The 58,598-nt window shown below is 42.1% G+C and overlaps 11 protein-coding genes across 11 annotated transcripts; 3 read left to right on the plus strand and 8 right to left on the minus strand.

Annotated features, from left to right (window-relative positions):
• Window positions 1-694: 694 nt before the first annotated feature.
• Window positions 695-1,952, plus strand: MELLADRAFT_108186 (uncharacterized protein; the record flags this gene model as incomplete). The annotated part of the gene is made up of 3 exons (XM_007411938.1): window positions 695-1,240; window positions 1,318-1,419; window positions 1,494-1,952. 3 exons carry the CDS (start codon window positions 695-697, stop codon window positions 1,950-1,952), a joined length of 1,107 nt encoding a protein of 368 aa, XP_007412000.1.
• A 423-nt stretch (window positions 1,953-2,375) lies between these two features.
• MELLADRAFT_108187 (uncharacterized protein) lies at window positions 2,376-5,883 on the minus strand (the record flags this gene model as incomplete). Its single annotated transcript, XM_007412108.1, has 4 exons — window positions 2,376-2,662; window positions 3,364-3,530; window positions 3,595-3,807; window positions 5,465-5,883. 4 exons carry the CDS (start codon window positions 5,881-5,883, stop codon window positions 2,376-2,378), a joined length of 1,086 nt encoding a protein of 361 aa, XP_007412170.1.
• Window positions 5,884-9,214: 3,331 nt separating this feature from the next.
• MELLADRAFT_108188 (uncharacterized protein) lies at window positions 9,215-11,818 on the minus strand (the record flags this gene model as incomplete). The annotated part of the gene is made up of 7 exons (XM_007412107.1): window positions 9,215-9,774; window positions 9,868-10,195; window positions 10,264-10,503; window positions 10,571-11,183; window positions 11,261-11,374; window positions 11,445-11,566; window positions 11,753-11,818. The coding sequence occupies 7 exons, from the start codon at window positions 11,816-11,818 to the stop codon at window positions 9,215-9,217; spliced, it is 2,043 nt and encodes a 680-aa protein (XP_007412169.1).
• A 575-nt stretch (window positions 11,819-12,393) lies between these two features.
• MELLADRAFT_108189 (uncharacterized protein) lies at window positions 12,394-15,366 on the minus strand (the record flags this gene model as incomplete). The annotated part of the gene is made up of 8 exons (XM_007412106.1): window positions 12,394-12,683; window positions 12,760-13,048; window positions 13,116-13,504; window positions 13,568-13,647; window positions 13,709-14,032; window positions 14,832-14,937; window positions 14,995-15,060; window positions 15,171-15,366. The coding sequence occupies 8 exons, from the start codon at window positions 15,364-15,366 to the stop codon at window positions 12,394-12,396; spliced, it is 1,740 nt and encodes a 579-aa protein (XP_007412168.1).
• A 692-nt stretch (window positions 15,367-16,058) lies between these two features.
• On the plus strand, window positions 16,059-17,305 carry MELLADRAFT_88588 (uncharacterized protein; the record flags this gene model as incomplete). The annotated part of the gene is made up of 4 exons (XM_007411939.1): window positions 16,059-16,083; window positions 16,125-16,418; window positions 16,693-16,842; window positions 16,899-17,305. The coding sequence occupies 4 exons, from the start codon at window positions 16,059-16,061 to the stop codon at window positions 17,303-17,305; spliced, it is 876 nt and encodes a 291-aa protein (XP_007412001.1).
• Window positions 17,306-17,776: 471 nt separating this feature from the next.
• Window positions 17,777-18,987, minus strand: MELLADRAFT_108191 (uncharacterized protein; the record flags this gene model as incomplete). Its single annotated transcript, XM_007412105.1, has 4 exons — window positions 17,777-17,808; window positions 17,898-17,948; window positions 18,192-18,366; window positions 18,820-18,987. 4 exons carry the CDS (start codon window positions 18,985-18,987, stop codon window positions 17,777-17,779), a joined length of 426 nt encoding a protein of 141 aa, XP_007412167.1.
• A 4,965-nt stretch (window positions 18,988-23,952) lies between these two features.
• MELLADRAFT_116992 (uncharacterized protein) lies at window positions 23,953-29,214 on the minus strand (the record flags this gene model as incomplete). The annotated part of the gene is made up of 7 exons (XM_007412104.1): window positions 23,953-24,961; window positions 25,035-25,992; window positions 26,256-26,394; window positions 26,485-26,566; window positions 26,635-26,719; window positions 27,031-27,427; window positions 27,517-29,214. The coding sequence occupies 7 exons, from the start codon at window positions 29,212-29,214 to the stop codon at window positions 24,217-24,219; spliced, it is 4,104 nt and encodes a 1,367-aa protein (XP_007412166.1).
• A 2,285-nt stretch (window positions 29,215-31,499) lies between these two features.
• On the minus strand, window positions 31,500-32,001 carry MELLADRAFT_64656 (uncharacterized protein; the record flags this gene model as incomplete). Its single annotated transcript, XM_007412103.1, has 2 exons — window positions 31,500-31,679; window positions 31,762-32,001. The coding sequence occupies 2 exons, from the start codon at window positions 31,999-32,001 to the stop codon at window positions 31,500-31,502; spliced, it is 420 nt and encodes a 139-aa protein (XP_007412165.1).
• Window positions 32,002-50,561: 18,560 nt separating this feature from the next.
• Window positions 50,562-51,545, minus strand: MELLADRAFT_88592 (uncharacterized protein; the record flags this gene model as incomplete). The annotated part of the gene is made up of 1 exon (XM_007412102.1): window positions 50,562-51,545. The coding sequence occupies one exon, from the start codon at window positions 51,543-51,545 to the stop codon at window positions 50,562-50,564; it is 984 nt and encodes a 327-aa protein (XP_007412164.1).
• Window positions 51,546-53,558: 2,013 nt separating this feature from the next.
• On the plus strand, window positions 53,559-55,443 carry MELLADRAFT_64659 (uncharacterized protein; the record flags this gene model as incomplete). The annotated part of the gene is made up of 2 exons (XM_007411940.1): window positions 53,559-53,761; window positions 53,913-55,443. 2 exons carry the CDS (start codon window positions 53,559-53,561, stop codon window positions 55,441-55,443), a joined length of 1,734 nt encoding a protein of 577 aa, XP_007412002.1.
• Window positions 55,444-57,110: 1,667 nt separating this feature from the next.
• Window positions 57,111-57,905, minus strand: MELLADRAFT_64660 (uncharacterized protein; the record flags this gene model as incomplete). Its single annotated transcript, XM_007412101.1, has 1 exon — window positions 57,111-57,905. The coding sequence occupies one exon, from the start codon at window positions 57,903-57,905 to the stop codon at window positions 57,111-57,113; it is 795 nt and encodes a 264-aa protein (XP_007412163.1).
• Between the last annotated feature and the right edge of the window lie 693 nt (window positions 57,906-58,598).

The raw sequence follows: 58,598 nt of genomic DNA on the forward strand, positions 1-58,598 counted from the left end.
CAGAGTATGCTAAATCGAATGATAGGCCGTTTTCTGAGAAGGTGGATTCAGGTAATTTAAAACTTTTAGTGACGCTATGAGTTTTGTTGAAGAGGGATACTGGTGAATCTTCTTTGTCGGTTAGATCAATCACTCGGTCTATACCCGTAGGACCTTGCGTGGTGTCGCCTGATTTCTCGTCACCTGTGTGTACCCATACCTTCGCATTCTATTGGTTTATACAGGACTCTCTATGGTCGCATGGGGTCCGAAAATTGGCGTGTAGATGTGGTTAGATGCTGTAGAGGCATCTAATGTGAACTCCGACTTTGGACAAGTCCAAAGTCACCACACCACACCACACCAACACACCACCCCACCTCACCACACCAAATCTGCCCCACAGCGCACTATACCCCACCACACCTCACCATCACACCTCACCACCTCACCACTCCTACACCACTAACACCCCACCACCCCACCCTACACCATCACACCACCTCACCACACCACCCTACACCACCCTACACCACACCACACCACACCAATTACCCCACACCACACCTCACCACTGCTAGTCGACTTGCCTTAAACCTAACGCCAAATCCGCCTACTACAACTCTGCCAAGCCCAACCAAGGACTTCTTCTCCCACCTCATTACTACCGCCTTCGCATTTGACATCATCATCTTACTCTAATCAATTGCACAACATGTCCACAATAAATAATGACAATATACCGGATATAGACATGCCAGCACCACCGGAAATCTGCCTTCCAGGAACTCGAGACCCTTTGGATCCCAAAACTCGAGAACACATGGATCGATATGTCAAATCGTTTGCTGCACCACATGGTTATTTGATATCCGTTGGGAAGTCATACGTTTCAAAGGGTAGATGTACATATCGCTGCCATCGAGGCGGCTTTTGCAAGACTTCAAACGACACCGCCAAGACAAGCAAGTCATTGAAGATCCAATGTCCATTCGAGCTCAAGGCCAAGCTGGACACCGAACATCGATATTGGACGCTCTCCCACATCAACACAAGCCACAATCATCCACCTAACTTTGAGCTTGAGTATATACCCCCTGATGACAAGAACTCGACCGGTGTCGACATAGACACCTTTCTGTACTCTCTCTCACAACGTCTCCAATTGCTCGATTCAACTACTCAAATGACCATTGTTGAAGAGATCAACCACATCCTTGATAAACCACACTCGACACATGCTTCTGTTATCAGACCATCTGTAAGTCTTTATCCCCTTGTTTGTTTCTCCAGAACGTAGACTGACCCACCGACACCTCTCTTTCACCTGAACGACAGTCATCCAAAAAGATAGCAGAGTCTCAAGATACCAACACAACGATATTGCTCAACTTGGCCAAAGTGGATACCCTCCATGAACAATCTCATGTTGCGCAAAAAGTGAGCTTTCTATCAATCGTAGTGTAGATGATTCATAATGATACTCATTATGAATCATTATTTGCTTCATCTAGACGCATAGTGTTCCTCATGAAAACATAAATGTTGAAATACTTCAACCATCCTTTCCAGTCGATCATTCTACAAAAACTCACACTACAGCCACCAATTCAGCACCAACCAGTGTTCTCAACAATACGCATGAAACTGATGATGGCACTCCATCAGTTCCACCACTTCCTCCGATATCATCTGGACCTTCAGTACTCCACATACAACCACCTTCCACCAGACCCGACCAAGCCGAACCATCTGGGACTTCAGTACTCAACATACAAGCACCTCCCACCGGAACCGACAATACCAAAGTCACTCACAATAATCACAAAGTCAGCCATAACACCAAGAAGAATACTTCTAGCACAAATACCTGCAGCAGCGTCAACGAGCGTCCTCGCACACGTAAACAACTACGTGAGCAGGTACCAGAATGTTCCAAGCCTATAACCCGCACAAATAAGTCAAAGCGTTGACAGTATTGAAATTACTCTTAAGCTTAGTTATCGAACATTTGGAAGCTTTTTTTCAAGTTAGAGGCTTATTATAAACGTTTTTGAAAGTTAGAAAGTTAGATGAATGTAATAAACCTTCCTAAGTTTATGATTTATAAACTTGCTTTACTCCTAAGACTATCAAAAAGTGTCTGGACCAAGATTGATCAAATCGATCTGTATGTAGAAACAACCACTCCAATTATTCCATGATGAGCAATATCATATTTTAATTGTTGTATGAATAGACATCAGAGCCACCTGTACCTGAGCAAGCCAAAAACTATTGAGTTAAGTGTTCAATTCAATTTGTTTCTTCTCAGTCAGGCCAGATATATTATTTCAAAGTTTGATATAATAAGCCTAAAATTACAATTCTATTTTAGTCGGTCTTACAATTACATTTTAAAATATGTCTTCATCATCTAATTCATGTTCAAGATCCTCTTCATCTTCCTCAGCCTCAGCAATCAAACTCGGAAGATTTGTTATTGCTGCCCATTCCATCGCGCTCTTTAAACGCATCTCCTCCCATCCGATGAGAAGGGCCGCATCCATATTTCCACTGTTGGAAAAGTACGTCGATGTACTTTCCAGCATGCTCCTCAAGCCATTGTTCCATATCATCCATAACCGGCCAGAAGAACGGACTAGGCCCAAGTATATGAGCCTAGCCTCGTCCAGCTCATTGCCTGATTTAGGGAATTCCAAACAGTCAGTCTTTCAGTCTGACAAAGTCAAAGTACATAAACAACTCTCAATGAAGAGCCTCACCTTCGTCCACCTCCCATTTGGCCTTGATCAAGTTGACACGATCTTGATATTCAATTGACCATTTCATTAGCTGTCGAATTTCCCGTCCGAAGCGGCGAAGCTCTTCGTCGGCGCCTCTTTTGAGTAGAAAAGCCCTGATCCCAGCCCTGGTAGCTCGATTGGTTGCCCATGGTTCATTAGGATGTGTCAAACCTCCTATATCCCAAAAAGGGTCGGTTATGGCCATTGAGTCCATTTCCTCGAATGTAGGATCCGGGATTGGGTTGGCTGGAGCGTGTTTTCGATTGTAGTTTGATGCATGTCGATGGTAAGTCTGATACTTCTTCCTTAAGAGTGTTCTTTTCTTGATTCTACGCTTGTTGAATTGCGCCTGGCTTGTAGTTCCTAGATTCATAATATTGCATCTTCATTTCGATCATCACTTTCATGATGATGGAAATGAAAGGTCACACACCTGTATTTAAAGCTGCTTGTCTTTGATTTTCAATAACCCCCACCTTGGCCTCGTAAAGCTTGGATTTTGACAGGCGCATTGTCGTTAGAAGCTTGGCTTGGTCATCTGGGAATCAAATATCAGTTTGATGGTTCCATAGGTTCAGATCAGTTACATACAACTTACCCGACGTCCCTGTCAGTCGTAAGAACTCGTCAGATCCTAATTCATCTGCCAAGTCCTGCACTTTCTGCTCGAGGGCTATCAATGACCGAGGCAGATCAAGGAGCTCCGCTCGCTCAGCACCGGTCCGCATCCGAGGCCGTTTTGCAGATATGTCTTCCAGTCTGCCCCTGCATTACAGCTCTCGAGTCAGCTCGGTGCAGTCAAGTGAGAAGAGATAATCACAACCCCTACCGAGCCTCCAACACGTCCTCTTCGAGCTCTATTAACACCAGAATTTGCTCCCGTTTATCAGCAGCGGTCTCACTGATGATTCGGGCCTGCATTTCTTTTTGTCTAGCCCACTGGTGTTTGATGTACTCCAGGTTGAAAGTTGGGTTTTTTGACTCAATATTAGCCAAATCTTTCTGCGCTTCCTCAGCCCGTTTCAGGACAACATTGAACCGACTGGCCATTGAGTGAACTGTACGGGTATATAGATGATGTGCAAATTAATTGTTTATATTCACAATTAACTTCAAAATTTGAAACCCTTACCTGCGTTCGCTCGCAACATTTGATTGTGATGTAAAGCTCGTGTGTTGATGTTGATCAACCTATGTTGACTGGTGGCATATCTGTTTGGACGGACGAGAGGTGACAGGAAGGACCATATCCTTTCCAAACCCTCACCATCTGATAAACCCCATCCTTGGTTCAATCGCGGGTTGTAGTCCAATTGGCATCCCCATTCATGAACATATGCATGAAAGACGCTAGTGCCAAACTTAAGCTGGTTCAGTTCGCGTTCAATTGCAAACAAGTCGCGCTGGTCAAAGAAGAATTACATTAGCTGGATGGACAAAATTAAGGGTCTTCTTCTGAGCTTACATTTATTATACCTTTTTCTATGTTGCAGCCTATGTCATATAGGATTCCAACCTTGTCGGCCTGACCCTTCCGATCTGCGTCAGAAACTACTTTCAAAATCCATTCAATCAATGCCAGAGCAAAGTATGATCTGTTGATGAAATTCATTTGTTAGTCAGATACCCTACACTATATTGGTGGTCAACAAACACACTTTTCTCCACTTTGTATGATATTGATAAATCGTAGACAATGATCATGCCTACATGCCATGCCCAATAATCCAGTATCATCGGATCCGCCCCAGTGGGACTTACCTCGAACATCGTTGGCCGCGGTGTGTTGCTCGCTACAAGGATGCTATATCAAATATATATAGTCAGAATCTTGTTTTCATGGTGACTAGTCAGCATCCATGACTAACCATATCTATATCATCTTCATCATTTTCATCTTCAACATTCGCACCCACTCTCAAAGCCATCTGTTCCCACTCGTTCTTCGGAAGGAAAAGTTCGGGAGTTGGGGGAAAATACCCAGGAATTGGTGCACTTGCAGCCTTGTGCCTTCGATGCTGAAAGTTTCCATCAAGACACACAATTATATCCGGTTCGCAAGGCTCAGTTGGCGCCACAGGTGGTCCAAAACACCGCGGACAGTTTTCAGCAAGTCGTTCTAATTCTGAGAGCTCCAGCAAATCCATCTCTTTATAACGCACCATGGTCACAAGGGTTTGATAGGCGTCGTAAGCTGCACTGAAAGGAGTGCGCCAGTCGCGAGGCTGTGATAGTTTGAGTTAGCGTTCAGTGGTTAATAACCATTTGTAATAGGTCACTGCTCACCTGTTGAGTCTTTGAGGTTAAGATTAAAGGATTGTGAGCATCAAGATACTCGTCTAAAGCCCGGACAAATGCCTGCGTACGGACCGCGCCGTGTTTCCATATGCAATGAAATAGACGAAGCAACCGAGTTGAAAAAGCCGTCCTTGGATGAACGGGTGACCCTCCCATGTATCCCATCTCGACCAATCGGACTAGATCTGATTGGCAATCACAAAAATCGATTTGGACCTTTTTGCGTGCTGTGAGCATGAGACAATAAGTGGATGACTGATGAGCGTTGAATTTGTTTTTTTATCATGAGGAGTCAAGATATATTCAGGTACTTACTCAATATGTCCACCAGGTCCACCCAAGCACATCTCTTGCGACTTTGATGACATATACATCTTCTTCGTTTTTGGTCAGAGTCCCACTTCAAGACATCACCCCATTCTGATGTTAATTGACGCCCACGCAAGAAAGATGGTAGCATGTTTTCACATTGCTTCATCCATCGTTTTGTCTTTTCTAATCGTTTTGCATCATATTGAGCCCGAGCTATTTGCGCCAGAAGTTCATACTCGTCCTCTTCCAATTCGGGATGACGATGTTCTGGCGGATGATTATCATGGACTTCGTCTTCCTCGTCCATTGGAATATTGAACCAATCTGCTTGATCATCAACAGGGTCCTGCTTCTTCGCAACGTTCGCCTGAAACAATGCTTGGGACGCTTTGCCTGCTTGAGCTCGATTTTTGGCCTGCTGTGCAATAAAAGCTTCCTGCACAGGCGTGGCCGGCTTGTTCTTCCTGCGAAGTCTGTTCAAACGGCGAGCGTAAGGTGTGGGAGCCATCAGTATGAAATGAGAGTGTTACAAATGCATAAGATATTTGACGTGGAGAGTAAATTTCTTGAGTATGGCATGACACCTCTAAGTTAAATTCACTCACCGCACATGTCACCGACATCTTTCACATATCTGATTACCCGGTTTAGGTGTGAACTGGAACTTCTGGGATATTTGCAAAGGTTCTCTTTGATCAGCATAATTGTGAGATGAGTCAATCATATTTTTGGAAATTAGATTAATTAGAATACTGACTAACAACACCATTTTTTATCGCCACACCATTTCTTATCTATTCCATCCCGAACTCAAACAGTGGTTATAAATCATAAAACTTGTTATATAAATGTATATCTGGAATTGATTATCTGGAATTGTTTAAATTGATAAAATATATTGATCCTGAACTCGAACAATGATATATGTTGATGATTAAATTGATAAAATATATTGATCCTGAACTCGAACAATGATATATCTTGAAGATTAAAATGATAAAATATCTTGATCCTGAACTCGAACAATGATATATCTTGAAGATTAAATTGATAAAATATCTTGATCCTGAACTCGAACAATGATATATCTTGATGATTAAATTGATAAAATATCTTGATCCTGAACTTGAACAATGATATATCTTGTATGATTAATTGATTATATATGATGATCCTGAACTCGAATATATATATATCTAGAATTGATTATCTAGAATTGAGTAAATTATTATATATCATGATTATATTGGAATGATTCGCTCAAATGAAAAGGTGAATGATTGTATGTCATAAAACTAGGGATAAATTTTCGTTGTTTTATCTTGATTTGGTTCGGTTCCAAAAAGAAAACGAGGTTAGGTGGAAATTCATGATGCCAAATTGAAATTGAAGTGAATCGGTCTCGTGGTGGAGGTGATATCATTTCAGTGAGATCATTCCTCGACTCGGTTGCTTCTGGATTCCCAAGTTCGCTGAGAGATAATTGCCAAGTGAAGTGAATCGGTTTGGTGGTGGTGGCGAGATCATTTCAGTGATATCATTCCTTGACTCGTTTGGTTCGCGAGAACACTCGCAGTTTAGTCGAGGAGAATGATTCAACAACGCAACCCACAAGGAAGGCAGTACTCAGGTGAATTAACAACGTTAGCGATGCGGCGATAGCTTGTGTTTGGTACTCTGGATGCAAGAACTTTGTAAGTCACACGAGGACTTCATGTCGACGAACTCTGAGCTGTACCACACAGGATCTTATCGCCGCTTCCCACATGGCAATTCAATTTAATGCTATTTATGCTCACTCACCGACCAAAGTTTCATGATGTTTCACTGCATTTAAATATTTTCATCATATGTTTTGTATCATTGAGTATTTTCGGCGACGTACATACAATATTAAACAATGAAGATCCAATAGTGAATGACACCAGCTTTCAAAGGTTCTGATAGATTTAATAAATTCGAAGTCTTGAATTCCTATGGCATCCATACATATAAATAATGCTCGAAATGAAACTGCTTGATTCGACTAAAGTCCCATTTTGGTGAGCTGTTTGAGTAACATATTTTATATAGCCAAATATAAAAGATGTTCCATTGTGACTTCAGCTAAATCCGCTCGACTGACAGTTATATTGTATTTTTGATGCTCTTGAAGCAAATGTAAGATGAGGATATTCGCCATCTTGGCACCATGCAATTGGTGTAGCAAGATGAACATGAAAAGATCTTTGCATGTTTGGATGCTATTAATATCTACTGACTTTAGTGGGAATTAGAGTTTGACCCAAAATGACCCACCTGCAGCCACATTCTTTCATGATCACCAAAGATTCTTGATGTTTCACTGTAATTGATCTTTTTGCATTATTTATTTAATGTTGGAGAGTGACTTGCATTTATATTAGAAGTACTGTGAGTATTACTATATAATTGAAATGATCACCAGACTTAAGAGATATAATGGTGAATGTCAAAGCTCCCATCATTTCCTTTAATGGGGTGCGTGGTGATTATGAAAAATACATCATGAACAATTTTTCCTCTTACCATTGCTTTATGATTCCCAAATGATGTCAAATACTAATGATGAGCATGTTGCATCACTCAAATTGGATATCAATGATTTCAGCCTGTTATCAATCAAGTAAACTTGTATTGTGATACAAGAATAAAATAAACTATCTGAATGAGTCAAATAAAGTATGCAGTCTTCTTCCTAGTCAAAATAACAACGCTAACATCAGTTTTATAGGAAGTTTGTGCAATGTGTAAATCTACTGGCACTCAATAAACTTTGCAGTTACTTACTAGACATGGCTTTTTTACATCTTAATGAGCAGGTTGGAGAGGATTTGTTTGTGGTGGTGAAGTAGAGACTGGGTGACTTGCTCAGAAAGCGTGGGTTCATTTTGATATTGTCTCATGCATTCATACTTTTCCCCGAAAGTATAAATGTTAAATATATAAATATAATGCAGAACTTATGGTTTAAGTTCAGTCAACAGAAGACTCAGAGCTCATGGACTTTGTGCGGTGTAGCAGCCACCGCGGAAGTTGATGTGAAAGCATTCGTCTTGGTTAGGATTTTTGGGTGGACTCTGCTCTGTGTCTCTGTTTCGCAAATCTTTGTGTTTGATTCATCATTATTCTTTTGGAAAACATGCTTCGCACCTTTGAAAAATGTGCTTTATAGTTCCTTGAGACTCTTTGGATTACACAGGTATCTTGTAGATACCTGTTGCATTGGGTATTCTTCTCACTCATTCATCGTCATTGTTTAGACTTGGTTTTTTTGGTCAGGATCTTTGGGTGGAACTCTAAAAGCTTTGTATTACAACACCTTTTTTGGAATTAGACCTTATCATATAATTGCATGTGAAGAGTGACTTGAGACAGAAATGGCTCTCTTTCTTTTGATAAACTTAGCGCACTCATTACCCACTTTTGTTTTATTTACAAACTACACCTTGTTCTTTCCATTATATTCACTTTTACTTTCAAAGTACCAAGACTTGAATATTATTTTTTGAAGTCTATTATTGCGTTGGTTTGTGCACCTCAGAGATATCAATAGGATAGGCGCAAACATGAAGCTAATGTTTGAATTGCTTCAAAAGAAGCTGATCAAAGGGCCAAGATACCACAAACTAACAATTACAAAGCATCCTTAATTTTTTTTTTTCACAACGTCTGAAACATCACACATCTGAACATTGTCACATTGAAACATATCAAGCAAAGAAGGAAACATCAAAAAAGGGACAGTAAATCAACCAAACAATGACAAGTGGAACAAATGGACTAAAGTCACACCAAAGATCGTTAAGCTCAAAAAGTAATTACTGTAAGGACACAGCCGCAGTCCGAAAGGAATCTACAGTCGCTGCTGCTCCCGCTTCAGCTTCCTCTAGACTCAAGCCTGCAGCCAAACGTGCCGCTTTCGCCGCCTTGTAAATTCGCACTTCATTTCGGTGCTTATTATTGAGTCGCTTTTCTTCGGCCAAGAATATATCACAAGTCTTCTCAAGGTCAAAATTGACAGGATAAAAAGGGATCCAAAGCCTTCGATCACTGAAGACTTTGGGTTCCTGTTGCATGCCAGAGAATCGCGCTGCTCCAGCAAATACGTCAGCATGGCTATAGATTGCCATGCAGATCCTCTGAGGAGGCGAATCATCTGGAGTCGGGAGTCTTGTGATTCGGCCAACTCCGTGCATAAGGATGTCGAATGCTGCATGAACAGAATGACCAGGGCCGCCATGAACGGCATAGCCAAGATAGTTCAAGATAAGTTCACCGCCTCCATAGTTTTTACCGAAGAAGTTGGCAGAAGCGAACAGAGGCGCGTTGTGTCCATCGCGATGGTGATCAACCTGGATACCGAACATGGTGTGCCTACCTAGATGAATTATTGAGTGTTGTAATAGGAAGATGGAAAGGATTTGTCACCAGTTGCACATGCTTTCAATGATGAAGAGAAGGGATCGCTCACCTATACCAAGCGGATTGACAAGATTCTTAATTGCAGCAGCTGCTGCAGGCGTGCCGTGTTTGACTATCACTTGCAATGCTTGCCTCGCTGCAGAATAAGAACTCGGGAGGAAGGCCTTGATGATGAGGCGTCCCATTTCGAGGTGCCATAGTAGCTCTGAATCAATTCGGGCTTGATCTTCGCGCTTGTATGCGTGCTCGTTACCCATTTGGATGATGGTGGGCAGGTTGTAATGGCTGACATTGGCTTCGTCCCACTTGGAAGAAGGGTGACCCTGCCGTTTCTCTCCAAAGGCCATTGCTGTGTCTGACATGCCGGCGCTGAGATGCTAAGCAAAAAAAAGGGCATCAAAAACTTTTTAAGGGCGTCGGGTTGAATCAAGCTGGCTGCACTCACGGAGTATCGGCCATAACCAACGGCCTGAGAAGAGATTGCTCCACTGAAACCGCCAGGCACATCGAGGAAAGTCGAAGCAGCCCCACTGAGTCGAGCGCTGGCCTCATTTGAAACGGCAAATGGGCTTTGCGCGGCAGCGAGGAGGGGTGAGTTTAGATGTGTATCCAGAGTTACAGGTCCTTGGAGACGAGGAATGTCGTTAACTTCTGCATGGCCTTCCAACGCCATGCCGCCGCGCTCCTGGGTACGGATGTGTAAAAACAAATCAGCTTGGAACCAAGGTGCATTACAAAGGTGATGTAAATACCTGACCGCTTAGAGATTCTGTGAGATTGCTTATTTTGGGAGGAACACTGATAGCAACTACTCGGCCGGCGTGATCGAGAAATACTACCGCCTCGGCATGACCAACAACCTTGGGCGAAGTGGATCGCTCGATTGCCAGATTGTTGAGGGCAGTGAGGTTTGGATAACGAAGGGCAAAGGGCTTGGTTGAGCCAGGAATAGCGTCGTAGTCGTTGAGCGTCTGTTTAATGTGGACAGCACATTCTAAGAGGCAATCTTGACGACCGGTGAGAGGTTCAAGAAGGGAGAAGTCGGCTAGAACTTGGTTGACGGAGCTTGGAATGTCACCCAATAGTAGCGTATGGGTGTGTTGCAGAAAATAAGCAACTGCCAAATCGAAATCGACGTTGATAACCCTAGCTTTCTTGAACACTCGGTTGAGATACTCAGCCACCATGGAACGACGATGGAAGACGCTGCGGAACAGATGAGCTGGAACGTTTGGTCGCAGGTGTTGAGGGACTTCGTGGGATCGAAGCTTTGGTTTCTGCTGCATTCCACCGCTTTTACCTGCCTTTGCCTTCTTGGCCTTAGGTTTGGTGAACTTGGTCATCTTCTTGACCGCAACAGTGGAGCTAGAGGACAAAACAGAATATATAATAAATTTAAATGTAACATTTAAACGCGGGGATGGAGGAAAAAGGGCATTTACCTGAAGTCGATCGGCTTGTAACCTTTGAGATTCAATAGTTTGGCTGCTGTAGGTTGGACAAACTTGGTGATGTTATGGATAGCAGCGCACTCATTCGCTTTGCCAGCGGTAGACCTAGATATCTCGTAGAAATATATCAATGCAACATACAAGGCACAGAGTCTGGGTTGAATGTGGCTCCTACCTGACATTGAGGGGCTTGTCAGCTTCTAGGTCGGACAGATCGGTCAAATCCGAATCGTTTCCAGCATTATCGTTTCCAGCATTAGTGGTCGCATTAATGGGTTGCTGATTGGTGAACGATTGCTGGGGAGAAATATGATTACGATTTGTCAGTGTTGGCTTAAAGAATGGAGAAAAACCTGCTCCATGCAATCAGAAACACATCCGGGTGCTGAGATTGCATACGTAATATAGCTGAGAGATCCGGCTAAGAGCTATTATCACTGAAGCAAGTTCGGAATGAAAGGAGGGAAGAGAACGATCACGGACCTTGTGGTGTGCTATTTCATCAGATACATTGTCCGCAGGAACAGAGGATGGGAATTGAGGATGCATGGCAGAGGCGAATGGGGTGGGTAGACGTTGGGGCGGTGCAATTAGTTGATGCAGTTGAAATGTCGGTAGGTAATGATATCGTCAAAGGGTGTTCGATCCTGTGTGTCGGTCGCAAGGGCGGTCCTTAGGTCTTGGGTTAGAGGTGGGACCGATACTCGGGTTGTGAGTGGGCTGATTGACCAATACTTAGGTTTCATGATGAGATTGGTGTAATCTCATCATGAAACCTAGGTATCACTTGTGCCCGGACCGCGGCCGCGGGGCCAGATCACAGGACCAATACTTGACTTTGAACAGGGCTATATAATGCAGTTTGGTTGAACACAAGGAAACTGTAGTTTTTCATATAACACAGGTTCAAAAACTGGATAATGCAGTTTGACTGAAAGCGAGGAAAACATATTTTTGTTATGACTCATGTTGAAACTCTCTATTAAGATATGGAGGAAACACTCGTGTTGTCAAATAACTAAGGTGAAACATAGAAGACACACATTTAAATTATTTATTGTTTGTGGTTAGATAAGCTATAACTCAAAAGGAAATGATCAATGATTATCATTGCGGCATGCTACTCATTCCTCCAAATTATGGGTTTCCCCTGCTAGTCTAGGATCGTCAGCCTTGACAATGAGGTATGTTTTCTCGTTGACAGCATTGATCCATGTTTCGACTTGCAGGCCTGTAAGCTTGCCAGCTGCTGCACCTCGTGAAAGCATCTCATCAGTAACCATACATCCTGGAAGACGTAGTATAGCAAGATGTATATGGCCGCGATATCGTCTGATTGCGAAAGTGACGCTGGGATTGGGAGTTTGGGGATGTGTCTCGGTTTGTGTTTGTCGACCTGTTGGAAGGTGGGCTTCTAAAAGGTGGAACAAGATTAGGAAAGGTTAGCGGTGTGATCGTGTAGAATACACAAAGGCTCATCGTTTTCGTACCAACAAGGCCATTAAGTAGTGTAAGGAGCTCTTTTCGCTTTTCAGCTTGAACAACACGTGAGATAGGTTGTTTTTGCCCTTTCTTTGGGTTGGGTTTTGGCGGTGGTGCTTGTGTTGATTCAACCGCAAACCTTTCGAGTAAGTGAAACTCCGTCCGTGCAAAATCAAGCCAGGCTGCACACGACGACTCTTCGTCTTGATACAAAGCATGAGTAGCTTTCGATTCGGGCTTCCATGCAGACATGAGTAGGTGGAAATGAAATCCGAATTTATCGTGAATTTTAAATAACTAAGTGAGTTTGACCTCAAGTGTGTTAGTACTTGTATAGACATGGATATTGTTAAATATAATGTACCTGTTTGACAACTTTCTTCAACTCGGCTTTGGCGACTTGTTGGAGATGTTGTGTTTTCCCGCTATGCCGGCAAAGGACTCCGTGTTTGAAGTCGCGAGCAACTGATTGGATGTTGACAAGTCGATGAAAGAGTGGCATATACTTAGTTATTTGTTCTTTGCTGAGTGGTTCGTCTTCTTGGGTTGATACAGGAGTTACTTCCTCAGCTTCGGGTGTATCGGTATCGGCTGTATCCACAGTGGGCTCTGGTGTTTCCATACTTTGTTGACAGAGGCGTTCGAAAATCTGCGGGTGAAACACGTCTCGTTCGTCTTGGGAGTAAGCTGTCCAGGTGCTTCCTACGAGTTCATTGCGTCGTTTAAAGCCAGTGGCTACACCTTTGGGAGGCACTGGACATATTGGTAAAGGGATTAGAATGGGATAGAATGCAAATGTATGGTGCAATAACTTACTTTTGGCTTGGGTGCTGGCTAAGCTATATGATAGGTAATTTGTATATTTGTTTGGTTCACGGGCCATTGGGCCTTCGTGTCTAAAGAAACAGATGTGTCAGTCATTGACATAGGTATTTCATGCTTGAGTGGTTTACTTACAAAGATTCGTCTAGGGTATCACGTGTGATATGATGAACAATACATAGCATCGTTTTGTCAAGATTGTATTGAGCTTGGAGTGATTGAGCTTCAAACAAGGCGATAGGTGAAGGTCGAGTGGTGGTCACATGGATACGAGATAATGTTCGATCGGCCTTTGCTTGCCCCCACTCAATGCCGAGGTGATGATAATTTTCCATCGTGGGTCGCTCGACTGGTTGCTTATGACGCTTGGGTTGTTGTTGTAGGTTTCCGTCTTCATCGCCAGACAGGTGAGGCATATCGGAATCCTGACCTTCAAATTCAGAACCTTCTTCTTCATCGCTGGATCATGTTCAAATTGGTTGGTGGTTCGGTTTCTGGTCGTGCGGCGAGGACGTTTGTGATGGGTAGAAGGTGGTTGACGTCCAAACTGGCTACCTCCTCGGCCGCGATTTGGCATTGGAATAACAGATGAGTGGTGAGGTGATGATGGTGAATGAGTTGGAGGGAATTTTGGGGCGTTGAGAAGTTTGACGAGTGAAGAAGTGAAGAAAGAGGGATCAGCTGTATGGGTGTTAGGTTTAAGGCGAGTCAAATAGCGGTGGTGGTGTGGTGTGGTGTGGGGTAATTGGTGTGGTGTGGTGTGGTGTAGGGTGGTGTAGGGTGGTGTAGGGTGGTGTGGTGAGGTGGTGTGATGGTGTAGGGTGGGGTGGTGGGGTGTTAGTGGTGTAGGAGTGGTGAGGTGGTGAGGTGTGATGGTGAGGTGTGGTGGGGTGTAGTGCGCTGTGGGGCAGATTTGGTGTGGTGAGGTGGGGTGGTGTGTTGGTGTGGTGTGGTGTGGTGTTAGTGGTGTAGGGGTGGTGACTTTGGACTTGTCCAAAGTCGAAATTCACATTAGATGCCTCTACGGCATCTAACCACATCTACACGCCAATTTTCGGACCCCATGCGACCATAGAGAGTCCTGTATAGACCAATAGAATGCGAAGGTATGGGTACACACAGGTGTTTCTCGTTGGGTCGAGTTGGGTTGTTAGACTTTCCTTCTTTATCAACGAGATGGTGTTTCTTTTGAATTTGTGGCAGTTTTTCGGAAGTACCAAACATGTTTCTGAATTCGGCTTCCAATCGTTTCGCTGACGTATCCGTTGAGGTAGGGCCTTGTCTGTAGCCTTTCTCTACTATCAGAGTGTCTACCGCTCCGCCTTGGTTCGACTTTTCTGGATCTGACAAAAGAATTTTGTAGACTGTTTCAGTATCGGTTCGAGGTTAGACATTTTTTGTGAGGATTCGTATGTGCTCACTTTGTCCTATTTCTTTTCCTTTGTCTGCAATGTTTCCCGTAGGTTGCTTAGTTTGGTTACCCGTTTCTATAAATTAATAGAAATGTTTCGGGAATTTCATCAGTAGACGTTCCTAATTAAAGATCTAACGAGATCTGAATTAAGTTTTGATATCAGGTGAGCAAAACATTGCTTACCTTTGCCTCTGTTGAGGTAGTTTGATATCAACATCTGCTTGTTATATTTTCCAAAGGATCCTTGAGGTCGGGATCCGCTTGAGTCTTCACTGCTTGAGGAGCTTTGATTCCCTTGTGTCGTCCCTCCGATGTTGTCGTTAACAGGCGTGATTGCGCTTAGCGCAGCGGTTGCATTTGCGATGATACTGTTCGACATTTTCGTATGAATCGATGAGAATGAGTAACAACGGGGGGGGGTAGTTGACGGTGAATACGGTTTTAATAAAAAATTGGTAATAGGAATCTTAGAAGATCTAATCAAAAGATTAATAATTGATTTGTCCAGAAGTTGAATTCTTAATTTTCGATAGATGTTCTAGCAGTGAAAAAGGATTTAAGAATATAATAAGATAATATTTTTAAATAGATAAGCGGATGAGGGACAATGGTAATTGATCTTATCTTGCTCTCTATATAATCCAGACATGTTAATCGTGAGATTAGCATGGCATTGATTCCCAGATAGTTTTTGTAACTAGTCTAGACCCTTATTCTTATCATGGTCACAATCTCGATGAAATTATAATTGATGGTCTCGTAGGATTGGACTAGCTAAACTATTAGGATTAAAAACTGGATTATATTTTAAAGTACATTTTAAACGACATTACTCGTAGTCGTGGACACCGCCCACCTACGTCGTACCTCCTCCGGAAAACTATCATAAATCGGTCGGTGTAAAATTCTCCCACCCGATTTAATACAAAAGTCCAAAACAATCTCACTTTCTTCTTCTCCAATCAATTCTTGACATCGTGTTGCTTCAATCTCCCCTTCAAAATGTACTGACTGTCAGTCCTCCTCCTGAAACTTAGGGATCTTGTACATCACCTTGCAAACTCACCATCAATGCTTCAAGCTTCTATAGATCTTGGTTTTGACTTATTACTCTTTCTTAGGTCACCCAAGCTAGAGCTTTAGCTCAACAACAAGGTTCACGAGTTCTGACTACAGAAGATCTAATGTTTCTTATTCGACACAATCAAGCAAAAGTCAATCAATTGAGAAATTACCTTGGATGGAAAGATGTCAGAAAGAAAGCAAAAGACAATGGAACGGATGAAAAAGATATAGAATCAATTGAAGCTGAATCAAATGGACAAAATAATCAAATGAAATTTCATTATACTGATATGTTGATTGTAAATGAAGAAACCAAAGATCAAGATGATAAGGAAGCCTACGAGGCCTTTGAAAAACATTTAAAGAGTTGAGTCTTTTAACTTTTTACTTTGGTAATATCTTAAGTACTCTTCAATGACGATGAAAGCGACTTGATCGATCTATTAAGAAGCCAATGAAATCACTCGACATATGACCAGATAGGAATGTCAGCACTATTCCGCTTGTCAACAAGCTTCTTTCACGGATCGCAAAGGTCTGCTGGAAACTTTGCTCTTCACTTAACATCTCATCACCCTGCAATCAAACTAGTCTCAGACTCTGATAATCATGATCATTTATTCAGCAAAACGTTCCTGAGAGTCTGTTGGTCTATCTAACTGCATTGAAAGTAATCCGACAGATGAGGTAGTAGATATTCTAGGATTTCGCTCATACAAAATGCTCAGATCCCTGTGTGAAAGAGGATTAGCAGTAAAACACGATTACAAACTAGCCAGGATGGCCAGAGGTCAAGATTCAAAACCAAAACCAGAAATACGACTCCGTCAACGAAAAAACAAAGAGTGAACGGAACAGATGGGCATGATGATGATTATGATGGATCAGAAGACTTCAAACGTCCTAAACCAAGTGGACCATTCTCAGTTCCTAGTACACCTCAACCCAATTTACCTTCATTTCTCACTCTAAGTAGAACTAGTTTTTTGGAAGATCCATTTGGAATCACAGATAAATCTGCAGGGAAAGTCACTGAGAAAGAAATCGAAGGAGGAAAAGTGTTTGTACCTGAACCAACTCGTTCTCCTTTAAGGATAGCTGGTGTTGAAGATGCTTATTTAATGATGCGAATGGGTAGAGTGAAAACAAAGACCAGCGCTTTGAGAAACTTTACGGGTGGGTTTGTGAGAAATAAAGTTAGCTTGATCGTCAAAAAATACTACTTGGCTCCTTTTCAATCTCCAATCCCCTGATTGGCAATTTGTTCATCGTGCATGTTATTGTCTCTATGTCAGTCTTACTTTTTGCATTTCCATTTCCTTCATGTACCCTGTGTTATTTGGATTTCTCAGCCATTTTTTTGTAACAAGTCTCATGAAAACTACCACAAACATTGTTCCATAAGATACCATCTAAGTAGATATACATGCCCTCCCAAATACAAGAAGAAAAACCCACATTATAAGTTTCATATCATCTCCCAACACTCCCACTCCCACTCCCTTTCCTATTCTTCTCTCACCCATGATCTTTCTCCTAGCCTCGATTTCCAGTTCAGTAGCCCCAATACTTCACTCAATCGACCTTCCCAACCTTCCACCCCCAAAGCTGAAGGTTTTGGTCTGTTTTACATAACAAATGAGAAATCATCTTCATCCTTCTTAAGTCTAGGATCGGAGTCCGAAGGTGAAGGGTGATAAGTTGATTTGAAACCATTTGATAGCTTATTCAGCATAATAAGCTGCCTTGGCTGGTTCTACATTCAAAGAAGCAAAAACACACACATCACTCTCGGGCAATCTGTTTGATAGAGTAAAGATGGTAATAGGGTATTCTTCAACTTACCTCTTTGAGGATTAAGTGCTTGTCCAGACTTCTTGATCGCTAATCGTTGGCCTTCAACATCAATCAATCTCGAAAATGATTTCTTTCTTTTGACTTCCACCTGAACGAGAAGGTGCAGCATCTAATCGGCGACCCGAACCTGCGATCTGAGGTCCAAGAACTGGGTTTGATTGAGCTGCTGAAGCGGCAGAGGCTCTCGCATCCTTGTACAGCACAGCCTTTGCATGTGTCATCAAAGCGAAATGGAAGGATCAAGGATTTTGTTGGATGAGAGACAGGAAAGCTAAGACTTACACGTGAGTGAGAACCAACTGGTACATTTAGGACATTTAAGTGCTTCGCGTGGATCGACTTCATTGGGATCTGAATTCATACAAAGTGAACAATCGCACATAAAATGATACCGCTGAGCCAGATCATTTCTTCTTTCTTTTCGAGTGCCCGCTAAATCTAAATATGAAGTGACAATCTAATGAAAACAAAGGATTTTTTTTAATAATCTTCCATCGGTAGGATGAAGGACAGAGAAGAGAAGAGAAGGAAACTAACTTCTTCACCCGGTTCGATTTTTTTCAATCACAATCACTTTGACACATTCTTTACCTCCTCTTGCCCGGATCATCAGGCGTCAGCTGAGGATGAGCTGAGAGGCTTAGGATGAAGTGAGCAGATGGGAGAGCCCCCCTCGGGCCTCAGGCTTCTTTGCTAAGGAATATTGCCTGAGGGAGGCCTGGCTCATCTCCTCAGTTTCTGTTGATCACATAATGAGCTGACAAGCAGAAAGAAAAGGGAAAGAGATGGGAAACAAATGGGAAACAAATGGGAACAAAACAGGAACAAAACAGGAAGATTTCAACGCTCACATAGTTGTGAGCATCAATTTTTGCCCCTGTGTGTTGTGATCTCCGATCTGGTCAACAACTTCATTTCGTTCAGTGGTAAGTGAATCCATGCTGATGTCGCCTTCAGCGTCCGGAGGTAAGTCTTCTCCATCAATGGAAGAGGCTTCTGTGTTGTTGTTGTTGGTTTGTAACTCTTCTCCTAGGGCTCTTCTTTGTGCTCTAATTGCTCTTGATTCGGCTTGAGACATGATGTAGGTTTACAAGTTATGTGATCCAACTCTATCTTATGAAGGTAAATTCTGAAGGTTATTTGTTAATCGGATACGGTTGAATGTGGACTGATTGTTTAGTGATTGATGAGGTAGTGATGGGGATAATGAATGGATAGAAGATAAGAATCAGAAAAAAGTTAGGTCTAGCTCTTTAACTAAGAAGTATAAGATCTAACACTAGTAGGAGTAGAATTGATAATAGTGATGAAGGAAAATTAGTGTAATCTAATAATAATAATGTGAAGGAAAATATCGAATGCTGGGACAAACCAAAAGGAGCGGAGGGTATATTATATACCGTGTCTCACTTGGGTGTGGAACCTTATGAGGTCGTGAACAATTTACTCCCTTGACTATTTTGTCATTAATCCTATTCTGGATCGGGGTTCATAATGACTCCTTTGGGTTTGCCCGCTTCTATGACGTATTACTCTTAAAGTCATACCTCGTTAAGCGCGCGCTTCTTATTTTCATGGACCAGTCTCCCAATTCGTGCCTCTTGAGAGAAGCAAGAAAAACAAAGAAACAACTCGCTGAGGAAGAAGAGGCCAGAAAGAAAGATTTGTGAGTATTCCGAATTGTTTCTTTCTTTCGATACTTGTTACTGACCATCTTATTTGTAGTGCGTGGCGCCGAGCCCGTCAGGCTGGGCCAGAAGGCCTCAGTCCTGATCTTGGCAGGACTGGGACTCCTTGGTATTTCGACAAGTGAGTTCCTTCTCTTTTTTTCTCTTTCATTGTCTTCAAGAGTCTGATCAGCTTCTGTTTGGTTTTCAGACCCGGTCATCATTGGGAGGACCGTTGATACGGGAGACGCCAATACCTCAACACCGATTCAGTCCACATCGATCCCTTCGCCGAGCCAGGCTTCCAGGAATTCCCTTGCCCTTTCCAAATTCGTCCCAGTGAGTCCTTTTTTTTAAATCTCACTTCCTTCTCATTTCGATACCAACTGACCTTTGATTGACTTGTAGAATTTGAGATCAATGTTGATGCTGGTATCACACCAATTGTTTTTCCAAAAGCCCACCAAGGCTTTGGAACGCCTATGACAGCTGTTGGAGAACATCCTCACCATTTAGATGTGGTCCATCGGGACCCTGTCTTTGGTGTTCAAGAGGCCAGAAATTGAGTTGATGAAAGTAAGTTTTCATCTTATCTTTCAGAAGCCACCAAAAAGTAAGCAACTGATCTCTTGATCATTAGATCCACATCCATGTGTGGATCTAACTCAATCACCAGGCCCAGGCCCTGGCGACGCTGATCACCATGTCGAACCCGTGGAGCGCAAACCAATCCCGGCCAAGTTCTACTTCAACCTTTTCCTTGCCAATCCCCTCACTGACGCCGACAAACAATCCGGTGTGCCCATCTCGTACATTGAATACGGCATCCCAGTCAAGACCCCTTTGGACATCATGATCCAAGTCGATGGACAATCACTCGGGCAGGTCAAGTCGTCCCTTTTCAATGCGTGTGACAGCCACAAGAAGGGATGTGGCAAGATGTTGAGGGTAGCTGACAGCAAAGGAAGAGTGATACTTAAGGGTTACGTGACTACTGGTGGCATCTTTGGTAAGACTGCAATGCCAAAAATTTCATCCGAGGATATTTTGAAGGATTTCCAAGCCATGATCATCTTGAAGAAGGGAAAGGAGGTTGGCTTCAGTCTCTTCATGGACAACCCAAAGAAAACCGCCAAAAACAATTCCAAGGTAAGCCCTTTTTCCATCTTTCTCATTCTTCTCATTCTCAATTTGGTACTGATTTTGTTTAAATCAATTGAACAGACAGTGGATTTTAATTGGGTGTTGCAACACCAACTTCCAAATGTGTTGACTGAGGATCAAGTCGATGAGATGGAGATGGCGGTGAGTTTTTATATAATCTTTTCGAATTTTCAATTGATAAGAATCAATCTTTCAAACAGACTATACATGTTGAACCGGATGTTCAGGCCCATAGAGTGACTCTAATGACAATGTATGGCTGTGTTTCAATCGGAAGTAAAGAGTGTATGGGTTGTATCAACCCAGCCAACACTAACAAGGCAATGCATCTCTTGCATTTGGCGATGGACATATGGGCAGATCTCCTTGTAAGTCACTTTCTACTCCTAAAAATTGCTCTTTCAAGATACTGACACTGATTAATGTGCTTTGATCATTTCAATTTAGGCCATTCATAAGCCTGGAGTCACCTTAATGAGACCACCTACCGGACCCGAGTTTCAATGGTTGCCGATCAGCAAGTTACATTCCAGAAAGGCTTCAACCGCCAGCTCTGTTCAGTCAACCTCTCAACTCCCAATGGTCTCACGCTACGAGTCTACACCCCGATCAGATTCCCCGGCCCCAAGGCCACTCCCTCACTTTGAATGTTACCTTGACTATTGTTCGATTGAGAAGGACGATCAAGAAACTCGCGATTTGCTCAAGAAATACAACATTGTCAATTTCAAGATGTTTCTATCCTCCGAGCTTAGCTGCGCAGTGATGGCAGGTTTTGGGTTTGGGTTTGGACAACATGTCCGACTCCATGAAAATGCCATATCATATTGACAGCATCTCAAGGATGAAGCTAATCCTACTTTCTAAACCTCACATCCCACCTCCAATAAAAAAAACATGTACTGGCCTCCTTGTGTCAAAGAGTAACATTTTTATGTTGTAGCCACAGTATACTATAGCAAAATGACTCGCTATCTATTATTGTTTGTTTGTTGTGAAAGAAATATGCTGTAATCAAACTGTTGTTTAGTAAAAAAACAAAGCTCCAAGTGTGATCGAGATTCCAAATGAGAGTGAATTTTAAAAAAAAGCTCCAAGTGTGATTGAGATTCCAAATGTTAGTGAATTTTAAAAAAAAGCTCCAAGTGTGATTGAGATTCCAAATGAGAGTGAATTTCTGCAAAGGTAATCCTTATGCCTCTCACTCAAATCAAGATCAAACCAATCATAGGATTTTTCTTGTTTTACGTTTCTCAAAATATCTTATAATCTATCTCATGTTTTGAGAAACATGAGATAGAAGAATCTCATTTCCTTGAGTGTTCCATCAATTTGATTCACCTCCTCAATGTTACAGTCAATTTCACTGGAGATTCTAATAAGACAATATCTTTCTTTGCATATTTTCAATATCTTGATTTAAGCAGTACAACAACATTTTCTTAAAACTCATCTTCATCATCTTTAGGTCTGTAACCACCAGTCTTGTAAAGATTGACAAGGAACAAGCTAGTACAAATCTGGCTCATTACCCTTGTCAGACATTTCAACTTATCAACAGCCTCAGCCAGCGTACCATTCCTGCGGAGAGCATCTTTGAATACCTTGAATGTGCGCTCGATCGGGTTGAAGTTGGGCGAGCAAGGTGAAAGATAGACCAATAGAACTCCAACTGCCTCGCACAATGCTAGAATTCCACCACGGCGATGGATAGTTGCATTATCCATCACCAGAACCGAGTTTCGATTTGGGAAGCGACCCATGACAGGGAGCTTGAAACAGATCGAGAGCATCAGCTCATTATGCACAGTTAAATAAGAGAGAGAGACAGTCACTTACCAAGATGTGTTTCAAAACGGCCTGGAATTTGTCTTGACGATAGCCATTGACCTTGGCGTTGACTGCGAGTAAGCCCAATTCACAGATGGCAGCCAGCACAGTATAGTGATTCCCCGCCCTCGTACGCTTCAAAGACTTTGGTCTTTTGCCTTTCTTGGACCTAACGTGTTTTCGTTTGACATCCTGTGGTTGAAGCCCGGTCTCATCTTCATGATGGATGAAAGGATAGAGTCAGATTGGATATGAAGAAGAAGATAGAAGGCTTAGAAGGAGATGGATGCTTACCTAAGAATACCAGACACTCTGGTGGAAGATGGGCAACTTGACCCGAATACGCTGCTCGAAGCTCGGGTGATTGGTTGCTATCAACCTTTGCAACCTTGTGAACGGTGAGGTAAAGCCGTTCCTTGAGGTCATTGGCGATAGTTTGTCAACAAGCAAGTAGATCAGTATGATCATACATCGCCTCCTGGACCTTGTCCAGGAACATGCACGGATTGGCTTCAATAAGTTCAAGCATGAACTGTCGGTCTTGGTCGGAATACAGAGTCGGACATCCTCGTTTATCATATGAATCCGGATCTCTGATGACCGCATGAGTAAGGTCGTAGAGTTCTTTCCAACATGTGAAGGTTTGCGCTGAGATCGAAGTGAGGAGATCATTGTTGATGGAGGCAACCGGTTGACCTAATATGAACTTATTGAGAGCAATAACCTTCAACTGAGGGGAGTATTTGACATATGGCATAACAGATATGAGAGAAATAATGGACCAATTGATGGACAAATGATTCAACGATAAGGAGTGGTTGTTATCAAGGAAGTTGAGATAAGGGTGAACCCAAGGTTGAACCTCGAATCACCTATCTCAACTGTAGGCTATGCTTATAGGAATGCCCGTATTGGGCTGTATTGCTGTGAAATTAAAAAAAATGAATTTCATTTTATCAAGCTATTCTGGATTGACTGTAGTTGCAAAAAAACACAAAAAAACTATGCACGGCAAAGGATACACAACTTTGAGTACCGTTATTCAGCCAGGTCAGCAAATTTGCTGACCTGAGCATGGGAGTGTGTCAATACCCAAAAAACAAGTTCGCACCGTGGGCCAGGTGTGAGACCTTGCCCTCGGCGTTGGAGGATGATTTTCTGAATAACTCGAATACAGCTTACGTTTTTGACATAAACGTAACATTTAGTCATTCAGATTGGGGCGCATTGGAGATGCTCTAATTCAAAATAAACAAACAATTGCTTTTTGTCAGCAGGTTATTCAAGAAATCGCTTTTCCACAATTATTTGACTTTGTAACTTTGCCTGCGCAGGGGTGAGATGGTATGCGGGTCACATAAATGTTGGGCGAGTCGCTTCGAGGTAAAAACAGTCCTTCATTAAATTCCAGCCAAGAAAAGCTTCAAGTTACAATTATTCTAGGAATCAACAAAGGACACAAAATGGAGTTGAAATTGATTTTCTCATACAGAAAATATCAAATCTTTACAAATAAGCGTGGATCCAATTTGAATAAAATGCTATCTAGACAATGCAATGTCCACAATATGGTACAGGTTCTTCACGTGTTATTACAAAGACAGCTCGTCTTAAAGTGTCGATGACCAATTTCCTTCCAATTTCTATCAAATTTCACTTCGAGGATAACCATATTCAAGTGAATCAATTTGACTATGAATCCGTTCAGATTTCTCTTCAGATTCTGAACAAAAGCTAATCACTGGGCTATGTGCTGATCTGGGAAGTTCAAATCCAGTAGTTGTTCTTCTTAATCCTAAAGAGATACCAGCTGAATGACGCCTAGCGTGATGAACTGGAACAAGACCTAACCACTCTCGGGTACCGCGCTTGACTCTTTGAAGAATGTAAGCAAAACGTGTAGATGTTTCTTGAGAAGTTTGATCAAAGATTTGTTCATGAGCAAAAGCATTCCTAAATCTGATCACTGGATCACCTTCATCTGTACCTTCACCGGTAAATTGTGTGAATCGAGAGGAATATCTTGATGGTCCGTATGGATCGTAATAAGAGCTGTACTCAGATGAGCTTGAGTCGTGTTGCTTACGATGCTTAGTTGCAGAAGGCAGAGATTCCAGCTTGACCTGTTCACGGGAGTCACCGACACGGATTGAGATTCCTTTTGAGGTGCCCTCGAACATCATCTCATCCATATAAAAATACATGCGGTTTAAAAGACCGCTGTGAAAGAAGCCGCCTCGGCCGTCAACAGTAGCTAGCTGTCGCTCAATCAAAAAATCCTCTAGTTTTTTTCTTGACATTGGGCGATAACAGATGCTTGAGCGGTAGTGGGGTGAAAAGTCAGAGGGTGATTGAGATAGAGCAGGAACATCGACAGCATTTCTCCGATACCTGACATACGAAAGAGTTGAATCAGCCACATTCGACATCCAGGAAGATGAAAGAAATATAAAGCCTGACTCACACATCGTCAAAGAAAGTATACCACCACCTTGTCAATTTGTTTTTATGAATAAACTGTAATCGATCATCAACGGCTCGCAGTGATCCACGACAGACTTCCGGAAAATCACGCATCTTAGGATCTACTTCTTCCAACTTGATATGCTCAGCCAATGATGCCGCAGTAACATCTTCTTTCATCAACAAGTTGAGTAAGAATGAATATGACATAGTGTTGAGCTTCCAAGCAAACTGGGTAGCAAAATAATCACGTCTACTCTTAAGATGGGTTTGTATCGAGCCTATTTTTGTGCCAATAACGTGCTTATTGTCTTGAAAGATTCTGGCAAGTCCGGGAGAAAGTTTAAAATCATCCAGCAGACCGATTGAGTGCGCCTCCCGCGTGTACTTTATCTTACTGGTGACTGAACCATTTGACTTAGCTAGTTGTCCGTCACAGTAATTTATAGTAACCTCAAATCCCGAGTTATAGTTATACCCTCGCCAGCTCAAGTCACAATTACGCCTGATCTTCAGAATTCCACTGCGGAAATGAATGCGCGAGTCTGCGTTTCGCCTGAATAAGCCTTTCTTACCCTTGACTCGCTCCCATTCCTCTGTGAGGGGTGCAAACACTTCTTTGCCTTCGAGAGATCGTAGTAGTAAGCGGACTTGTCGTCGCATCAGTATTTCCATCGTATTATTTTGATTTACATAAGCTTGTAGATCTTCTGATTGAGTAATGAATATTGGATCAGGAGACTGATCGTATCTAAAGATCACAGTAAATGGAAAAGGAACTACGTCGGCCCTTCCAAAGAATGTTGTCACGTTGTGCGCGTAGGGAGGGGTGCGCGGCTTCCAAAAGCAATCGGGTCCCGTGAACTCGTGGATGATAAGACCGCGTATGACGTTGTGATCATTGTTTTGCCTATTTGATGTGACCATCTCCGCATTGGCTCTTGTGTATTCTTGTAGCCCTACAGTCCGCAAGATTTTCAAATTCTCAATCAATCTCTCACCCTGAGTACCTTTGAATCCAAGTAGATATGGTGGTCCTGTGTTCTCTTCCGACCACTTGAAAGACGTTTTGTTCATGATTTTGTAATCTGGTAAGGCCAACAGTCTTTCTTGGAAGGATGCCGAAGAATAAACTTAGATTCAACCCTTCGGGTATTGTGTTCTGATAAAGAAGTCTGAACTGAACAAACGCACAGTGTACATATCGTTTCCTGCCACACACGCCGAGTGATATGTTTAGCCAAGTCTAGCTGCGGGGAGAATAAATCTATACTAAAATCTAAGCGTTTCTGATACCGTTTGATTACGCGTTGAAATATCGGAGTACGAATAATTGTAAAATAAGCGTTCAAAACATATATCTACGTGAGATGATGAAGCATGGATGAAATCAGGAAATGGCCGCTGAGAATCCTTCGGGCATATGATCACGGAGAAACGTAATGACGAACTAGCGCAGTAATCACTACAAGCAGGGGACCACCCAGAACGCGACTTCCTTTGACTTTGAGGGCAACCAACAATCCTATGAAGCTAAGGAGAATATCATACATAATCGGACATACTGTTTGATATCTCACAAGGAAAATTCGCTTTCATACCTGATCACAAGATACCCAAATTTACCAACAGTGTCAGACGCATTTTGTGTTGGATGGATGAAAGGTTTGGCCCTCAGCTGTATAGCTAGAAAGATAAAAAAGACACCCATCTATGGCGCGATTGAAGGAGGAAAAGACATTAATCAGAGGCATTTATAAATGTGTAAGGCAAATTGGATAGTACCGAAATTCCTTCACGAAAGACGTTGACGCGATCCCGGGGAAGATTTCTAAACAAACAATTATCCTTGATGACTAGCGTTCCAATAAGGATTGTGGCCAGCTTGACGATCATAGAGAATGCTTTGAAGCCACTCCAACGGCGACGGTAACCTATTAGCACGCTGCTTTAGTGCTGTCGTGTTCATGCGGTACATCACGGGTGAATTGACTTACAGCTGTACAGATATACGAATGGTCCTTGGTCGCAATCGACGAGACGCATGTACTCTTGGTCGACGGCGTTACGCTTTTCTCCTAGTTCAGTATACTCATCTACTTTGGGTGCTTCAACATTCACCGTTTGCCACAATCTTATAGGGAACCATAACGATAATGTACAGATATTGAACATTGATGCCAGAATTATAGGTACTGTCCAGTTGATGTTGATCAAAACTCCTTGTGGTTTTTTCATCGTGGTAGTGTAGCAAAAGTCCAAAGAGGCACGATATAGATCTGAAGGTCCGAGGGGGTCCACTTGTGGTTGATCGCTATTAACATACGGATTGGGAATCGCCCAAAAGTCACTTGTCCAAGCAAGAGCGCCTATACTGATTTTGGAAAGGGGGACCTATACCATGGATGATGTGAAAGTTTTTTGGGTCAACGGATATCTGACGAGGTTATGGACGTCAAGACTCCTTGGGATGCAAAACTCACATAAAACGAGGTAAGGAGAAAAGTGAGAGTAGTGATGTAAGTTTTGCTTTGTCTCCACGTCGAACGAATCTTGGAATTGTGGAAATTGTCTTCCATATCGAAACCTTCCCCAAACCGCGCTGAGTTAGATAGCCTTCTTTGAGGTCCTGTCCACCCACCTGTAAGTCTATAAAATTCATAAAGACCCAAAGCACAGATGCATCCGAAAATCCAGAACCAGAGCACTGCTTTTCCAAACGCACTGACAAAATCAAGCCCGACAACGGCCGGGATCCGTCCGAATAGGACGTTTACTATGGTCAAGTTTGAAGACGCAGCCGAGTCGAATATTGGTGTAGTCGTAGGCAGAGGCGATTGCCAATAGTCACTTCGGAATCCAATGAGAAGACCGATCATCTGTGACATGTCCCGAAACATCTCGATATTCATCAAAGACATAGCATAAGGGGTATCCTCTGCATCAAGTATCGTGTCCATTCCCAATGAAATTATGTCAGTCATTGAAAGAAGCGATGCTGATGCGGATCTATTCAGCTTCAGATCAGTGATTGTCAGATTCGCGGGTAAGAGGTGCATCGGCAAGAAGATGAGTCTCCGAATTCTTTCTTTTTTAGGAGCCTTGGCACGCGAAGCCGGGATTTCGGAAGGAAGATCCGGTAGGAATGAGATTGTAGACGTATTTACAAACGGTTCTGAATCGTGATGCGAGCCTCGCTCGAAGTCAGACTCCTTGCTTGACGAATACTTTTGCTCTGTCTTTGAAGGGATGTCGGAGATTTCGTTATTCATACGATGGTTTACCATTTTCGTGCACTTTCGTCCTCTGGTGCGGTGAAAAGGATTCCAATTATACGACGGGGGGTCTTGGGAGGTGCCGCGGATCCAGTCTCGCCAGGTTGAGCCCTCTTGTTCACTCATATCATTAATTCTCACTTCTTCAAAGCATGCATCTTCGATGCTCTCAAGCAACTCGTCAAGTGCCGGTAGTAACAAAGCTGGTGCGCCACGTGTGAATACGCGATGTGCCGGAACTCCGATTTTGGATCCCGTGGAAGATATAGTTGACTCGCCTCCCGTCAGAAGGGGTTTTCTATCGATTGTAGGATCTGTCGAGGTCTCAAAAACGCGAGAAAAGTCGGTAGATCCGTTGGACATACGCTTCGTCAAAAGCTGTTTGTGATACGTGTCGGTGACCAGAGTGCAATTTTGAGATGATGGTCCAGAAGAAGATTCAATGACAGATGGACATGCTGAGTCCTGAGACACATCCATTTTACGAAAGGAATGGGAATCAGTTCTCGGCTCATTATCCTGTATTTGACCCAGATTGAGGAATGGGGCAGCTACACAAGCTGTAAGATCTTGCGGGCTTAGTGTCGTAGAGGAATCTGATGTATTGACCATTTCCATGGAGCTACATTGGACCGGATTAGTGGGCGCACTTGGGATAGGATCCGGCTCGGGATCAACATGTATGATTGGAGGAAGACAACCCGTGGTCAAAACGGGTGAGCAAAACTTGAAGACTGGAGGCTGTGGCAAAGGTGATAGATGCCGGCTGGCGCGAGTCGAAGAACCCTCGGAAGCGTCGGCTTTGGTTCGTTTGGCTGAGTTGGTATGTTTTAAAGCTTGTTCTTCATAAAGTGATACTAACGAGGAGATCTTGGTGTTTGGTCGTCCCGCTGAGCTTCTTGACATATTCTATTTCAGGTTTTCTTCGGCACAGACGGCGTTGAGCGCGAGACAAACAAAAGGAAGCGACAAATCTTGAAAGCGATGCAGAAAGGGCATACGGAAGATTCCGCTGTGAGTTCAGAGAGCAGCTGCTGTGACGAAAAGCCTTTTACCAAGGCGTGTCATGGCAGCCGTGGTCTTACATAAACTCTGGACCTGATCGATCATCTACTTGAGCTGTCTTCGCAGGACACCATAGATGGTACATCACCCGAGAGGTGGGATCGTGAAGTTCGTGCGCATTTTATGTTTAGACGCGTCCCGAAAGAAGGGTGGTATGGCCCTGAGGCTGAAAGACCAACACTTGCAAATTGAGGTGTGGCAATAGGTGAATGTCTTCTTTCGTGAATGGTGTTCTATTATTCTACAGCCGTCGTGAGGAAGTGGGATATTTACCTTTTTTATACGATGGACGAGAGAGGAGGGTGGAGGACAAACCTCAAACCCCGAAACACAAACCTGTATTGCCCTGTACAGATACTCGATTTTCGAGTAACTCTCATCAGACCTCACCGGAACATCATGAAATGTTGTCCCAAAAACAGTTACTCACAAACTTAAGGAATAGAACACATTAGTTAGGTGTGGCAAAAAGTCCCTTAGTACGCAGACCAAGGGACGGTAAATTTCAAATCCAATCCTAACCTAACACCCCACGGGGTGGCCAGCGGAACAACAAATGTACAGCGTCACACTAAGAATGATACGCTAACAAATGTGAAATTAAAGCCTAATGAGGATAACAATGAATAATTTTGTATAACTGACTAAAAAATATAAAAATACGAAACTAATAATCAAAACCCCTATCACTCAAAATGAAATAATTCCCCACAACAACCAAACCAATAAAGTAAAAGGGTGGAGAGCAACGCTGGGCCGCTGCGTTGCGTTTCACGCAACGGGGGGTTGCGTTGCCCCGCAGCGGTGTTTTTTTTGGCTCAAAAGGCGCAGCGAAGCGGGCAATGAAATTACCCGATGCGTTGCGCGTTGCGCAACGCCAGCAACGGCGGTGATGACCGTCAAAACCTCATTATGAAGGAGTTGTGCAAATATGTTGTTATTGCATTGTTTACTACGTGTGTTAATATGGAAAAGCACTTGTAAAAAAAATTAAAAAAAAATTAAGTTCCACCTTTTCTGCCACCAAAAGCCTGAATCGCTTCGTTCACCTCGGTGTACTTGTGCGCTAAAGGTACCCCTTGACGTATCCAGAGCCTCGCACCCACACAACACTCAATGGTCTTTGGCACGAGTGAAACACGATCGGATGAGCAGACATCTGCAGCAGCCAAAAATGTTCTTTCGACTGTAGCCGACCCCGCTGGAAGACTCATGTAATCTCGAGCTAGAGATGCTAACACCGGAAATGCCATACAGTTCGCCTGAAGAGATGAAGATTGTAAAACATATCAACAAATTGAGTAAAGACGTGTATGAAATCAAATGTCCACATACCTCCCACCATGGCAGAATAGCCTTGCTTTCCCGTGCGTTATCGGTGATAGCCATTGGTTGTGATCCTTTCAAATAGGCTGCAACTTCGTCTAGCTGAACTTCGGGCTCTTGAGCTTTGAAAAGCTGGAAGACACCAGTGGTTGGAATTCGTGAGTTTTCCTTGGGTGGTGCAGGTGTCTCCTTAGGAGTGGCTAATGTGACCTCTTCCTTTCGCTTGTTGAATTTGCTTCGAAATAGATTTCCTGCACGGACGGTGTGCGGATGTTGGGGTCCAAAAGCCTGTTCATAGAATGCTAGTCGAAAGAAGGGATTGAGGAGGCTTGCCATGACCGTGGTGTCACATCGCAAAGCCTCTTCGAGATACTTGTCGACACGAGCTTGCATCGACATGATCATAGGTAAGAGGGCATCCCCAATCTGAAGTTCCTTAGCCCGATTTGCAAGGTGAACCTTCAGCGCATAGAATTCTGGGATTACCATGGATCCTGTCGGTCCATCGCCCTCCATACGCTTGGTCAGATCGAGGAACGGCTGTTAAAAGAACTGGTTTAGAACACATGACAAGGTTAAAATGAAAGTTAGACTACTTACTTCAAGTTCGCTAGTCAATTCCTCAAGCGAGTCCCAGTCATCGGGAGTAAAGTAAATCTCATGGAAATATCCGCGCGGTTTTTTAGAAGACCTAGCTCTTTTTTTCTTGCTTCTAACACGTTCGAGGTCTTCAGCAAGAAGTTTGTTGACAACCTATAATACAAATGCAGATAAGTAATGATAGGTCAGGTGGAAGCTGTTCACCAACTGACCTTGCGTGCCTGCACTAAACGATTGAGTGAGTCGAATTCGGCGTTCCATCGAGTCGCATTATATCCTGGTATCAGCGGTAACAACTTCAAGTTTAGACTTTTTGCTTTTCGAGCGAAATGTCTTCTCCACGCCGCAGATCGAGCAACTCTGCGTGAAACAAAATTGGCCTAAAGTAACCAAAAGACATAGTCAGAAATGTAACCATGGAGGTGCAGAATGTGAGATAGGGGAGGGAGAGGATGTGATTACCTTACTAATCAGAATATTAAGCTCGTTCGCATGCTTCCTGGAAGCACTATTTTTGAAAACATCAAGATTGGAGGCTTCAGTCGAGTTAATGGGATCATCATTGTCCATTTGATCCTCCACATCTTCATCATAGTCTGGAGCACAGGCTACCAGATCTTCAACCTCTGAATCATGATCGGTTTTGTCTTCTTCTTCAGGTATGACTTCATCATCATCGTCTTCGGCTTCGATGACAATCATGTTCTCTTGGTTTTCGTCTTCCTCCTCTTCTGCAATGACTGGCATCTTCTCAGATATCGGAAAAACCCCTAGAAGGGATTCGCGCTGTTGGTCTCGTGAGGGTGTGGAGCGTCCTAGTTCGGCCAGTCCACCTTTGACTGTGGATGAAATCTTATGCAGGAAACAGCGATGATAGTCAGTTTTCGGATCCCAGGTGTAAGATTGACCGGGAGAGGGTGTGATTTCGTCTTCGGCAATTTGGAATTGAGTGTGCATCTCCTCGCTCATGGTTATGTTATTTGATCCAGAGTCTGTGACCTGGCCTAACATGTGATAGTAGTAAAGACGATTTGGTTAGGCTCGATTGTTTAGGTAAATTGATTCAGAGAAGATGAGAGAAGAAGTTAAAAAAACCTATCTTGTAATGAAGCTTGTGCTTCTTCATGAAATGAACCAGCGGCTGAGCAAGCCATTTTCCGTTATGATGCCAAGCTATGAGTTTTAGAGTGAGGTGCCGAACTTGATAGGTCCATTTTTCATTGATGTATGCAACCAAAACCCCTAAGAACGCATGAATGTTGTTTGCGGTTGTCCAACCGTCGTGGATGAGGGTAAATTGGCCCTGGTTGCCCTACGTAAAATAAGAGTTCAATGTTAGTAAAGGAACTAATCTTATTAACTTGATGTCGTTGTACATCAAAACTTACAACTATTTCTTTCAACACAGTGTCTTTAAATGACATATACATCCCAGCTGCCTCTCTCGCGACCCACGTGCGCCCAAAGACCTTGATGTCGCGCCGGATGTAGCGGAAGGCAAGTCGTAAGTAGTGATCTTCAATTCTGCTCCAAGGGAGCGCTCCAGCAAGAATCCAAACAGTTAGAATTTGATTGAGTGTGGTGTTGTCGAATTTTTTGGATTCCTTCACGTCAAAAAACTCGGTCATCGAGTGCTGGTTCTTCTCATCGGCAGTCTTCTTATGCTTTTCGAAGGCTGTCGGTGGCAGGTTGCCTCCGGCGTCAATGGCCTTTTGGCGGGCTTTACATACAGGTCGAGTTCTTCCTTTCTTGCCAACGTAACCGTCTCGGTGTGACTTAAGGTTGGAATAAGAGTCAACTGAGGCTCGAGCCACAGTACCACACCATAGGCACTCATATGAAAGGGGTTTAAGTGTTCAATCCTGGTGATTCATATTTAATGTTAATAAATCGCAATAATATTGATTTAATATTACAAAAGGAACTTACATCACCCTGCTTATAGGTAGGTTCGGCAAAGTAATCTCGAACCTCATCGTACTCCATTTCCTCTTCGGATTGTTCTTCTAAAACCTTAGCTCGCTTAGTTTTTTGCCGATCGGTTAAACCGTCATCGGAATCTTGGTTCATCTCGCCCTCCGAAGGAACATCTTCTTCATTCGGCTATTTGAGAAAGTTGACTTTGGTTAGCAAGCGGAACTCACAAAGCGATGAGTAAGATTCATATATCAAATTCCAAAGTCACTCACTGCTGAAGCTCTCGTTGGTTGTTCCTTTTGTTTCTTGGTTTGGGAGCCTTTGGAAGTCGATTTGTTAACTGAGCTTTGGGTTTCCTTGCTCCCACCTGCCTTCTTGCGCGATGTAGATTTGGACGATGGAAGAGCAATTGAAATGCGGCTATCAGAGGAAGGTTGAATCATGGTAGATAAGTCTTTACGAGGTGTCGGTGGACGAATGGAACGTCGAAGAGGGGTTGAAGGGACAATTTGAGTCGAAGAGATATTGGTCTGGGACTGAGAGTCAGACGGAGGAGGATTCGGATCATCGACTGGGCTACTAGCCATACTGAATGATGTGGAAAAGAAAACAGTACAGAGTAGATGGAGAAATATGTCAAAAAAGCCAGGGAAAATAGAATTTAAGTGGAGAAACGAGTAAACTGGGGCGAGTGCTGGAGGAACTTGAACTGGAGTGTCCTGATGAAAACGGTGTTGAGATTGAGAACTGATAGAAGAGTTGATTCGAGGGAGAAATTGAATCCATGGTTCCGACCATCCAATACGAGCCATGGAAATACACAACAGATGGCCTGCTTTCGGTGATATTTTTGGACCTTCTGGGCTAGCTGATCGAGGTGGTTTCATCTTGCAGGTACACCACGAACCCCCTTTTCGTTAGAAAACCGGTGCAATACCGCAAGAGCACCACACTATGTTGCAGTTGTGGTGCGGTTGCGTAGCGCTTTTGGGCGCCGCAATAGCAACGCAATATAGTGCGGTGCCAGCGCTCCGCAATCCGGGTTCAAAAAACCCCTTGGTCAGAAACCCGCACCGCAATTGCGGTCGGTTTTTGACGGTTATTTAGGGCAAATATTGCAGAAATAGGGCAATATTGCGCATTTTCCGCAATATTTGCCCAACCGCTCCGCAACGGCAAGTTACAAAAAAAACACCCCATTGCGGAGTGGTTGCGTAGCGTAATAATGCGCCGACTGCGCAACACAATGGAAATAGGTCGAAATCCATTGCGTTGCGTAGCGCTTGCGGTGTTGACCGGTGTGAGCGGGTTTTAAAAATCACAATCACAGCAGGAGAGATACCCGTTGGGATACAGGCCCGTATCCCGGGTTGTCACAGGTTGATCAAATACAGTTGATCAACCACTTTATCACAGTTATTAAACTGTGGCCTTATCGACACATTGCAGAGCCATGATTCAACACACCAGAGATTCTTCGGATCATGTCTCGAAGGATTTTGCATGGTTACTTGCCCGTTTTATCCCTGGTCAGAGGAAGTGTTCACCTCACCCCTTACCCTCTGAACGCAGGAGGTCAGCCAATGTTTCCAATTTCAAGTTTTGTGATTCTCATCGCTTTCGTTATCTCTTCGATTTCATCTTTCATCTTAGGGTCTTCTCGATTGGAAATGGTCCTTCCTCAAGACATACCAGAATGTATTGAAGAACCTTTCAAGCCTCGCTTGAAGACATCCATGCTAACACAGCTCCTCTTGCGACCAGGCTTCATCAAGGTCCTTACCGGTCCACTTGATTCAATATCATATTCGTGTCTTGCTTGTTCTGAGAGCAGAACAATGCAAATGCCCTCCGTTCGAAGGCACTGTGACCTCACCAGTCACAAAGAAAATTTCAAGATATGGAAGGCGGATCGTGCTCGCAAACGTCGCAAACCTCGCAAACGTCGTAAACCACGTCACAAATCTCCCCAGGAACCTCTTCAAACCAACGCCAACCAAGACGACATGACGAATGATCAACTTGAAGATCCAATCATAGCCAGTCCCAACGCGGCATCAGAAGAAGATGATCTTGAACAGCGTCAAAATATCCTCTTCGATCTTTGGAATAAAGATCATGCATCACTCTTTGATTCACCATCAATCAGCAGCAAAGAAGATGATTCAATTGGAGATGACACCGAAACAGACAACGACGGCGAGGAATCATCCTCAGAACATTTGGATGGCAATGAAGAGGGGGTCGTGCAGGAGGACAGCAAGTCCTGGGCGCCTTTTTCAAGCTTGGAGGTTGGCTTCTGTCTTCCTTTTTTGCTTTGATTCACAGAGATCGTTTATTGATTAAATCAATGATTTATTTATTTATTGCCTTCCTCCTCCATAAGCAACTCGTTGGCTTGCTGATTCTTGGCTCAACAAGGACAACAATGTCTCTACTCCAATACGAACGAGTTCGATCGTTTGTCAAACTCCTGGGTGTAGAGCTTCCTGGATATAAGGCCCTTCAGAACTTACGTCGGAAACTCAAGAAAAACTACGGTTATGATGTCTACGAGATTGTCAGCCCTTTGGAAAGGCCTTGCTTTGGACTGAAAGTCAAGCAAATTCTAAGCCAAGTAGGCAAACTTTATCCTTTCAAAAAACTCGACATCACTAACACCTTTTGCTTTTGGATAGGAACTGGCGAACCCTTATGTCTCAGAACAACTTCAGTTCATGCCCGAATTACCTGATCCAGCAAGCAAAATCAATCGACTGGCACAATCAAAGAAATAGCGAGAGACGCTTGATGGGGACTTACGGGTCCAGATGGTCGAATCCAACAAGATTCACTTCTATTTGTTTGAACCAGTGCAGCTGCATTCTCAAAGGATTGTTGTACCCCACTTTTTCTATCAAGTGGGCACAGATATCTTTGCCAAGTGCAGCTCTGCACATCAAACTTACCAACGGGCTCAGAACCAATTGCCAAAGATCCGTGTGGAATATGAGTCGGTGTCTTCCTTTGATTCTTTAAGTTTGTCCTCTGTCAACATCAAAGATTTTTGGAGATCTTTCACCACGATCGAAGTACGCAGGAACGTCTTGATGAAAGATCACTGTGAGGATACAATGCATGGTAATTATTTATACGCATCATTCTGTTTTCACACACATCATCCTTTCATTCCAGCTGACCATCATCCATTCTTTTTCAGAGAATCTTGGCAGCGGAAATTTCAATGAAGTCCCTTTCACAAATCCGTGGAGAACAAAGGCTAAAGGTAGGCTCATTCGCAACTTACCACTGGTCTTGTATTGCGACGATCTCTCTGGGAATATTTCGAAGCGTTGGAACAAGCACATCGCCTTTTATTGCACTCTAGCTGGATTACCTCCAAAATTCTCTAATCAGGAATACAATTGTCACTTCTTGACAACATCAAACACGGCAAGTGCTTTGGAGCTGGCTGAACCTTTGATTGATGAATTAAAGTAAGCCAGTACCTGTTCATTTCACCTATACAAGAATCTGATGTTGTTTTGTTGTATTCAGTGAATTGAGTACAAATGGTTTCATGGCCTATGATCATCGGAGTGATTCGCAAGTTCTAGTCATGACCATGGTACTATGCCATCTCGGAGACTCTCCAATGCACGCTGAGGTCACGAATACAATGAACCCCACAGTGTCGCTCACTCCATGTCGGATTTGTAAATTGAAAGTCGAAAGTATGGTGGACAAACGAGCAACAAAGTATGTTAGTGATTTTATTGGAATTGACGAAAATGGAAACAAGGTAAGATTTAATTCCATGAAAAGTATTCTGCTAGACAACTACTTACCACAAATTTACCACCTCCAGTCGTCTCTGCCTCCGCGAAGCTGGTCAGAAACAAAATCGAATACCCGCAAGCTCTGGGAATTGGCGCAGCGTCCCGGCACCATTGGATTGTTTGACACTGAATCGGCTGAAAAGGGTGTAAAAGACACACTCAATATGCCATTTGTTAAGAAGGTCCAAGATTGGCATTGCGATCCATCATTATCAAAAGGTGATGTTGCACAGATGTGTCGTGATCTCAGTGATCAATTTGGAGAATGTGTCTACAATCCATTTCTTCGTTTGAAAGGTAAATCCTGTCTCTTAAGCTTCATTCTTCAAACTATGCTGACTGTGTGGTTTTGTTTTTTTGAGCAGGGTTTGATGGGCATAAAGATACTCCGGTCGAAATCTTGCATGTTATGCTTCTAGGAATAGGAAAGTATCTTCTATGTCATTGAATGCAAAACTCGTCGCCAATTGAGAAAGAAGGAATCTGGGCTCGATGGAGATCATTCAACACTTCAGGCTTGAAGATCCCAGCGATTCAACCCAAGAGCATGATTAATCACTTCCTCAGTCTTACTGGGAAGGAATTCCGCACCGTCCTTCAAGCAGGACCATTTATTTTCTTCGAGTGTGCCATGCCAGATGAGGAACGCGAAGCTTGGAAGGCTTTGTCTCACCTCTCTTCTTATCTATTTCAAACCGAAATCTCTGACATGGACGCCTATATCATTCAAGTCGGCCTTCAAGTTCAAATATTCCTTCGATCTATCGTACGGCTTTCGGCTCAATGGTGCAATAAGCCAAAATTCCACATGCTCACCCACCTTTGTGACGCAATCGAGAGATTTGGTCCGGCTTGTCTGTTTGCAACCAAAAACTTCGAAGGATACAATGGCAACACACGAAATTCATCAATACATTCGAATCATTTGAGCCCTAGTAAAGATATTGCTAATTCTTTCAACAACCACAGGCTCATCAGATCGATTACAGCTTCGGCGCTCAACTATCATGCAAATCTGAAGACATATATTCAAGCAGGCTCAAAGGTGACAGATGTATTCAAAAATAATCGAGTCTTTCAAAAAGCATTGGGATATAATGCTCAATGGAATGAGCCAGGCGAGTTTCAGAGAGGATGTGAGTTACTCCATTGCTCACATGTTGAAGTTCACTGAAATTTGTTTCTTGTGGCAATTTGCAAAACACAACCCGCAAGATCTGAAGACTGTATCCCAGAAGCAATCAGGAACTCTTACACTGAAAAGACATGGAAAGTCTTGGACACTTTTACTCTTGAGGATCGACAAAAAGTAAAAAAGGATGACTTCATATCGGTATGGTGGTACCCGACTTGAGTCTTCATTTTTGAATAACTTATGGATGATGCATTAATCTTTTCTTTTGCAGGTACATCTTAGCACCGGCGATTTCCTTGGCCGGATCAGAAAATTGTGGGGTCTGAGTGGTTCAGGTCCTCGTCAGTGTAGATTTGAATTCTCCCGGTGTACAACAGCAGGCGTGAGTGATTTCTATGGCATGCGCGAAGTGGAAGAAACCAACCAGTCTGTGTGGGTCAGCCCCACAGTGAGTACATTCACTATTCTATTGTGGATCCATGAATTCTAACAGCTTGTTTTCGTACAGGATGTTGTCGGGGTTCTTAATGTTCAACACAATTGCCACAAAAGTGGATGTACAGTCAAGAAAAATCACCGAGTCATGATTGAGAGACGGATATCACATATCCAAGAACCAATGGTTGTTCATGAGGACACGATTTTTTTTATCCTCAACTCTGCCGCTTTCTATTCTGCAGAGCTTCATCGTGAATGGGCTCAAATAAGATTCTCAAAAGTGCGGCCTGCTGATTTTAAAACAGCAGTTGCAGAAGGAATTCAACATTGGGACACGTCTTTGAAAGAAAAGCAGGCAAAGAAAGAAAAGCAGATGCAAACTCTCAAGGACCGGTTCTTGGCACAACAAGAAGGACGCACGTCAAGAAAACGAAAGAGCAAAGGCAAACAACGTGCAACACAGGAAGAATCAACAGAAGGAGACTCAACACAAGAAGACTCGCCACTTGCTGGGCCTTCAACTGGGCATCTTTCCACTTTTTAAATGTTATACTTGGTCACTGTTTGTTTGAGTTGCATTAATGTATTAAGGAAGTCTTTAAGTTAATTTACAAATTTCTGGCTTTATTCATGTCTTCAATTTAATTTACTGGATGGAACTGTTGTATGTTTGAATTCAAATATTTCTGTTCAAATACTACAAATGAAGCTTTGCATTTTGCGAAATGCGAAGCTTCGCATTTCGCGAAATGCAAAGCTTCACATTCCTCAACTCTGTGATCCCCACATCCTTTGGAAAAGGATCTTACTCTGCCTTTCAATCAAGTCAAAATTAAACGCATCAAGATTCAGGTTTCAGCAAACCTTTCACAAAGGTTTCACAAGGTTTCACATCACCAGGCCAATTCATTGATCACCTTCTTCAATTTTCATCGATCACCTTCTTCCACTTTCATCGATCACCTCCTTCAATTTCCATCAATCCTCCACGAATCACGCCCACTGCAACCTTCATCAATCTTCTGTGAATCACCACGTCCTCAAGATGTCTCAACGAAAGCGTGCTACACCTTATGCAAGGCCTTCAGCTACTGGTGGCATTAACACCCATCTGTCTCCGATCAAAGGTTTGGCTGACCAGCAACAAGGTGCGCGGGTGCGTTCTACAAACAAACCACCTCCTCAAGCCTCCTCATCAAAAACCAACAAACCACCTCCTCAAGCCTCCTCGTCGAAAACCAACAAACCACCTTCTCAAGCTGCGCCTTCGAAAACCACCAGAGCTTCTCAAGCTGCGCCTTCGAAAATCAACAAAGCGCCTTCAAAAATCAACAAACCACCTTCTCAAGCTGCACCTTTGAAAATCACCAGAGCTTCTCAAGCTGCGCCTTCGAAAATCAACAAACCACCTTCTCAATCTGTGCCTTTGAAAATCAACAAAGCACCTTCTCAATCTGTGCCTTCGAAAATCAACAAAGCACCTTCGAAAATCAACAAAGCGCCTTCTAAAATCACCAGAGCTTCTCAAGCCTCCTCTTCAAAAGTGATCCAACCTCTTGCAATGAACAAGCGAACGAATTTGGGTAAGAAACCACCTCATCATCAAGCTGACGAGGATGACGAAGTTGAGCCCTATGAGGAGATCTCTGGTTCGCCGGCTGGACTGCCCAGTGAGAATGAACTCTTCCAACCAGGAGATTTGGATTTCTTCAATCAATCATTCAATCAATCAGAGCGTAATAGTGGTCAGTTTTTATATATTCTTTACTTTGATTGATACCGGAACAAAACTAACCCACCTAATGCTTCATAGAAAATGACAACAACGCTGGAAACGAAATTGAAAGTAATCATAGTGGTCAGTTTTTATATATTCTTTACTTTGATTGATACCGGAACAAAACTAACCCACCTAATGCTTCATAGAAAATGACAACAAAGCTGGAAACGAAATCGAAAGTAATCATAGTGGTCAGTTTTTATATATTCTTTACTTTAATCAATCAATCCCTGAATGAAACTAACACACCTAGTGCTTCATAGAAAATGACAACAACGCTGGAAACGAAATCAAAAGCAATGCAGGAGTGGCAGCTACTGACCCCGCTATCCAAACCGAAGTCGCAGACATCATGGCCGAAACGTTTGCATGCCACATGAATCGGGCCAAAGCGCTTATTTACAATCGAATTGCCACCCGTGTTGACCTTGACACGCAGCATCGTTTCATCTGTCGCAAACTCTCCAATGTCAGTGAGAATTTGCACTTTCATTCTTTTTTTTTCTTCGCTTTCAATATTGAACTAAATATCCTTTTCTGCTGTAGGTTGAATCTTCTGAAGAGCAATTCATGACAATCATGGCAAACATCATGGCTGATCGTCAAGCAAATGAATTATTCTTTTCAGAGATGAGGGCCCAAATGTCCGAGATGCAATCACAAATCTCCAAAATTGCATCTGGTGGTATTGGTTGGAAAGCAAGTAAAGAACTTAAAGTGAGTTGATTTGATTTTTCTAGAGTTGAACAATTGTTAGGTAATGTTCTCTTCTCTTTTGTCAGAAATGTGTGCGTCATTGGGCCACACAGTGCATTTCGAAAGGCGATGTTCAGGCATACACAGCAACCAACAACAAAAAAGGCACTAAGACTCTGCTGCCTCACTCTCTTTACGCAAGGGTTATGGTAAGTGTTTTAATCTTTCATCAACATATCAACAAGGATCCAATGTTTGTTTTCAGACCAAGATCATGTCGAATCGTAACACATGGAAGAAGAAGATGTTACCACCTCGCTATGGAAAGGATCCAGACCCAGCAGCGTCAAGTGTTTTCCATCAGCTCATCAAGACGGTCTTGAAGGAAGTCCGAAAAGACCATTTAGGCACTGTAAGATGTGTTCTATCAGACCATTGCGCTTATTTCACAAAACAACTGACTATCTTATCTCAATTCCATAGCTCCTGACGAACATTCAGCTTCCAGATCGATCCATCGTCACCGGTGATGGTGCTGTACCAAGCATTTATGAGATTATGGTCAAGGCGAGTCCTCTGTTCAACTAAATCATTCAAGTCTTGAAGTTCTAACCAAGTTTGGATTAGCTCTACCAAAAAGAGCACGGGTATGTTGGAGGCAGTGTAGTGTCTCCAAAAAAAATCGTCAACGACGTTGGACATCTTCAAGTTGGTCGTCATGCATGGATAGTATGTGGTTTAGATGCTTTCTTCCTCTCTTCGTATGATCAATACAATGTGACTGACTTATTGCCTCAAATATCATCTTATTTAGAGGTTACAAGCCATACATTGGGGGTTAAACCGTCCAACTTATAAGACCAAAACTTTGTGGAACGTTATCGACCAAACTCTGGAGACCTTGCGCAATGAATCTTCAAGATACTGTTATGCGTATGTATTTTATCTACATTCATTTTATACTCATCTCGACTGACTTTCTTCTATAAACAGATGCTTTGTGCTGGTTTTAAAACAGGACATGATTTTTAATGGAAAAAGGACATTCACAGAATTGCAAGGGCTCACCAATTTCACGTTACCTAGTGAGGATGACATACAAGTTTGTATAGCGACTCTCAATGATTCCTTTGGCGAGGAGGCCGCCGGCCCCGATGAAGAGCTGTACGAGGCTCAAAAAGAAGAACAAGTAGTACGTGATGAGGCGCAAGAAGAAGAAGAAGAAGAAGAAGAAGAAGAAGAAGAGGAGGAGGAGGAGGAGGAGGAGGAAGAAGAAGAAGAGTAGGTATCTGTGTGATTTAGATAGATGTTATTGATTTCCTATTTTTAGATTTTATTTATTCTCATCTGGTATGGTTATTTTTCATTTTATGAGACAGGTTTCTCTTTCCTATTTTGAGATTTCATTTATTCTCATCTGGTCATTTTATGAGAGCTTCTCATTTTTCTAATGTTGTATCGTGGTAGCTTTCAGATTGTATTCTACACTGTTTATTATTGTTCTTTGAAGTTATTGTGTGTAGCATGGCAATCAAATATTTTATTAGACTGTCTTTATCAAGTGGAGCCGCTGTTTATATGAGCCAAAAACGGAGTTTTGACCAGAATACCCTGTCTGTGTCACACAAAGGCAGAAAATTGACTGGTTTTTCACGAGTTTATTGACAAATTTTGACTGGGGCACATAGCACAGTATTAATTCCGGTTGTACCCACTCGATGTTTTCACGAATCATGCCTGCAGATGCCTGCGGTTTTTTCACCGCACAGCATAACCAGTGCAAAAACCGTACGGAGGCCTTCGTGGTGTAGGTCCCAGTCGCATTGGTCCAGATGAGTCGAAGTCGATGAGTTGGTAATCTGATACATTGGTTACCAACGATATCAAACCCTTTACCCTAGTAAACCCCCGGGCCGGGCCGCTGCGGGGTTGCGCTGCGCGGTGCGCCGCTGCATTTGCAACGCAACCCCATGGGTTATGGGTCTTGAACACCTAACGTACCGGGCATCGTATAGACCTGGTGCGGTGCGGTGCGTTGCGGGGTAAACCCGGTGCGTTGCATTGCGGCGCGCTGCGCCCGTTGCGCAGCGCAGTGGCCCGGCGTTGTGGAGAGGGAGGGCCTGAAAAATTACTATTCAATGAATCAACTAAGGAAGTTTGTGAGTAAACTTAGAGGAAATGAAAGGATGAAGAAGATGGTAAAGAAGAAGTGAATCGACTGATGACGTCAATTTCAAAATCATCCTTTCATAGAAATAGAATCCGACCCGTCAGATGCACATGTAATGTAAGTCCTGTTATTTTAACATTCCTATCTGTTAATAACAAGTGACCAACTTCAAAGAAAGCATCTAGACAATGCCAAAGACGATTCCAGACGGCTCCTGATTGAGAATGCCGTTGAGTCTTGGATCAAAACAAAAAGTAAGTCTCCAGATGAACAAAAACAATTCAACATCGAGGTCATAATTAATAACTATGGATTCTGTTGACTTTTTATCGAACAAAAAGATTAGCTTTGAAAAATCATCATCTTTCACTTTTCATCACAGACACATATCAATCAATATTTGTCTCAGCTTCTCAACAGCAATCAGTATAATCAAAATGGAAGCTACATTCAATGGAATACATCATTTTTGTACGAGATCTGTAGATGAGAGTAGGCATGCAACATTCAAAATCTGTGTTTTGCTTCACATTATTCTCCACAAGAAGATGATGAAGATATTCAATTTTCCAACTTTACAAAGACTGCTTAGATTGGAATTTGGATCACATGATTGTTACAGTCTGTCATAATCCAAAAGATCAGCCTTAGGAAGAGATGGTAGAGAAGGCGATCAGACTCACCTTGAAGATAGTAGAGACCAGGCGCAAGTTTCCAATTTTTTCTTACTGCTAAAGTACGATATATGGCTTGTTTTCCACGTTTTTTCGTGTTTTACGTCACATATGGTAGTTAATTTGGCCTTTGAAACGAGTTGCGCAGTATAATCGAGTACAAGAACCGTTTCTTCTCGTCAAGCCTCATAAAGTTTTGGTGAGAACCATCTTGACCCACTCGTCTGAAAAACGACGTTCTTGCACATCATAACTTGATATTGCATCCTTGTCACATAACTGCAAGTTTTTTGAAAAACCAGAAACTTGTATTCCTAAACTTGAAATTTCCTTACTATGCAAGGATGTCTCAGACATATTTTCAAGCTTTTACCCATCAAATAGTGCTCTATGTTGCACGTCTCTTCATTTGAGTTCCTTGGCGCCTGATTTTGGACAAGAAATGACGCCTCAAAGTTATGGATTTGGAGGAATCCTTGCAGAACTGGTCGTACCCAGTTTTTTGTGAAAGGTCATGGAATGAACTTTTGGGTATATATTTCCGAAGATGACATGGATTTAGGTAGGTCAGCTTGTGACACCCCGTCGTATGTCACTCGAACTTAAATGTATGTACTTGAGCTTAAATGAAACTTACGCGATGATTCCAAATCCTAAAACCACTCTGAAGTAGGATTTCTTGTTAGAAGGTCGCAAATGTGCGCCTGGACCTTAGTAAAAACCCCAAAGTTTCAATCCAATGCGAGAAGTTTCAATTCAACATTGATGTCTAAACAATGATCAGAAAAAGACCTAAAAGTAGAAATCGAATCCAAAAGACTATTTGGATTTGAAGCAGCGAACTGAATTTCAAAAGCTTGTGGAACAATGCATAATTTTGAATTGTTTTTGGTCATCTGGAGACTTACTTTTTGTTTTGATCCAAGACTCAACGGCATTCTCAATCAGGAGCCATCTGGAATTGTCTTTGGCATTGTCTAGATGCTTTCTATGATGTTCTGGTGAGGTCTGATGAGAGTTACTCAAAAATTGAGTATCTGTACAGGGCAATACAGGTTTGTGTTTCGGGGTTTGAGGTTTGTCCTCCACCCTCCTCTCTCGTCCATTGTATTTTTAGGCATTTTGTACGGTACTCAAAGCTACACCACGGGGAGATGTGGCCAATCTGCAGGCGGCCTGTAACCGGGTCATTTTCAAAAAAAGACTGACGGCCTTGTGTTGCACGTAAAGTGGGATTTTGGCCTGTAGACCATATTTGAAGGAGGGTCTGTAGGCAGATTGTATACGGCCTGCAGGCCGTTTTGGGAGGTCTGCTAAACTCATCTAAGTCCCTCGCCCGAGTAGTCAAGGGAGGGACTTACAGCCAGTCTCCCTTTTCAACTCACAACAGCACAATTTTTGATGTGTTTTGCTTTAGACCACCTGCGGGATAGATAGTCTGTAATGGGACATCAGGGAATCACAAAATGGCCTAATCTGGTCTCAGAAAGGTTGGTGTTTTTGGAGACCATTCTGAGATGGGGTAAGACCATTTCAGGAAACCCTGTGGCCCGCTACAGACGGCCCAGGCAGTCTGCAGACACAGAACCCTCCTGTGGTGTAAGTATTCCATCCAAGGAATGGACAATCAATATGCCACAATAGTGAACTTTGAAGTCTAGAACCAAAGTGTGGTTACCTTTTATAGCTCCAAAGAATGATGAATACAAGATCAGTCTCAAAATGCCCACAGGAATATTCAATGATAGTAATAAAGAAAGATAGAATGAAATGAGAATGAATAATGATCATGAACTGCTTACCTAGCTCCAAATAATAATGAATACAAGAGCAGTCTTGAAATTCCCTAAGGAGCTAGTCTGAAGCATGCACATTTGATAATATATACAACTAGACAATTTGGCACCCAGCCGCCAATGCTTGGATCTCACCGTAACGCAACAAATTACGGTCTGCATGCAGGAACGGTACGGTATACCGTTGTAGGTAGCCACCTCGTCGTACCGTTGTAGATGTTGAGAGACACCTTTGTCTCTATGAATGTCTTTGGAGTTTGGGAACAGGGATCTGAAAAGCACCAGATTGTATAAGCAAGAAATAGGAAAATGGACATGTCTAATAAAGACTTCTGACCTGATAAAGCACCAGCTTGTATAAGCAACAAATAGGAAAACAGAGTTGTCTAGTAAAGACTTCTGACCTGAAAGGTGGTACAGAATTTCAGTTAGACAAAGTTAGTTATAGGTATCACTTTATTTGATACCGATCTTAGGAACTTGAGAGAACAGTTTTTTTCTCTTTCCAAAGATAAATTTTATTCACCTGATAAAGCACCAGCTTGTATAAGCAACAAATAGGAAAACGGACTTGTCTAGTATAGACTTCTGACCTAAACAACGAGATTAGAAAAAGTTAACTAAACTGAAAGATTGATAAGAAACAAGACACTAATTAATATGTACCTGAAAGGTGGTACAGAATTTCAGTTGGACAAAGTTAGTTATAGGTATCACTTTATTTGATACCAATCTTGGGAACTTGAGATAACAGTTTTCTAATGCATCAATAAGTAAAATGAAACATAACGGTTAACTAGGCATTTGAAAGAACAGTGATCATAGCAAAGTGAAAAAGTGAGGAGGTATGTACTTCTCTTTCCAAAGATGGGGAAAGAGAAGCACAGTGAAATTTGCTACAACATATATATGATAGATAATTCTGAAATGAAAACTGATAGGTTGGGGTAATTTTAATGTATGTTGTTTTTGTCATCTGATACTCGATTCTTGATGTTGATCTTTTCTTGTCCACTCTTTTACTTCTCTGTAAGTTGATTGGAGAATTCAACAGTCTCTCTTGATCTAGGTTCCAGCAGTTGTGATACCTGGTTGAAATTAACAAGGAAATCATTACATAAGTCAGACTACCTTAGTTCAATATTTAAATATTAAACCTTAAGTGTCTTAAACTTAAACCTAGTTGTTGTATGCTCTTTTCCTCACCAGTTATTCTACAGAAGGAAAAGAGTAAGTCCTATCTCACAATCACCATTTCTCTTTCTTATCTATTTCATTCTTTTCTATAAATATCTTATGTGTCTAATTATCTAATTATCTTTTTACATTACTATTGTTTCTATTTTCACCTGCTCATATTGGCACTAGAATCCAGTTGCTGAATCATCACATGCCAATTCTTTTCTCCCAAATATTTGATCACTGCCTGAAACCTTATAGGTTAATCAGTTCAGGTAGTTCAGAGTGACTCAAAGGTGATTGAGACTCACCTTTAGAAAACTTCACGGGGTCATCAGGCTAGTATCTCAACAAGTGGATTTGACACTTTTCAGTAGGCATATGACTGTAGTCAAAATGTGGTTGTGGTATGGCGGGACTGTAGCAAATTGTATTGCAATCACCATCTGAGGATCAGATTGGGGTTCATTGCGGGGAGATTATGTAGTTTTTTTTAAAAAAAAACACATACAGCCATTGCAATATTTCTTGTTGCTCACATTTTTGAAAAAAAAGTATATGAGCTCAAAACCTAAGTTTTGACCAGTTAAAACCTGAAAATTGGCTGTATTTCCTTCAATTACAGCCAATTTCAAAGTTTTATCAAGTAAAAACTTAGGTTTCACCGAGTTTCACTTTTTCTTTTTCAAAATGGAGCACCAAGAAATATTGGAATGGCTGTAAGGTCTGCAAAGATACTGTGTAACTGAAATGAATTGAGAAATAAGTATCTTTCCTAAAACAATATGAACAAATGTGCATACAGCGGAACACTTGGGGATGGCACACACACACAGTATATAATACCGTGGGGTCCAAATTGGCCTCTCCATGGTATCACGCACAGCCTCAATACACACAAGGAGGACAACAATTCTTTTAAATAACCAGAGTGTTATCAAAGATTTCCCGTCCAACAAACTCCCAATCACTACGCTAGATGACAGAAAAGAGACATAAAAATTACTGACATATTCACATAGAACCTTTCCAGATATGTGAATCACCATACAATGGTGCCCAGGACACGCAGGTGTTTGTGGCAACAAACTCTTGGATAAAATAACAAATGTAAAAGCCAAAACAAAACTTCTGAGTACCTTCAGGATTACACCAAACGCTGCAAGTTTCCAATTGGCCATTAAGGAATGGCGAACAAAGCACTCACAAATAACAGACTTACAAGACCTAAAACGTTTAGGACACAGGCCACAACAAAAAATTCACCTCAAGCACCTATCAGAACTTCAAAAACACTCCATCAGTTTCATAACACAGTTAAGGTCAGGGCACATTCCACTGAACCAATATCTATCTAAATTCGGACAGATTGGAGATCCAAGCTGCAGATGCCAAGAAGCCACTGCAAACATTATTCAACTTCCCCAAGTGGGCAGGAAAAAATGGTTGGGAGTATGATTTGTCATAAAATGATCCATCACTGCACACCTAAGCCATAACACCCACACTACATATATGTAGCAGGCTCAGTGAATAGGTGGTTATCATGTACATACAGTTCTGCTCAGTTATCTGCTCATCAGGATAAGTTATTCATATGTAATACATGCTGTAACCTTTTTTTAGATTGACAAAAGCATTCAAAAGATTGGCTACAATTCAACTTCCCCAAGTGGGCAGGAAAAAATGGTTGGGAGTATGATTTGTCATAAAATGATCCATCACTGCACACCTAAGCCATAACACCCACACTACATATATGTAGCAGGCTCAGTGAATAGGTGGTTATCATGTACATACAGTTCTGCTCAGTTATCTGCTCATCAGGATAAGTTATTCATATGTAATACATGCTGTAACCTTTTTTTAGATTGACAAAAGCATTCAAAAGATTGGCTACATACACTGGCTCAACATTTTGGTGTAATGTCATCAACTCAACTGTATGTAACAGCCTTTCTGTTACTAAGAAATAGCTTCAACAATTTTGCCTGAGCAGCTACAGAATTATACATAGTGATTTTTGGGACAATTTTTTCAAAGTCAAAAAGTTACATGTGGTATAACATGTGATTTATTTATTCTGATGGGCAAAAAGCTGAGCAGACCTGTATGTACATGATAGACCATTATTGACGCTTGCTGCACATATTTAGTGTGAATTTTATGACTCAGGTGGGCAGTATTGGATCCTTTTATGAAAAATTGTACTATTAATCATTTTCCTCTTCCAACTTGGGGAAGTTGAATGATGTTCACAGTGAAGCCGTTGAGTCGGCCAAACATTACCTATTCATGTGTGTTAACTTCAAAGTTGAACACAAGAAATTAGAAGAGAGCCTCAAAAAACTCAAACTCCCAAACAACACATGCATTCTCAACAAACCACAATCATTCCAAGTCATTGCACAATACTGTGATGACACCTGGCGGCTGAAAGGCCGCTGGAATTGGGCTGCAATTACAGAGAAGACCTTCCTAAGGACAGGCATCCCCCAAGGGATTAAATTTTCCATCCCTGAACCCACATCCTTTAGCGCCAAACATTATAATCACGTACAACATGCATACTAGATGAAACAGCCAACAGCAACCCTTTCCCCTGACACAGCCGGAGGGATTTTACAGGTGCTGGAAACATATGTAGTGTCTAATAGCCAAAAGGATCTAATGGCACATAAAGCAATAAATAAATGAAAATTGTGGATATTGGGAATTGGTAACTTACCATAGTCAACCGTAATGACTACGGGTTTTGGTACGGTTACCGTCATGAATATCAGCTGTAATTGTGAAAGTCACCATAGCTACTTTTCCCTATCTATGGTACGCCGGTACTGTAGCGCCAAAAGGGACACTATTGTACGGTGCGGACCGTGCCGCACCGTACCGTTGACCATAATCATCGCGCTGACTAGTGTTGATTCTATCATGCGCTTATAAATCTCTTTGCTGGCTTCATTCTGATCATGTGAGATTGTCATGACATCATCTTATTTTGAGTTCATATAAGATTTACTGTTCATTCTTTATTATGTTTTTCTTCCTATCAAACTTATAATTATTGTTTTCGACAATCTTCTTTCTCAATCAGATTGTTCTAACTTCTCTCAATCAGTGTGTACAGCTTGTTTACAAAGCTGACATTTTGAACTTTCTCAGTTCTTCACTCAATTATTGCAAAGGACCTGTGGGGACAAAGCCCACCAACTTTATCTATGAGGCTGGATTTGAACAATCAGAACTTACAAGATGCCAATGATATTTCAAGAGCCCTTCCATCTCATGTGTAGATGTTTGGTTTGTTTCCCAATCCCAACCAAGTGAATACAGCTTACAAGTTACCATTCACAGGGTTGATCTACTGATATTATTTGTAGTGTTATGCCTTGTAGGTTTTTCATACAGTGGTTTGCACAGTGAGATTATGGTATTATCTAAGTGGTGTCATATAGTGTCACAATTTCAAGCAGGGATAAGAAGTGTAATCATTCTTATGAAATAGTGGAAGACTTCAAGAAGTAGATTAGATATTGTAGCTTGTGGAATGCACATTGAAAGGCATGTTGAAATACATACAAAGAGAAGCTCTTAAAAAACAAAGTTGTAAAAAACAAGATATAACACGATGTATTTTGCAGAATGATAAACAGATCACATCATTCCCCTTTTTTCTCTTCCTTGTTTGTTACAGCTTCTCTTGTTTCAACAGTTTTATTGCTGTCTGCTGCTTGTTGAAATTTCTGAAGAACAGACTTGAACTTCCGGGGTGATTGTACTGCATTTTGCTCTTGCGTATCCGAATTCGCTCCTATGTCTTTAGATGCATTTTTCTTGCCCGGGGAGAGCAATGTCCGAAAACTCCTCCGGGTACTCTTCTTTCTTTCAAGCTTTGCTTCGACTTCGACTACTTCTGCAGTCTTGCCTATATTGTCTGTCGACTTTGACTGACCCTTCAAGTCTTTTGTCTTCCCGGGTGATAGTAGCTTTTTGGACAATCTGTTCAAAGGGCTGTCTTTCTTTTCCGCCGCTTCTGAATCTTCAAGCTCAGTTATAATCTTGAGGCTGCGTTTCTTCTTCAGATTTGTGAAGAACGAAGTTTTGGTAGCCGCCTCGTCTTTTGCAGCATCTTCTGAGGTCTTGTCAGTTTCACCGGCCTCTCCAGGCCCCGTGGCGATTTTCTTTGATCTGTTCGCCAATTTCCCGAAAAGAGAACTTTTTTCGACCTTAATTGCTCCTGCGTCCTCTTGGGACTCTCCAGTGGCGGCCTCTGAATTTTCCTGCGGATCTTTACTTGAAGCACCGAAGAATCCTCCCAAGAACCCTCTCCGTGATTTTTGGTTTTCCTCACTCGCTTCGGTGTTTCCAGGGTTTTCCTTCTTTTTCTTTTTTGATTTTCCTTCACCTGGGTTTTCCTCGGATGCTTCAGTATTGAGTCCTGTTTCTGGATCTGGCTTAGAGCTGTTAAACAAAAGACGCCCAAATCCTGATGGACGCTTTTTCTTCACTTCTGAGGTCTCTTCTTTGGATGTTTGCTTGCTCCACCACCAACCTGTTTTCTCATCTCCTTTCTTGTCTTTGGGAAGATCACCTGCTTCGCGCCTTTGTCGGCGTCGTTTCCTGATGTACAGCATCAGAAGCATAAGGTTTGCAATGAGAATGGCTTTTGGCGAAGGAATCACCAGGGAAATTGGTTCAGTTAACAAAATCAGCAATGATTTATCGTGTATCTTTCCCTAATTGAGGACTTATAATGAAAGAAGACTCACCAGTAGCTCCGAACACCACCCCGACCAAGTTTTCTGCCCTCAATAGGAATGGACTGTCATCTTCATGTATGGGGTATGATTTTGTTACAGTTGTGGTCGTTGTAGTCTCCACCACCCGATCATCATTCTCATCACCACTTTCACTCGGGCGTCCTTCTGAGAAGGCAATTCCTAGCAGCAGCAGAGTAAAAACAACTTTTTTCACAGACTTCCACTGAATCATCCTATGCCATATACTTGAAGGGGTTTAACGAAGCACTTATAACTCTCTAAGAAGATAAATAAGAGGATTATTTGGAGGACAACACAAGTTCACAGATGATGTTGTATCCTATATATGATTCGTGGCCTATGAACAGAAAAGTTGGTTTTCTGAATCTTAGAATAGGGTTATAAAAGAGTAAAGTATCTTGCGAGCAGGAAAGGCTGGTCACTGTAATATTTCTTGAGTGGATAAGTAATAAATATAAATTATGAAAGCTGAAGTTCAATGATGACAAAAGTCCGATGTCTAATGTAGTGCCAAATGTCTGATATGATGAAAGATGAAAGAGCAATGAGATGAAGAGATTGTAAGTATTGGGATGTATAAGGATAAACGATAAAAAATAAAATAAAATAAACTCTGGGCCCTGGGGGGAATCGTCGTCAGAGATTGCATCGTCTCAAAAGTTGAGTCTGAAAAGTAACTTGACCAAGCTACCAAAACCAACGCTTCGGTGGGTTTACTCGAAGTCATCCTCACAAAGCTTTGGAGGGATGTGTCGTTGAAAAGGTCTCCGTCTGATAGTGCATCGATCTGACAGGCCAGGCTTGGGATCCGGAAGTTACATAGCTGACCGAGCGACTAAACCAAATGCTATGTTTACTCGAAGTCATCCTCACAAAACGAATCGGTCCTGATCGGTCACGGCAGGCGATCGGCTCATTCTCACAGATTATTTGTTTGAATCTCATCGAGTTCAGCTAGGAAGCCTGAAAAGGCGCACCAAAGAGATTATTAACGTTAAATTCTTCCCTTGTATACCAGGTAACAAGCAATACAACTCAAAACCGAAACAGATAGCTAAAGGTGTCTTTGCTCATTAGATTTAGCTGTTGACGATCAAAAGCTATGTCAAGGGACAGCAATGCCACAAACTTTGACAAACTCTAAATTGGTCCTCTTGATCAGTCAGACACCGAAGCTTTCCAACTAAGATTAAATCCAATCTCAGCAGACTCTCGATAATTCTTTAGCTGACTGGAGGCTTGGCGAACTTTGGACAGTGAGTGTTGTCGTGTTTGGACAACGACGTAGGTTCTCGACAACGAGGCGATTTCGGCGAGGTCAACCATTTACCATGCTTACCCAGTTGGCGGTGTTAGCGAGATCATCCTTCAGCAGAGCACGAACTGGCCTGAAGGTACAGTTATCAAAGGTCCCCTTTACCGATTGACCGAGTCATTCACTTACTCAATTCACAAAACACATGTCTCGTTAACCTCTTTGTGACAATCTAAAAAACACCGCAATTTCCAAACCACGACATGCCGATTGTTTTCGTGATTTATTTGCACATCATCGACGCCCGGAACTTGAACGACTGCTCTTAATTGAAGCTGATCTTCTCGGTGATGCCAATAATTTGATAGCAGCAATTTTTTCTTTCTTTTTTTGTTTAACTAGTTTTTGTCCAACTGGCCACTAACAGGTGCTCATCTATGCCATATTATTCATATCTTGTCTATGCAAGCAGGCCCTTTCTGACTCATCAAAAAACCTACTGAGAACATCGTGTACGTATGTGACTTTTCGTCCATCTTCAACTCACCGGCCCATACTATGACATTTGGACGTTACCATTCAAACCCCAAACACATTCACACATTCACAAGTTTAGAAAAATGGTGGTATATATTGTTCTTGAATCATCATCGAATGCTTTCAAACGCACTCCCTTCCAGCTCTACGGGAGATGGTCATACATCAAAAAGTCTCGAGACCTTGAATGGCTCTGTGAACCAAGGCTATATCTCCGACAATGGTTCAAGACCATTTCCACTGATGCCCGCGGAGCTCATGGTCACAACAGTGTTTGGTATCATTGGTGAGCTTGGTGCTAACCCGAAGTATAAAGAAATGATGCTAATGATCATCAACACCGCCCCCTTCAATTCGATAAATTCCGCAACATAATCTGGAGTGACGTTATCAGCTTTTTTATGTATAGCTGCAATACTTATACTTTTGACCGATAGGAACAAGCAAAGAGCAGGCTCATTGGTGGAAGGCGACCAAAAGATTGAATACCATGCAGACGCAACTCTCAGGAAGAAACCCTCCGCTGCTCCCATTGATACATCACTTGATCCGGCCTCATCTGACACTACAACGTCCAGCATCAGAAATAAACGCCCAAGTTGGGTACCTGGAACCTCGTTCTTTGAAGAGACAGGTCTTGTGCGAGAATCATCAGGTTATCCAGAACAAGGATCTTTGCACCAGATCAGCAACAAAGACGTGGCACTAACCAAAGGGAGAAATATGTCTTTGATAAAACCTGACCTGGATGATGCGGTGCCAGGTGCAAAGTCTTCACAACACCAGACTGATAAGATTATTCCAATTATCCCATTTCTCAAAGAAGAAAAAGAAAATCGAGTAGTAGATCAGAAATGTCGCAGTATCAAAGGAGAAAACCAGGAGGACAAGGTGCATGCGGACAACCAAGGGCCAAAGTTGAATCAAGTACCAGATTTGACAAATGCCACAGCAGCAGTAAACCCCCATAAGAAAAAGAAATGTATTTCAAAACTCTCCAAGGGGAAATGGGGCTCAACGTCAAAAAAATCCAATCAATCAGAAACAGGCACAGACAATGAGAAGATTGTGGCAGAAAAATCAAGTGAATCACTCAAGGTGGATCAACACAATGACACACAGCAGGAATCTATGAACCCACATCAAACCAAGACTGATCATGATAAGTTTGGTGATCATACAGGATCCTTTGCAAAAGAGAGTGGCAATAACAAGCTACAGGAACAAAATCAAAACCCAAATCAGACAGAATCAAACACAATCAAAACCCATATCAAAGAAGAAATCAACTCACAACAACAGCATAAGACTCCAAAGTTAACCACCCCTAACCAAAAAACTAGGCCCCTCAGAAGAGTTTTTGAACAAGGAACAATTGATAAAGGAGGAAAGAAATTTCTTGCTCGAATTGAAAGCAGTTCTTCAGGAGAAAATCCTGAACTAAAATTAGAAAACAATTCACAAAAAGCAAGTGTTGGAGGAAAGCCTGGAGTGAAATCAGGAAATGATTCTCAAAAAGGCTGCAAAAAAGATATTCTTGATGAAAAATCAGCAGTAAAAGCAGAAACTAATCCTGGAAAGGAGACTCTGCAAGGAATTTCTTCAGCACAAGTAGAAACTTCATCAAAGCAAGAAAATATACATGGGTCTTACATTTTCAAGGACAAAGCACCTTCAATGGAAGAAGTATTGTCTCAGGCCATCAAAGAAATGTCCCCAAAACAAGACACAATCATGGAACACACAACATCTAAAGAACAGACCTCTGATAAAGAAGAAAACATTCAAACCAAAAAATTGATGCAAGGAGATAAAGAAGATCTACACAATCCTTCAAAGAATCCTAACCAAGAAGGTCTTTATGAATTTCCAAGTATTGCCTCTAAAGATCAAACTTTTCAAGGAAAAAGTGTTGATAAGCCAAATGATAATCACCACATTGTGACACAGCTTGGAGAAGCACAATAGGAGGCAACTTGTTCACTCATCACCCATTATTATCACATTTTGGGTCTTGTCTTCTAAAAGAAAATCAGGGACAAAAGTTTGCCATCACACAGAGTCTCAGAATACAACCATATCTGAAACTCAAGGGTAAAACATTCAAGACAGCAATGGATCAGGAGGATCTATTCATTCATTTATCTCTCCAACTGAGAAGTAAGTCCAAAATAACCTGAGATTCCTATGTGTCTTATATTGCTTTTCATTTTCATTGATAGCCTATTCAATTGCAAATTATATGGATGGATATAGGCTATCCAACCTTGATATGTCAATTGTATATACACTTTCTTCTCATCAAAAGACATAAACTCACAAATTTGCACCTATAAACATGTTTCAAAAATTTTAGTCACTCATGACTCCGAATTAATGAATTTTTTTGTCTCAATATATTATCCTTGGATCAATCTGTGTAGCTGTTTTTTGTAAAGAATGACTTCTTCATTTGAAGGCATACCTTGAAAGACACCTATAATTACATCATGAACTGCAATATCATTCCAAACAATCAATACATCCCAAATGAGTGAGCTCAATAGAACTTTCAACTCCCACCAATAGTATCTAAGGCTATTTAATATCACCATGTTCATTGAAAATATGCTGGCATTGGGATTATAACAAATTCAAAGTTTCTGGAAAATTTGTGCAAAAATTGTTGATGTCACTGAGGAATAGAGCACATGGGATGATCACTTATCCCACAATATTGTGTGCTGTGTCTACTACTGGTGGGTAGCTTGCATTCTGAGCCAATGGTCTTATATTTATGGGACATACCACTCAATATTCAGTGGCTCAGATCAACCAAGCATGCCATGCCATAAATCAGCCAAGAGTAAATGGTGCCTATCATTCTGTCAAATATTGTATGATGCTCAGGAGTGTGGTGAAAGCAAATATTTGCTTTTTGTTTCCAATTTTGATGGGTTGTACATATGTCAAGGCATGCAAGTGTGGAGTGGCTGCACTAGCTGATACAATGATGTTTTGCTGTTACCAAGAATAGCAGGTGGACTGCGGCTGGCCAAATCTTTAATCTGATCTCAGTATAATATATTAGAAGTTCCAATATGCAGCAATACTGATCTCTCTCACATGACAGCACCAGATTTATCTAGGACCAAGATGTATTATGAAAGATAGGCCTTATCAGGTCAAACAACTTCAAGGAGTGTGAAAAGACAATGAAACCAAGACAAGAAGCAGTTCAAAAAGAAAGGATGAATTTAACAAAAGGCAGGTCTGTTGTAACTGATCTACAATACAAAGCTCTGCCGTTCACTTGGGTGTGATGTTAACTTTTTGGGTATTTTGTGAACACCTCCAAAAGACAACGGGGATGTGGTATGGGTGTTCTTTTTGATGATAAGAGAGTTGGGATGAATATCTTCAATGAACATTAGATGAATGAAAGCAAGAAGCAAATTGAACACTGTGATGTGTGACCAGAAACAAACAAAACCGGCAATGAAACTTGGTCTATTTCTTGAAAGACACACTGGGAGATGATTAGGATGAGGTATTGATGCTGGTTATAACGAGAAAAATATCCAAATTACCTGAAGAGATTGCAACATAGACATGGGTTTATGAAGACAGTTTGACCAATGGTGTTTATATTTACATCAAAAGAACCGTGCAAATGGATCATTCCCAACCCTTTGACCAAAACTATTTCCCATCATTGATTGGTAACCTAACAGATAATATATCACAATTCTCTTAAATGCAGTTGCAACAGGGTGTTGATCTGCAATTTCCTCTTCAACCTCTTCAGGAGGGCTGTCTTCAATCTCTCTAACAGGTGCCTTCTTCACCCGCCTAAGGTTTTTTCTTCTGAGACGTAACCCAGTGCTTTCTTGTTCCATTATTTCATTTGAAGTTGGTGCCAGCTTTTGAAGAGTGTTCTGCTCAGCTCCTTCAAGAAACTTTTCACCTTCTTCTGGAGTGTTTTCTGCAATCTTTTTGAGAGCTGCCTTCCTTGCTCTTTTTCTTCTTCTACGGAGTAAAGCACCGCTCATGTTTTTTAAAAGTTCCTCCTGAGCCGATGTGAGATCTCTATGAATCATTGGGTTGGTTTTAGATGTCTTGTCGGATGCAGATGATGAATCTGTCGAAGGAAATGTGTTCTGCCCAGCTCCTTCAGGAAACTTTTCATCCTCTTCAAGAGGGTTGTCCTCAATCTCTTTCAGAGTTGTGTTCTTCACTACGTATTTTTGTTTTCTACGGCTTGATCTGCTGCTTACTTGTTGCCAAACTTCCTCTTGAGCTGGTGTGGAAGTTTCATCACCCTTCACGTCTCTAACTATCGACTCCGCCACGTCATTTCCTAAGCCAGGCACAGGCAGGGAATGGCTCTGGTCGATCAATCCACAGATGATCAGAAGACCCCAAGGTGCCAAGACGCGAAGATTTCTCATATTCGGATCAAAGATGAGTAGTTTTGAATACCTTTTCCAGTGGTGGTGTTTGGACGAAACAATTAGCTGGAGTGCGCCAAACCATTCAAAGCAGTGAGGCCTGTCATACCTTAATAAAGATGAAAAATCGTATAGTTGATACTTGCGAAGCTGACAATACTCGTAAAGTGTGGACTACTTGTCAAGCTTAGCGACCCGGGGAGCACTGGATGATATCTGGATTGTTTATGCAGCTGCAAAATCACACAGCTTGTTGCGAAACAAGATGAATAGATACTTGGAAAATTTGTTCAAAGAATGAATGTAAATGTTTGTAACGAAGCTCGCCGCAACCATAGAAATGTGGAAAGATGGTTGGTTAAATTTATTTTCTGGTGACTCTACCGTTCTTTATATTGAGCCTCCGTGGACTCGCAGAAATAATTGGTTTGAGATGAAGCCAAAGTCTTACAGAACCTCGTAGCTGTTTAGCAGCTTGGTTCAACTTCTCAGAAGGTGTACACAGTACACAATACTTAGGCCAAGACTCGAAGACTGCGCCTCTTTATGAGCAAGTGAAGGGCCTTCACATCATGTGCACAGTAAGCGATGGAACTTGACTATGGTGAAAGTCAACAGTTTTTCACACAACGTCATGCACGGTATCTAGAAGGGTAGGCGTACAAGAAGAAGACATGTGCCACAGCCTACAGG

Source organism: Melampsora larici-populina (genome assembly GCF_000204055.1).
Source record: "Melampsora larici-populina 98AG31 unplaced genomic scaffold MELLAscaffold_28, whole genome shotgun sequence".
Taxonomy (NCBI): Eukaryota; Fungi; Basidiomycota; class Pucciniomycetes; order Pucciniales; family Melampsoraceae; genus Melampsora; species Melampsora laricis-populina.